Source organism: Vulpes lagopus, chromosome 9 (assembly GCF_018345385.1).
Source record: "Vulpes lagopus strain Blue_001 chromosome 9, ASM1834538v1, whole genome shotgun sequence".
Lineage (NCBI taxonomy): Eukaryota > Metazoa > Chordata > Mammalia > Carnivora > Canidae > Vulpes > Vulpes lagopus.
In genome coordinates, this window is record NC_054832.1 from 51,617,335 (window position 1) to 51,689,028 (window position 71,694).

General features: G+C 38.4%; 3 protein-coding genes across 4 annotated transcripts; all 3 read left to right on the forward strand.

Moving 5' to 3' along the window:
- The first annotated feature begins 12,052 nt into the window (after window positions 1–12,052).
- On the forward strand, window positions 12,053–32,900 carry ZFAND1 (zinc finger AN1-type containing 1). Of its 2 annotated transcripts, XM_041768968.1 has the most exons (8): window positions 12,059–12,159; window positions 17,600–17,642; window positions 19,193–19,232; window positions 21,498–21,625; window positions 21,711–21,802; window positions 22,885–23,006; window positions 31,504–31,659; window positions 31,748–32,900. In XM_041768968.1, the coding sequence occupies exons 1-8, from the start codon at window positions 12,105–12,107 to the stop codon at window positions 31,916–31,918; spliced, it is 807 nt and encodes a 268-aa protein (XP_041624902.1). In that variant the 5' UTR covers window positions 12,059–12,104; the 3' UTR covers window positions 31,919–32,900. The 2 variants fall into 2 exon arrangements, with proteins under 2 accessions (XP_041624903.1, XP_041624902.1); XM_041768969.1 differs by lacking the exons at window positions 31,504–31,659; window positions 31,748–32,900 and adding an exon at window positions 26,999–27,257 and having other exon boundaries at window positions 12,053–12,159.
- Window positions 32,353–36,081, forward strand: SLC10A5 (solute carrier family 10 member 5). The gene is given in 8 exon segments (XM_041768596.1): window positions 32,353–32,421; window positions 34,338–34,491; window positions 34,494–34,565; window positions 34,568–34,873; window positions 34,876–34,924; window positions 34,926–35,090; window positions 35,092–35,382; window positions 35,384–36,081. Coding segments are annotated over 8 exon segments (1,179 nt in total). The 3' UTR covers window positions 35,457–36,081.
- Window positions 36,082–39,785: 3,704 nt separating this feature from the next.
- IMPA1 (inositol monophosphatase 1) lies at window positions 39,786–70,615 on the forward strand. Its single transcript, XM_041768967.1, has 9 exons — window positions 39,786–41,327; window positions 43,931–43,996; window positions 44,363–44,496; window positions 46,559–46,663; window positions 48,154–48,199; window positions 50,408–50,516; window positions 51,984–52,092; window positions 67,925–68,076; window positions 69,169–70,615. Exons 2-9 carry the CDS (start codon window positions 43,934–43,936, stop codon window positions 69,282–69,284), a joined length of 834 nt encoding a protein of 277 aa, XP_041624901.1. The 5' UTR covers window positions 39,786–41,327; window positions 43,931–43,933; the 3' UTR covers window positions 69,285–70,615.
- The last annotated feature ends 1,079 nt before the right edge of the window (window positions 70,616–71,694 follow it).

Below are 71,694 nucleotides of genomic sequence, written 5' to 3' on the forward strand. Positions count from 1 at the left end.
AGGCTCAACTGGTAACTTTGCTGAGCTCACACAGACAGAGGGTAAGAGATCTTTCCATTTTAAAGCTTATAGTCGGGGATCCCTGAATGGCGCAGGGGTTTAGTGCCTGCCTTTGGCCCAGGGCGCGATCCTGGAGACCCGGGATCGAATCCCACTTCGGGTTCCCGGTGCATGGAGCCTGCTTCTCCCTCTGCCTGTGTCTCTCCCTCTCTCTGTGTTACTATCATAAATAAATTAAAAAAAAAAATAAAGCTTATAGTCTTTTCAGTATTTACATGACCTTCTTCCCCTCTATGTGGCTTGGTCCAGAGGGGAAACCCATTAAGTATTTATTTAATGAAATAAAGTGGGGGATAAAGAGGCAGGTATGATGCCTTAACATTAAGGGATCTTTGAAGCATTATGTTTTTGGTAAAGATTGTATTTTTTCATGAGAGACACACAGAGAGAGGCAGAGACATAGGCAGAGGGAGAAGCAGGCTCCTCACAGGGAGCTGGATGTGGGATTCCATCCCAGAAGCCCGTATCATGCCCTGAGCCAAAGGCAGATGCTCAACCACTGAGCCACCCAGGTGCCCTCCCCCAAGCATTATTGAATTCACTGAGAGGTGTATTTATACAAGAATTCCAGTATAACAAAACATTCTTTTGTGGTTCACTAACAACTTTTAAAAAAATTTATTTATTCATAAGAGACACAGAAAGAGAGGCAGAAACATAGGCAGAGGGAGAAGTAGGCTCCCTGCAAGGAGCCTGATGCAGGACTCGATCCCAGGGCCCCAGGATCACTACCTGACAGCAAGGCAGATGCTCAACCCCTGAGCCACCGAGGCGCCCTATTGACCATTGAGCATCCCTTTGTTCCAGGCTTTATGCTAGATGTTGGAGAGACTATTAAGAACAAGATAGAGGGGGGATCCCTGGGTGGCGCAGCGGTTTAGCGCCTGTCTTTGGCCGGGGGCGCGATCCTGGAGGCTCGGAATCGAATCCCATGGAGCCTGCTTCTCCCTCTGCCTGTGTCTCTGCCTCTCTCTCTCTCTCTCTCTCTCTCTCTCTCTCAAATAAATAAATAAAATCTTTAAAAAAAAAGAACAAGATAGAGATATTTTATAGTTTAGGGGATAAAACAAATTAAGCTAATTATGTCACAAAAGGGACTTTATAAGCTAAAATTCTAATAAGTTCTATGGAGAACTTAGAAATATAGAAAACTGTAAGAATAAATAATAGAGAAAGCTGACTTGTCTTAGGGGACAAAAAGAGGTGGCCTGAAAAAGTGACATTTAAACTGGAATTTGGATGACGAGTAGAAGTTACTTAGATTTAGAGAAGGAAAACTGGTATTCCAGGATAAGGAATCATTCATTCATTCATCACCTTTTCTGAGTGCATATTATACCTAACATAATTCTAGATGCTAGATTCAGCAGTGAAGAAAGAAAGACTAAAATCCACATTATTTTTTTGGAGCCTGCTTTCTAGCTAGAAGACAGGGAATTCATTAGTTAAGAAAGTAATGTAGTATATGTGTTACACAGAACTATAAAGCAAGCAGAGCTAAAGAACTAAAATTTTAGACAATATGTGCAAAAAATCTTAAGTGTGAAATATTAGGATTTGAAAGAAGGCCAGGGTGGCTGGGGTTTGGAGACAGAAGAGGACTATGCTGTAAGTTTGCCTTTAAAGGTGGGCACATAAGGTCCACACGATGTGCTAAGCATCATGCAATTTATCCAGAGAGCAAATGAAAATCAATCAGAAATTAAAACAAAGGACTTAGTCATTAATTTATAAATCAATAAAAAATCAATTTTACCCAATTTAATGTGTAGAAATGCATGTGGTATGCAACGGAAGATACATTTGAATTAAAAATCATTCCCTTCCATTAATACATCACCTCAGTAGGGAAAAGATAATGCTTGCAAGCAAGTAAACCATCCAACTATATATTAGTGTTTAACCCAGCAATAGGATATAGAGAATAAATTTTTAAATCAATGATGTAGAAGCTGAAAATAACACATTCATCTTCATTCAATACTCATCCTACAAATGTGGTTTCATAAAGAGTCCTCAGCATCTAGTGTATTTTTCATTTTCTAATCTCAATTGATCTCAGTTAATAAGGAGGCTGTTGTTCAAAAGAATGATCTTGTTCAGGATGATTTACCATGGTTAAGATGGCAAAGGAAATTGGAAATTTATAGATCTGTTAAAAAGACCTAGATGTCAGGCTAATTGATACATTTTGGCCACTGCTTGAAATTACATCCATTTTTAGAATGCCAAATGAATTCTCTAAAGCAACAGAAGAAGAATTACCCTTTAAACATACTGCAGAATCATCATCAAATAGTTATTTATTAAGCAGCTCAACAAGCATGTACACATTCTTTTCATCAGCAGTTCCTTTTGTTTCTTAGGACCAAATATTCATTGTTATATAATAATCACAATAATGAGTACAAAAGTAGTGCTTATGAAAAAATAATAATTTTGCAAAAATAGCTTTTATTGCTCTCGTGCATAATGAAGATATATGGTGCCTGTGACTGAGTTTTGCCTGCATAGCTCTTCATCCATGTTTTCCCATATCTCTGCCTATCCCTGATCAGAAAGAAGTCACAGAATCTGAGTTATCAGATCAAACATTGACATTCTTTGCTCAACCACTGAATGAATATAAAATGAGATGTATCCCTCTACCTCAATATCACCCTTATTGCATGATCTACCAAAGTTGATTCTTATGCCTTCCTTTACCTCCAGAATTTCCTGTACCTGAGTGCAATCACATGAGATTTATACCATCAAGGAACCCACAAATTGTTTCTTTTTTTTTCTTTTTAAAGATTTTATTTATTTATTCACAAGAGACACGGAGGGGAGGGGGCGGTGGGCAGAGACACAGGCAGAGGGAGAAGCAGGCTCCATGCAGGGAGCCCGACGTGGGACTCGATTCCAGGTCTCCAGGATCAGGCCCTGGGCTGAAGGCGGCGCTAAACCCCTGGGCCACCTGGGCTGCCCTGCAAATTGTTTCTAATTCAGCTCCTTCCCTCCTCAAATAATGATGCCTTCCCTTTGCTCAGGCCCAAAGCCCTGGAGTCATTCATCCTTCACACCTCTCTCTCACCTTCATCTAATCCATCAGCAAGCCCCATGTGCTCTAACTCCTACAGAAACCTGATCACCTGCTGCTGCCAACACTGCCAAAACCCTGCTCAAGGCCACTCTCCACTCTCGACTAGATACTGAGGACTTCTAACTGACCTCCCTGTGAGCATCAACACCTTGCTAGCAGAGTAGCCAGGGTCAGCCTAGGTCAGACCTCCTGAGCCCCAGTTGATTTCCTACCTCACTTCCGTAAAAAGCCAAGTCCTTCATAGTATCTTCAAGTCCCTACAGGGAGTGCTACCTACGGCACTGTCATATCACCAGTACTTCCCTGCCCACCTGCCATTCTAGTCCCTCCTTCCTCCCTCCCCTTCCCCAACCCCATGCGTCTTGCTCCAGCCAGGCAGGCCTTGCCACTCTGATTGGAATTCACCAGGCATATTCTCAGGGCAGAGCCTTCGCATGGCTCTTCTGCCTAGAAACCTGTCCCAGACATCCACGTTGTTTACTCCTTCAGATTCTGTAGGTCTTAATTTATTGTCTCGCCTTCTCACTCCACCCTATTTAAAATTGCAGGCTGCTCCCCTCAACCTCCTACTCCTACAGAACTCCTATTCACTTTCCCAGCTTTATTTTTCTCCATAGCACTTACTACCATCTATAATACTATCATATATGCTGTTTTGATTTTGTTATTCTGTTGATTTTTTTTTCCTGTTGATTTTCCATGACCCTCCCCACCAGAATGCTCCCCATGAGAGCAGGGATCTTTTTTTTGTTTACCAGTGTATTCCCAGTTTCTAGAACAGATCCTGGCACATCAAAGGCTCTATATCAATATTCATTGAAAACTGAATGAAGAAATATAAGTGATAAAGTATTCAAATGGTGGTAATAGAATATGAAAATATTGGGACGCACATTTTTCTAGATCCAGTAATCTGTGCTAGCATTCTGATACAGAAGAGAAACGTATACTTTGAAGCTTTAAATCCTGAGACCAGTATGCAAAGGTTCTCTCAAAATTTCTGGCCATATTAATTGGGGCAATGGAAAACAACTTTGGACATATGTTGTACCCAGCACTTGAGAAGGAGTAATCACTTTCTCATATTTTACATATGTATGTTCTAGAAACTTAATTCATCTTTTAAAATATCTGACTCATTTTTATTGGTGAGAATTTCAAGAGGAAAGTTAATAATAGCTGTTATTACACATCAAAAAATCTTTTTTAAGATTATTTATTTAAAACATATTTTTACAGATTTTATTTATTTGAGAGGGACAGAGAGTGAAAGAGAGTGAGCACAAGCAGAGGGGAGGGGCAGAAGGAGAGGGAGAAGCAGACTCCCCACCCAGCAAGGAGCCGGATGTGGGACTTGATTCCTGGGACCCTGGGATCATGACCTGAGCCAAAGGCTGACACTTAACCAACTGAGCCACCCAGGCACCCCATTTATTTATGTATTTGAAAGTGGAGGGGGGGGGGGAGAGAGCGAGCACATGATCCAGGGGAGGGGCAGAGAAAGAGAGAGGGAGAAGCAGATTCCCTGCTAAGTGTGGTGCCCAATTCAGGGGTTCTATCCCAGGACCCAGAGATCATGACATTAGCCTAAGTCGGATACTTAACTAACTGAGCCACCCAGGTCCCCCTACAAAGGCCCAGGCCAATGTAGAGGGGCTCTTCCCTTCCCCTACTATCTCTGCCTGAAAAGTATAGGTATTTATTAAGAAATGACGGGCAGGGGATCCCTGGGTGGCGCAGCGGTTTGGCGCCTGCCTTTGGCCCAGGGCGCGATCCGGAAGACCCTGGATCGAATCCCACGTCAGGCTCCCGGTGCATGGAGCCTGCTTCTCCCTCTGCCTGTGTCTCTGCCTCTCTCTCTCTCTGTAACTATCATAAAATAAAAAAAAGAAAAAAAGAAAAGAAAAAAAAAGAAATGAGGGGCAGGGACGCCTGGGTGGCTCAGTGGTTGAGCATCTGCCTTGGGCTCAGGGCATGATCCTAACATCACAGGATCAAGTCACACATCGGGCTCCCTGCATGGAGCCTGCTTCTCCCTCTGCCTATGTCTCTGCCTCTCTCTCTACGTCTCTCATGAATAAATAAAATCCTTAAAAAAAAAAAAAAGAAAGAAAGAAAGAAAAAATGACGGGCAGCCTGGGTGGCTCAGTCATTTAGCTCCCACATTCAGCCCACGGCCTAATCCTGGAGACCTGGGATCGAGTCCCATGTCAGGCTCCCTGCATGGAGCCTGCTTCTCCCTCTGCCTATGTGCCTATGTGTCTGCCTCTCTCTCTTTCTCTGTCTCATAAATAAATAAAATTTAAAAAAAAATGACTCCCAGCATGCCTAGGTGGCTCAGTTGGTTGAGTGTCTGACCCTTGGTCTCAGGGTTGTGAGTTCAGGCCCCATGTTGGACTCCCCACCCAGAGCCTGACGCTGCATGCCATGTGTGGAGCCTACTAAAATACATACATACATAATAAGGGTAAAAAAAGAAAGAACTCCCCCTCTGGGTCTGAGGGGCAAAGACACTGAGCCAGACTTGTCTTGGGGAAAAATTAAAGCTTCATAAATGTAAAAAAAAAAAAAAAGAAAAGAAAACCTTATAGTTAACTAATACATGTGAATATCCGATTTGTGCCCAAACGCAATTTAAGTCATCATTCAAAATAATTTTATGTATGCTTATCAAGATGACTAAATTATCCCTCTAAAAAGTAATTTCTTATGAAAATGTTACAAAGTTTCCTTCTGAAACAAACTGTTGCTAAAAAAAGATGATGCTTTCCAAAACACACACATGCAATGCATGCACACATGCATGCACATGCACACTGGCTGCTGTAACAATAGTGGTGATGGTGGTCTTACGGATTTTTCTTTGCTTTGTACTTTCCTCAATCCTGCTGATTAAGCCCTAAGCATTTTAAGTGTCCTTTTATATAATACTATTTCTCCTTCTTCACTATCCTGTTGCCTTCCTTTCCTTTTTTTTTTTTTTTTTTTTTTACGATTTATCTGTTTATTTGAGAGAGAGAGAGAGAACAGGTGAGCAGGGGGGAGTGGCAGAGGAAGAGGATCTTCAAGCAGACTCCCCACCCAGAGCCTGACGCTGGGCTCAGTCTCAGGATCTGTGAGATCTTGAGCCTAAACCAAGAGTCAAATGCTTAACCAACTGAGGCACCCAGGAGCCCCTGCCTTCTTTTAAATGTGTCCCAATTTTGCCTCTTTCACACTTGAAGTGTGATACTCAGAACCAAATATAATATTCCAGGTGTTTTTTGACCAGTCAAGCAGAGTGAATCAAGCTATCATGTTGATGTTCCTTGTTCTGATGATTCTATTTTCGTTAATACTGATTAAGATTTAAAATGCCTTTGGGAAAAAAAAATAAAAAATAAAAAAAAATAAAATGCCTTTGGAGGATGTTTATAGCAGCAATGTCCACAACAGTCAAACTATGGAAAGAGCCCAGATGCCATTGACAGATGAATGGATAAAGAAGATGTGAGATATGTATCTTTAGATTACTGGATCTAGAAAAATGTCCTTCTAGATATTTTCCATATTTTATACCACGATTTGAATATTTTATCACTTAGGTTGTAGTTCTTCATATATATATCTCACATATGTAATAGAGTATGACTCAGCCATCAGAAAGGATGAATACTTACCACTTATATCAGTGTGGATGGAACTGAAGGATATTATTTTGAGCAAAATAAGTCAAACAGAGAAAGACAGTTATCATATGGTTTCACTCATATGTGGAATATAAGAAACAGTGCAGGGGATCATAGGGGAAGGGAGGGAAAAGTGAATGGGAAATCATCAGAGAGGGAAATAAACCATGAGACTCTTAATTACAGAAAACAAACTGAGGGTTGCTGGAGGGGAGGTGGGTGGGGGATGGGGTAATTGGTGATGGACATTAAGAAGGGCACATGATGTGATGAGTACTGGGTGTTATATGCAACTGATGAACTATTGAACTCTACTTCTCAAACTAATGATGTACCGCTATATGTTGGCTAATAGAATTTAAATTTAAAAAATAGTAAATTTTTTGGGAGGGGGTATATGTCAATGTTGACTTGTTCATTCACTGATTCAATAGACATATTTTTGGAGACCTTTTCATGTGTCAATTCTGGGAAGTATGAGAATGTATATTGGAGTAGGCAAAATAATGGTCCCCTAAAGTTTCCACATTCTAATCCCTGAAACCTGTAACTGTTTCTTTATATGTCAAAAGGGACTTGGCAGGTGAGATTGAGTTAAGGATCTTGGGGAGAGTATCCTGAAATATCCAGGTGGGCCCAATGTAACCATAAGGATTCTTTAAAAAGGAAGGCAGAGGGTCAGAGTAAGAGAAGCAGGTTGATGGGAACAGGGAGGCGTGGAGAAGGAGAGGAAAAAGAGAGATATTCAAGGATGCCATTTTGGAAAGAATGCAGGTGATTTTTAGAAGCTGAGAAAGGCAAGGAATTGGATTCTCCCTTTGAACCTTCAGAAGAAACACAGCCATACTAACATATTGGTTTTATGACTTTTGTTCTCCAGGAAGTTAAGGTAAAAAATTTATGGCATTTAAAGGTACTAAATTTGTGGTAATTTCTTACAGCAACAATAGGAACTCAGAGGCAGGTCCTGAAAAGCACCCTTTGAGAGCTGAAAGATGAGGAGGAGATAGGCAAGCAAATTTGGGGAAAGGATAAAGAATATTTCACACCAAGAGACTAGTTTATGAGGTTCACCAGGAAGATAGCTGGTAAGTATAATGAACTAAGTCAGTGAAAAGATGAAGCAGGAAAGCAGGTTTCTGATGCTGGAGACAAGGAGGCAGGAGTTCGAATAATTTTTATAAGGCATTCTATGAAATGAGAACAATAATACCTATCTTAAAGTGTAAAAATTAAAGGATCCATTTAAGTACCTGGTACATCACAAAGTACTAAAAAAATCTTAGCTAACTGTTAAAGTTTGAACTTAAGATGTTTAAAGATTTAGTGTAGAATATGGCACATAAGATAAACTTATCCAGAGATACAACAAATCCTACAGACGAGTGCATTAACATAGGGAGACAGATTAACAAAGAGTTCTACAGTGAATATCTGTATAACCATAAAACCAGTCCCCTGTCCTCATGGAGCTTACAGCCTAGAGGGGGAGACAAACTCTAATCAAATATGGGGACAAACGCTTTGAAGGAGATACAATGTGAATGTAATAACAGGACTTTTCCTAGTCAGGAGAACAAAGAAGAATCTCTTAGGGAGAAGCTACTTGAGGTGACCACTAAAGGAAAAGCAAAAACAAACCAGTTCCAATGGGAGAGGGAAAGAGCATTCCAAGTTGAAGGAACAGCACCTATAGGCTGAGGCTATGGAGAGTGCAGACCGTGCAGAGGCCTTGGAGTGATAATGAGAAAGGTAGGCTGGGCAAGGCTTTTTTGGAAAAACTTTGAATGCCAAGCAGAGATATTCTTCCCTAGACTTCTCGAGCTCCTTGAGGTCAGAGACCATATCTTATCCAATTTTGTATCAAACCTAGAATAGGTTTGCTAAATTGACTGGAGTGCAGATTTTATTTCCTAGCTAATAGGATCTACTGAAGGTTGTTTTGGTTAGGTGAATTACAATATTGCTATCAGAGGACATAGTGACTGCTACTGTAGCAGGTGCCTGATGGCCTGGAGGACCGAATTTTGCCTGTGCAATCAAAAAACTCTCTCATTTGAAAGGATAACTTAATTATATTGTGAAGGTGGAGTAAAAAAGAAACACTTTTTTTTTTTTTTTTTCTTAACTGATCTACTAAGAATGAATGTGAGGGCACTTGTTAAAGATCTTGTTTCTCAGGATGCATTCCTGACCCTCTAAATTAGGCCCAGGGACGGGAATGGGCAGCTGTAGTTACTAACAAGCACCCCACCTGATTCTTATTTTCAAAGTTTAGAAAACCCTAGTATAGAGCACATCCAAGGGAAAAGTAAAGGCACGTACATATGAAAGAACCAGAAGATACACTTAGGAAATTATTGGAGAGTAGGGTGGCTTGAGGGGAAGTAGTTATTGCTGAGGCTGAGCTTTTTCCTTACTAAGTCAATCTTGTGAATAATGAAGGACCATAAGAAGACGTTGGGTAAGGAAGTGAGTTTTTTGGAGAGGAAATAACCTGAGAAATTGGAGTATAAGTTTAAGCCATTTATGAGGCATAATTGATAACTTAATGGCTACTTCCACGAGAGAAAGAAGAACAGAGTGTTGAATAAATTCAAGGTTTCTGATATGGTGGACTGCCTTTATTAGGGAGGGGTAAGAAAGCATCCCATTTTGGCTTAAGTTTTATATGACAGATGACACCAAGTGCATACACCTACAGGCAGAAATAGAGACCTCTGGTTTGCGAGGTCTCAAGATAAAGAACACAGTTATGGGAGTCATTTGGAAACAAGAGAATTTCATTTCTGTGAGGATATACATTGATAAATGAACCAAGCACACAGTTAAGGGGAAATAGACATGCTGAAGTAGCACCTAAGGGAGAAATCAATAAAGGAGACTAGAGACGGAAGAGCTACCAACTGCAGTCTAGGCTACTCTAATCATCAGATGCTTCCTATACTCCCAGGGTAAGTGAACTGGAAAAAAAAAGACATTTTAATTCTTAAAAATATTTTATTTATTTAGTCATGAGAGACGAGAGAGAGAGGCCGAGACACAGGCAGAGGGAGAAGCAGGCTCCGACGTGGGACTCGATCCCGGGTCTCCAGGGTCACGCCGTGCGCCGACCGCTGAGCCACCCGGCTGCCCCCAAGCATTTTCATTTTATGACTGGACTGATCATAGACATGCCACCTATTTAGAACCTTCCAAACACTCAGTAAAATTCTAGAAAACCTGCTATTGATTGACCCAACAAGCTAAAAGAAACCTACAAAATCAGGTAAGCCGTCGGTCCTTAAATTCAAGAATACCAGAAATATGCTGGAATTTTAGTCCTGGCTCTTCCACTAATTTAGGCAAATCGTTTAAATGCTATGAACCTGGGATCCCTGGGTGGCGCAGCGGTTTGGCGCCTGCCTTTGGCTCAGGGCGCGATCCTGGAGACCCGGGATCGAATCCCACGTCGGGCTCCTGGTGCATGGAGCCTGCTTCTCCCTCTGCCTGTGTCTCTGCCTCTCTCTCTCTCTCTATCATGAATAAATAAATAAAATCTTAAAAAAAAAATAAATAAATGCTATGAACCTGAATTCTCCTCTTAAAAACACAACAGGATGCTGGGGTAGCGAGATGATACCTCAGGTTGCCTCGAGCTCTAAAACCTAAGGTTTCTCCAGAGATCCAAGCAAGTGGGAGGTGGAAATCTTAAACAGGGTCACGCAAGAGCAAATCTGAAGTAGAAGATAGTCTCCCGCTCTCACCCTTCTCCTCCCCCATGAATACGGACTTGGGGCGACCCAGTCCCAGGAGAGGCCTTGGGCACCTTTCCAGCCCCCGTCATGAGTACACTTTCCGTTGCCTCTCGTCCCACTCTTGAGTGGCGGCTGGTGTCCCGTCAGTGGACTGGCATCCATTTGCTCCCCGCCTAGGACACCTCCACTTCCTTGGTTCCTTCGAAGCGACTCTTCAAGTACTTGAGACTCCCCTTCTTTCTTGGCATCACAAGGCTTCTTCGGGAGAGTCTGAGGGGCCAAGGAGGTTCAGCAAACACTCGGGCCTCAAGAGCTACAGACCCCACCCCCACCCCCCAAAAAGACCTAGAATTTTATTTTTTATAATTGATTTATTATTTTTTTTAATTTTTATTTATTTATGATAGTCAGAGAGAGAGAGAGGCAGAGACATAGGTAGAGGGAGAAGCAGGCTCCATGCACCGGGAGCCTGACGTGGGATTCGATCCGGGGTCTCCAGGATCGCGCCCTGGGCCAAAGGCAGGTGCCAAACCGCTGCGCCACCCAGGGATCCCGACCTAGAATTTTAAAAGCAAAAGATTTTTTAAAAAGGTTAAGCCTAAAAAAAAAAAAAAAAAAAAAAAAAAAAAAAAAAAAAAATTAAGCCTAATGACTTCATTGCAAGAGGCATTTGAACTCTATTATATATAAGTAGCCCTGGGGCGGGGCGAATACGGAACTGAGGGGGCCGCTCTCCTTCGCGCGATGATCCGGGACACTTGCCCCAGGCGCTGTGCTGGTTCGGAGGCCCACGCTGAAGACCACCCTCGTGGGGTCGTCCCCGACGTGGGTTCCTGCACCGAAGGAACGTCACGCAGTCCCCACAAGGGCAACTGGGCGGTTTCCTTAAGGATTAGCCGCAGACTTCCCCCCTGCAAAAGGATGGACAGACCAACGCCCTTCCCCAAGCGCCGCCTCGCGCAGCCGAGGTCGCTTTTACACTCACGACGCTACGCGCCCGCAGCAGGCGGACTGCTTCCGGGGACGCACCAACTCTCCGGCGGGCCCCTCCCCTGCCCCTGGCCACGCCCTCCCCTGCCCCTGGCCACGCCCCCCGCACCTCCCTCCACCCGCCCTCGCCCTGGACCTGCCAAGTCCCCCGGCCCTCCTGTCCCGGGTCCGCCAGTCTCCCCACGTAGCCCCCGCACCCCGCCCCCCCGCCCCGCCAACTGCCCGGTCCCGCCACGCCCCCGGCCACCTTCTGCCACGCCCCCGCCATGCCCCTCCCCGGCCCCTTCCGCCCCCGCCACGCCCCCGGTCCCCTCCTCCGGCCCCGCCACGGCCTCCGCACCCCTCCTAGCCCGGAGCCCGCCACGCCTCCGCCCACCTGCCCCGGCCCGGGCACGGCCCCTGCACCCCTCCTCGGCCCGGGCCCGCCCCCTTCCCCTCCCCTGCCGTCCCCTCCCCTCCCCTTCCCTCTCCCCTCCTCTCCCCTCCCCTCCCCCCACCGGGTCCGCCCCGGTCCCAGCAGGCGCCGCGCGTGCGCCGCAGCCCCGCCCCTTGCGGCGCGGAGTGATGGCGGAGCTGGACGTGGGGCAGCACTGCCAGGTGGAGCGCTGCCGGCGGCGAGGTGACCCCGCGCCCCCTAGCCAGCGGCGGGGCGGACCGAGCCCCGCTGCGCCCTCGCGGAGGGCGGTGGCGGGCGAGGGGCGGCCGCGCGCTGGGGAGCGGTGTGGGGAGGCGGGGTGGCCGGCAGCGAGGGCGGCTGGGGCGAGCGTGCGCGCTCCCCGGCTCTCGAGCGTCCTCGCGGGCGAGGGGCGCTGCCTGCCGCGGGCGGCGGGTGCAGGGGCACCGTGTCCTCTAGACTCCCGTGGCTTGCGGTCTGTGTGTGTTCCACCTCGGGCCGGCGTGGCCAGCTGTTCAGGGAGCAGCGTTTCCTTGTAGGTCGTTCGCGGAGAAGCGTGGCCACCTGGGTTCTGAGTTAGGTTTATCTCAGGTATGCACGATGACCAGGTCCGTGGGGTCTGCCACCCTCCAGGGTCTCTTAGAATACAAGTCGTATGTGAAACGAGGCCAGCGTTTAGCCTTCTTGGAGTAGTGGAGAGGGGGTTAGGATGGAGAGGCTACTAAACGAGCGTCCTAAATCTCCCTTAGCTTCTGAACGGATAGAAAGATAGTGCCAGGGAGGTTACCTTGATCTTCACTCTTCCCTCCAGGTCCTCTTGGTGTGCCTTGAAGATTTAGTTCATCGCCAGAAGCCTCAAGATAGCAAGCATGCACAGTTTTCCCCCCAATTTGAAACACATAAGAATGTTATATGCTTCAGTTTCCTCTTGTTGACAAACGTATAACGTACTTTTTTTTTGGCATGAAACATGCTCACAGTATCATGCCTTCATAACAAGAGGGCCAATCATTTAGCCTACTTTTTTTTAATATAGTTTTTTTTTAAGAAATATTTTATTTATTCATGAGAGAGAAACAGAGGCAGAGACACAGGCAGAGAGAGAAGCAGGCTGCATGCAGGGAGCCCGACGTGGGACTCGATCCCTGGACCCCAGGATCACACCCTGGGCTGAAGGTGGCACTAAACAGCTGAGCCACCCAGGGATCCCCATTTAGCTTACTTCTGAGGAAGGACTGTATTCAGCCCTCCTTGTCCCAAAAGCAGAATTATCCAGGGACCCCTTTGGGTTATAATAGGACCTCTTCCTGTTTTGGTTGAGCTCTTTTGAGGGCAATTGTAGTCTTCTCTCAAGTGCAGTGCCTTTTGTTGTCACTCTAAAAGTGGTGACATTGGACGTATCCAGCTTCACTTGACTGTACTGTAGTATGAGGTGCAGTCAAAACAATTAGGGGGTGATTGTGTCTAGTGGAAGAGTAAATACTTCTGTGTGCTTTTCAGAAATTCATTTCCTTAGTTGTTCCTCTACAGAAGGGAAAGAAATAATTAAAGGCTAAATTTGGCAGTATCAATTCATCTATTGAATTTCTGAAATTTCTTTGAACACATTTCTCCCACGTCACCACGGGGTTTTTCTGAGTCCAGCATATTCAAAACAAGTTAATTGTTGCAGTTATTCTTATAGCTACTTACCATTCATATTTTTTACATGTATCTCATTTGGTTTTGTAAACCAAAACCTCTGTGAAGGTGTAATATATTGTATAGAAATATATATGTACAAACATACATAAATTCATGGACAGAGGGCAGCCCCGGTGGCACAGCGGTTTAGCACCCCTTCAGCCCAGGGCTGATCCTGGAGACCCGGGATCAAGTCCCACGTGGGGCTCCCTGCGTGGAGCCTGCTTCTCCCTCTGCCTATGTCTCTGCCTCTCTCTCTCTCTCTCTCTCTCTCTCTCTCTCTCTCTGTGTGTGTGTCTCTATGAATAAATAAAATCTTAAAATACATGTACACAGAGACCTGATGTGCTTATATGTGTATCTTTATATTACCTAATAGTGCTTTGGTTTTGTGTGTATATGTACACACACAACATACTATACTATATTCTATATCAAGTATATGTATGTATCCAAAGCTCTACTGATTTTTTCTTACTAAGTGATGTGGATGTTTCATTTTACTTTTCTATAACTTTTTAAATTGACATTAACATATGTTAATATTAGTTTCAGGTGTACAATAGATTCAGCAATTCCATATATAATTGCTTACCATGATAAATGTCATCATTGTCACCATCCAGTATTATTATAATATTGACTATATTCCTTACACTTTTCATTTCTGTGACTTAATTATTTATAGCTGGAATTTGTACCTCTTAATTCCCTTTATCTATTTCACCAATCTGCCGACCCTCCTCTCCTCTGGTAACCAGCAGTTTGATTTGTGTATTTAAGAGTGAGTTTTTTGGTTTCTCTGTTTTGTTTTTAGCTTCCACATACAAGTGAAATCACATGGTATGTCTTTTCTGTCTTATTTCACTTAGCATTATACTCTCTAGTCCATCCATGTCAGGAATGGCAAGATCTCATTCTTCTTTATGGCTGAGTAATATTCTGTAGTGTATATATATGTACTACATTTTTATCCACTCATCTATCATTGGACACTTGGGTTGTTTCCATATCTTGGCTATTGAAAATAATGCTGCTGTAAAACATAAGGGTGCATAGGTCTTTTCAAATGAATGCTTTTATTTTCTTTGGGTCAATACTTAGTAAGATTACTGGATCATATGATAATTCTAATTCTAATTTTTTGAGGAAACTCCATACTATTTTTCACAGTGGCAGCACCAATTTACATTCCCACCAATAGTGTGTGAGGGTCCCTTTTTCTTCACGTCTTCACTGATACTTGTTTTTTTTCTTGTGTTTTTGATTTTAGCCATTGTGACAGATTTAAGGTCATGATAGCTCAATGTGATTTTGTTTTTGTAGTTCACCTGTCCCTTCTTCTCTTGCTCACTTCCCTTGTGGTTTGATGTCTTTCTTTAGTGTTAGGCTTGCATTCTTTTTATTACGTATTAGGTATTTTTTTCTGCTTTTAACATTATCCTTTTTAGAGAGTGGGGATAGGAGGGGCCAAGAGAGGGAGAGAGAAGTTTAAGCAGGTTCCATGCCAGCATGGAACCCAGTGCAGAGCTCAATCTCATGACCCTGCGATCATGACTTGAGCCGAAACCAAGGGTCAGATGCATAACCAACTGAACCACTGAAGTGCCTCTAAAATTATCTCTTTTATAATTACTTTTTTCTATGTTAATTATCATGTGTCTTGGTATGGACCTCCTTGGGTTCATCTTTTTGGAGGTTCTCTTTGCTTCTTGGGTATGGATGTCTGTTTCCTTCCTCAGATAAGTTTTTTGCCCTGTTCTTTCTATTCTTTTGGGTTCCCTATAACGTGAATGTTGGTACACTTGATGCTGAGTTCCCTTATCCTATTCTCATTTTTTATTTTTACTCTTGCTTGGTTGCTTTTCATGATCCTGTCTTTCTAGATTGCTAATCTGTTCCTCTACCTCTCATCTCTTGTTCTCTCTAGTGTGTTTATTTCAGTTATTGAATTCTTCGTCTTCGACTAGTTCTGTTTTATAGTTTCTATATCTATGTTGAAGTTTTCACTGACATCATCCATTCTTTTCTCAAGTCCAATGAGTATCTTTATGACTATTGTTTTCTTTATTGGGCGTATTGCTTATCACAGTTTCTTTTAACTCATTTGCTGTGATTTTTGTACTGTTCTTTAATGTGGGACTTATTCCTCTGTCTCATGTTGTGTAGCTCTGTGTTTCCATGTATTAGATCAGCTATGTATCTTGGTCTTGAAAGTTAGTGTACGTGTGTAGAAAAGGTCCAGTGGAAAAAAAAAAAAAAAAAAGGTCCAGTGATGCTTTGTAGTACAACGCCACCTGGTCACCAAAACCAGATGCTCCAGGGATATCTTCTCTCTGGCCTGCATGCCCACTACTGTTGTGACTGAGCCTCATTACGTTCAGCCCTGTTGGCTGCAATGACTTATTTTGCCTGCTATGGGCACGGTGTGTTTGTTTCTGCACTGTTGAGAAGTTTGTTGGGCTTGTAGATGGGCAGACTAGCAGTCAGACTAGGTGTCTGCTATCAGCCTCTGTGGTCCCACTGAATGCCAGGGCTTTCTCCCTGTGGGGCCGGCTAGAAGTTGCTGGAATTTTGGGCATGCTGGTATGTGGGGTATCTGCATCTCCCCAGGGCAGGAGTCCCTTTGGAGTGGTACTGGGACCTGCTCACAGGTATGGCAGGAGAGGAGCCACTATGGAGGGAGTCTGCTAAGGTAAGCAGATTGGATGGGGTAGGAACACAGGTGAATGTGTGGGCAGACATACCGTACTAGCAAGGTGGTTGCAGAGTGTTAGTGCTGGCTCCTCCAAGTATCCAGGAATCACCTGAGAAAGGGAAAGAGAAATGGTGCCCCCTAGCACTTTTGTTCTTTGAAAAGTCTGAAGATCCCTGTCCCTCTATTGCATATTCTGAGATTAGTAAATAAATTGCCTTCATAAATACCCCAGTTGTTTTTCAAACTGCTGCTTCTGTGCTAGTTGTCACCTGTTACTTATTCTAGCTTTTTAAGGGTGAGGACTCAGCTCTTAGAGATCTTTAAAGTACCTGGAGGTAAGCCCTGCTGATTTTATTTTTTTTAAAGATTGTATTTATTTATTCACGAGAGACACACAGAGAGGCAGAGACACAGGCAGAGGGAGAAGCAGGCTCCTTGCAGGGAGCCCGATGTGGGACTCGATCCTGGGGCTCCGGGATCCCGCCCTGAGCCAAAGGAAGACGCTCAACCATTGAGCCCCCAGGTGTCCCATGCCCCACTGATTTTAAAAGCTTGTGAAGGTTAGTCCACTGGTTTTCAAAGTCGGACATTATGAGGACTCCTCCTTCCAGTACAGGTTCTCAGGAGCTGGGGTGCCTGGTCCAGGCTCTGATCCTCTAGCTTCTCTGTGCTTGTGGTGTCTCATTTATGGTTGGTCTTACCTCAGGTTTGGTTCCCAACTGTGTCTCCACCCCTCCTACCCTTCCAAAATGGCTCCCTTTGTAGCATTAAGTAGGGAAGGTCTGTTTGGTATCTTCAGGTGTTTTTCAGATGTAGCTGTTGTCTCAGCGTGTCTGGGAGGAGATGAGCTCAGGATTCTCCTATGCTGCTGTCTTCCTTCTATCCCCCACAAAACTCTACTATTAAATAGTGTGCTTAACCTTGCCAAATAGGTAAACTGTGGAATTGGAAATGAAACGCAGGATTTTCACTACAAATGCAGGGTTTTTGCAGTATACAGTACTCAGAAACAACATATACTAAATCTGGGCATCCAAAAAAACCCAGTACTTTTTTTCTGACTTAGCAAACTGCTACAAAGAACATTTATCTCCTGATGATCCAGTTATTCTCAGAGTGCTTGAGGTTGTGATAGCTTTTATTTAACCATTACTTCCTACACTAGACTATTGGTCAAAAAGAGTTCTCCTATAGATGTCATTTAGTACTTTAAGAATGTTTTTAAGAAAACTAAATCAAAATCAAATACTGATTAGTGCCTATAACATTTTCCCTCCATTTTAGATTTTCTTCCATTTGTGTGTGATGGTTGTTCAGGAGTATTTTGGTAAGTTTTTTATGCAGGATTTGGGTGTAATTTTTATTTATTTATTTAGATTTTATTTATTCATGAGAGACACAAACACACAGAGGCAGAGATACAGGCAGAGGGAGAAGCAGGCTCCATGTAGGGAGCCTGATGTGGGACTCGATCCCGGGTCTCTAGGATCAGGCCCTGGGCTGAAGGTGGCGTTAAACTGCTAAGCCACCCGGGCTGCCCAGATTTGGGTGTAATTTTAATGTTTGTAATATGAGATTTATTTCTGAAAAGTAGAATGATTTAGTTTTTACTTTAGCCATTGATATTTTATAGTAATTACTTAGAAAAAAGTATAGTCTTAGGCTCTGATTACTTGTGCATATATATATATATGTGGCTACACTTTAAACTTTCAGAAATGGATTTATGTGTGATTTTTTTTTTTTTTTTTTTACATAAAAGTTATATTTGGGTCTTGTAATCAGATGAGAGAACATATCCACAATATAAAGAATATGGTAGAAAACAATCTAGGTATTTTATTAATTAAAATGAGCCCAACCTATACATCTCTTTAATTAGATATTACACATTCTTTGCACACACATTACATGCAAAGTAAAACCTGGGAACTAACCAGGGATTTTGGAAAATGTGTTTTCTTTGTAGTTAAACTTTCATGTTTTAGGCTTTTTTTTTTTTTTTTTTTTTAAGATTTTATTAGAGTGTGTGAGCACGTAAGCGCAAACACAGAGAGGGGCAGAAGAGGAGACAGAAAGGGAGAAGCAGGCCTTGGGATTCAATCCCAGGACCCTGACGTCCTGATCTGAGCCTAAGGCAGACGTTTAACCAACTGAGCCACCCAGGTGCCCCCATGTTTTAGGCATTTATTAAATAGAACACAGAAAGAATAAATTATCTTCAGAAAATAACTCAGAAACATTTATTAGGATTAAATAAAAGTAATGCACATTTTTAAGTCCTTCAGAACTAGAGCACTTTGACATTTTATTCCTGATGGTCTTTGAAAAGAGTTAAAAGACTCTTTGTATTTGTACACACCTTAAAGCATTCAGAGGTAGTTTAGAGTGGTGAATTGTTTTTATTCATGCTGAAGTTGAACAGTTGGGTTTTGAAACTTTTGAGACTATAGATGTTCTATCTTTAATTTGTCTGGCATATTTCAGTTTATTCTTATACACAGAGTTATTAGTGTAGTGTGAGTAACTGATCTTAAGGATACTAATCATTAAAATATCTCCAATTACTACAGTTACCTTTAAGTACATTAGTTTATTGCATTTATTTATTTATTTATTTATTTTAAATTTTTTATTTATTTATTTTTTTATTTATGATAGTCACAGAGAGAGAGAGAGAGAGAGAGAGAGAGAGGCAGAGACACAGGCAGAGGGAGAAGCAGGCTCCATGCACCGGGAGCCCGACGTGGGATTCGATCCCAGGTCTACAGGATCGCGCCCTGGGCCAAAGGCAGGCGCCAAACCGCTGCGCCACCCAGGGATCCCGTTTTATTGCATTTAAATAAGCTTTCTTTTTTTATTTTTTAATCATTTAAGCCTTGAACACAGAAGCAGAGAGTCCCATAGCTGCCCTGAGGTATGTTACTAGTTCTCCTAATAAAATATGTTTGTATTTATGTATTTTCATTCAGAATCTGATTGAACTTAAAACCAGTCAGTGTACCACAAATTAGAACTTGGCATATTAAATTGATCATATAAGAAACTCTTAGTTCATTTTCTGTTATTATTCTCAGTTTGTTTTAAAGAAAAATTGATCTCCTTGGTATTTACAAAGTGTTATAAGTCTTGTGCATTCCAGTTATGTTTGGGTAGCCCACTTACAGCTGTGGGCTCTACATAAATATACTATGGAATTAATGTTAGGTTTTTCCCAAATGAATGGCAGAGAAATTAAAAATGGCAGAGCCAGGTGGTAGGTTCAAGAGTGCTCTAATGGGGAGTGCTCCCTGGTGAGGTTCTGTGACTCACAGGGGCTTGAGTCAGGGAAGTCTGGCCCAGGCAAACCACAGGGGGGTCTATAAAGAATTTTCGGCAGGAAGATGGGGGCAGGGTGGCATTCCTATTAGGATAAGGATTACAGGTTTTTGTAAGCTAAGTTAGGGTAGGGAGGTAAGGTGGTGTTGGCGGGAAGATGGGAGTATGGTGGCATTCCAGTTAGGGCAAGGGTTACAGGTCTTTGTGTGCTAAGTTAGGGTAGGGCGCCAAGGTGGCTGTATTGGGAGGTTGCTGGCCTGGGGTCTGCCGTTTTGAGGTCCCCAGTCTCGCCAGCCCAACAGTTAACACCCTCATCATATACTCATTCAAGTTTTCTTCACAGTTTTGTTCATTTTTTCTATTTCCTGATGCTGGGATTCTGTGGTTAAAACTTGTTCTGACTCAGCCTGACATCACCATAAACATACCTTTAGTCCAATAACATCCCCACCCCAATTCTGATCAAATTGTGAAATTTATAAGAGCTGATAGAAGCCAAAATATCATTGTTACTACTTATAAAGGGTAAATTGAATGATTAGGCTTAGTGTAAAGCCTAAGAAAGGCTTTTAGAAAGAAAATCTAGAATTAAGCAGATTTCCCCACTAGTTATAGCAGTGCTCCCCCAGGTTAGTCCTCCTCCCTCGAGGGCAGTTCAGTTTGAACAGAGAAGAAGAGAAAACAGCCCATCATGCCAAATGTAATTTTCTCAAATTTATAATAAGATAAAAAAAATAAAAAGAAGTTGCTTTACTTCCTTTGATCAGAGTCAGGAAGTTAAACTGAATTCACTCCATTTGGAAGAAAGCATGTGCCTCACATTTTTCAATTGATATTTATTCCTACCCAGCATTTACCAAGCACTTTACTGAGGATTTTTATATCTGTTCTCTCAATTATAGAAAATGAAGGTTAAAAGAGCTTCAGCCCAAATCTGTTCATTTGCGGTTTAGGTGATTTATGTGAGGAAAATAAAAATTAACATTGTGGTATTATGCAGGAATAATTGGAGAGAAATAGTCATATAATGTGTCTTCTACAGGTTGTAAATCTTTGCTTTCCTTTTTCTTATGATATCTTTTGATTTCTATAAATGTCTCTCATACAATGTCAATTAGATCTTATTAAATAATGAAAATCATTTTACCATTAGAACATTAGAACAAATTTGGAAAAATAGTCAAGAAGTTAATTCCAACCAGATAGAACTACCATTCATATGGAGGAATGCCCTTTGGTTGTAGACTTTAAGAAATTATTTCACTAAATTCATTCAACTCTAGAAACCTAGTTACATAAAATTCAAACTAGCCTGACCTGGATTTTTTCTTTTTTTAATCTTATAAAATCTCTTCTTTGTCTATTGTAGTATTTGCTGGTAATACAATAATGCAGAGTAGAGAATGTAGCAGAATAGAGAGTATATCCTGATGAAAACCATCTTTAATGTTCTATATCATGGATAAACATAATTTTAAGTTTTCTCATATAAATAATATATTTAATTTCCTAAAATTGGCCTAGAAAGTTGTTATGACTTGCTATTTGAGAGTTAATGAGATGATTACCTAGGGATCTTTGTTTAGGACTGATACAAAGTTTACAATTTAGAAGACTAAATTATGAAGAGTAACTGAATAGTCATTTTAACTTGACTTAGAAGATAAGTATCCTGCAGTAAGAAAGTTATGAAAATGTAGAACAGTCAGCACAGCAATCATTTCTCACACATTTATTATAATCTGTTATATGTAAGTTCTGACAAGTTTAAGCAAAAATGATATGAACGTTGCCTTCTAAATAGGTGTTACTTTGCTTTAAATGTGGAATATATAATGCCACTTGGTCCTTTGTATATTTTTAGGTAACTGTAATCCATGAGAGACTGAAGTCAGATAAGCCTACATCTTACCCATGCTCATTCAAGGACTGTGCAGAAAGAGAGCTTGTGCCAGTTACATGTCCTTATTGTGAGAAGAATTTTTGCCTGAGGTAATCACTCACACCATTCAAATTCTGTGTATATTTAAGTACTATGCAAATACATGAACTAGTGTCACTCTTCTGTTGCTCTTAGGCACCGTCATCAATCGGATCATGAATGTGAAAAACTGGAAATTCCTAGGCCTCGTATGGTTGCCACTCAGAAACTTGTTAAAGACATTATTGGCAAGTATCTAGAAAGCTTGTTTTATTGTTTCTTTTTTTTTTTTTTAATTTTTTTATTTATTTATGATAGTCACAGAGAGAGAGAGAGAGGCAGAGATACAGGCAGAGGGAGAAGCAGGCTCCATGCACTGGGAGCCTGACGTGGGATTCGATCCCGGGTCTCCAGGATCACGCCCTGGGCCAAAGGCAGGCGCCAAACCGCTGCGCCACCCAGGGATCCCTGTTTCTTTTTTTTTTTTAAAAAAAAGATTTTATTTATTCATGAGAGATACAGAGAGAGAGGCAGAGACAGAACAGGGAAAAGCAGGTTCCATGCAGGAAGCCTGACGTGGTGCTTGATCCTGGGTCTCTAGGATCACGCCCTGGGCTGAAGGCGGCCTTAAACCGTTAAGCCACCCAGTCTGCCCATGTTTCCTTATTGCTACGTATCTGTTACAGAGTCCTGCTTCTTAAGTCAGCTTGCAAGGTATAGAAGGTGTTCCTAATGGCCTCATGGAAGTGTACCCTACCAGATGGTCTTTTACTGGGCCACTTAGGTCAGTTGGTTAACTATCATGGCTGGAAGTGGCACTCATAACGCTAGTGTAGTGGTCTGCTTTCTCTAAATACTAATCTTAAATCTCATCAGCTGTTCTGTGAATGCTGCTGATAATCTGAAGTGCCAGGAAGAATAGATCTGTGACGTAGACCGTCCCTCTGGTTAGTTTAATGTTTTTTTTTTTTTGTTTTTTTTTTAAGAATTTATTTATTTATTCATGAGAAAGACAGAGAGAGACAAAGACACAGGCAGAGGGAGAAGCAGAGGGAGAAGCAGGCTCCATGCAGGAGCCCAACGTAGGACTCAATCCCGGGTCTCCAGGATCACGCCTTGGGCTGAAGGTGGTGCTAAACTGCTGAGCCACCCGGGCTCCCCTAATGGTGGTTTTATAATGGTCACATAACTATGATACCAACGAAGAGTGTGGTGTCTCTAGCTCTATTGTTTGTAATCTGTATACATTTCAAGGCCATAACTAATAATAGAACTCTGGAAAATGTAATTAAAAATTCTACGTGCTTATATACTTAAGCTTATTTTTTAGATTCTAAGACCAGAGAGACGGCAAGTAAACGAAGGAAAGGTGCAAAAAATAGTGAAACAGCTGCAAAGGTAGCGTTGATGAAATTAAAGATGCGTGCTGACGGAGATAAGTCATTGCCACAGGTTGGTCTCAGATTTGGAAAAACAGTGTTCCCAAATATAATTGAAGTGCCCTTTTCATTCCTCCCACCCATCAAGTAACAATTAATCTGAACGTGATATGTATTGTTACTAGTATTGCATGGTATATAGTTTTGAGGTTTTTCACTTCACAGACTTGCCAGTGAACCATATGTATTCTTTTTCAACCTTTTTTTTCCCACTTGGCATCATGTTTTTAACACTTATCCATGCTGATATATTTAGTCTGGTTCATTCATTTTGATAGGTGCACATTATTCCACAGTATGAATATACCACAGTTAATCCATTTTCCTAATGAACAAGATTCAGATTTTTTTCCTTATCTTTTGCTGTTATAAACTGCTCCAACAGTGAACATCCTTGTGTATGTATGGGAATGGATGGTCCCTTTAAAACCACCCTTTTCTAGCATGGTACCTTTAAGACTCCATAATATCAATCGTATTTTATGTTATCTCCCAGTATGTACGTACATACCTATGTATATACATACTTTAACACAGTTTCAGTAAGTAATACCTAGTTTTATATTATATATTAGCCTTTTGTGTTAACATTCTCTGATGGGTTTTGTTCTATTTTGTTTTATCTTAAAGATTGTTGATTTTATAACACTTAACGGAGTGAGACCATCAGATTGAAAAATACTACTGTAGTAATATCTCTAGAAATAGAAAAGCTGGGTCATGGGGTTTGCTCATCTTCAGCTTTACTAGATACTATCAGCTTTCTGCTGTCAGTAGTTATTCTGATTTATCTCCTTCCTGTGGTGTCTGAGAGTTTCAGTGTTTGTTTCTAAACTTACTGAACTATAAAGTTGAATTTCCTTTGTGACTAATAAGGTTCAGCCACTTTGCATTGATTTATTGGCCATTTTATGTCTGAATTCATATCCTTTGCACATTATTCTATTGGGGTTTTTTTGGCACTTTAAAAAATTTAGAGGACTTTTTATATATTCTGAATTCTAATGCTTTGAGTAAGTGGATTTCACATATCTTCTCAGTATATGACTTGTCTTTTTGATTTCTTTAGTAGTTCAGACTTTAAAATTTTAATGTACTCAGTTACTTAAATCCTTAAGTTTTGTACCTTTTGAAATAAGTTGTTTAAGATTTTCTTATAATTTCCTTTAAAAGTTTTAAAAATATTTATTAACTCTTTGTTCCATTTGGAATTTGTAAGTGAAATATTTTTTTCTCCCCCGAGGGATTTCTGATTGTCATAAGATATTGAAGAGTTCGTCCTTACATTGATACCTTTGTTGTACACCAGAGTGTTTCATACTTGTAGGACTAATTTATGGATCTCAGTTCATTTCCTTTGGTTCGGTTGTCTGTCTTTCCATTAATATCAAACTGCTTTAATTATCATAGTTTTATAATTAGTGGGAGAAGTCATTCTACCTTATTCTTTACTTTCAACCACATCTATTCTTTTGTAAAAATTTATTCATTTGTAAAAATTTTAGGATCACTTTGTCCTACTCTTTGAAATTGCAATTTTAATAGGAATTATGTTAAATTTTAGATTAGAGGCAGTTGACATCTTCAGAATTTTGATTCTTCCCATCCATGTCTATGATTTCCAATTGTTCTTTAGGTTTTTTAAAAATGTCTTTAATGTTTTATTATGCTTATACATATTTATATATTTTAGGCTCCTCATTATTTTTGCTGCTATTGTAAATGATAACTTTAAAAAATATATATATTTTCCTGACTATTGCTCATTGTTGTATGTTGTCCTTTTTTCTAGCAAATAATCTTTCTAATAGTTCCCATAGTTTGTAGATTTTCTGGGATGTTTTCTGTGTAGCCATATCTTCTACAAATGACAGTTTTATGGTTTCCTCCCCCCCCCCCCCCCAACTTTCCCCCTTCTCAGCACTGGCTGAGATCTCCTGAAAGTCTTGAATAATGTAGGTGACAGTAGGCATCTTAAGCATTTTTTACACTTAAATGCAAATGACTTTAAAATTTCATCATCAAATACTATATTTTCTGTAAAGTTTTGGTAGTAGCTTTCATCAAGTTAGCAGTACTTTTCCTAGTTTGCTAGGAATTTATATCATGAATAGGTATGAATTCTTACTGTAAGGTTTTTTTTTTTTTTTTTTTTCCCCTTCTACATCCAACAGGATGATCAGGTGCCTTTTCTTTACAAATGTTTTACATTAACCAATTTTTTTGTTGAATCACCCACATATATCACAGTAAATTACCTGACTGTGATATGTAATTACTTTAAAATGCACTGCTAGGTGATTAACGAATATATTAGTAGTGGTTGTGATATTAGTACCAAGATTATACACATAAAATTAGTTGGGTGGCTTTTTTTAATTCTTTGAAATTTTTGTAGAGAGTGGAGATTATATGTTCCTGAAGGGTTGTTTTAAAAGGTGTTACAACCTTTGAATCTGTTGCTTTTTTTGAGGTGAGAATTTTGAATACTATTTCATTGTGTTAAATAGTTCTTGGTTTATTTGGATAGTCCTCTGAAATTTTGGCAAATTTTTTTTTGAAGATTTTATTTATTAGAGTGAGCACCTGAGCAGGGGGCAGGGCTAAGAGGGAAGGAGAGAGTCTCAAGCAGACTTCCCTCAGAGCACAGATCCTGACATGGAGTTCCTCAGGCTGGATCTCACAACCTTGAGATCATGACCTAAGATGAAATCAAGAATCAGACAGTTAGCCAATTGAACCACCCAGGCACCTCAAATTTTAGTAAATATAAATTTGTCTTAAAACTTACTGTTTGATGTAGATTTTCCAGTTTGTTACATAGTTGTTCAGCTTATTCTCTTATGTTCCAAAATCTCTTACGTCTTTCGTAGTGCATTCCAGTTCATTGTTAGTATTTTTCATTTATACTTTTCTTTGTTTTCCCCTTGAATAATCTTGCTAGAGGTTTGTGCATATGTGTTATTTTGGTTTTTTGTTTTGTTTTGTTTTGTTTTTTAAAAGAGCACTGCTTTATTTATTTATGATAGTCACAGAGAGAGAGAGGGGCAGAGACACAGGCAGAGGGAGAAGCAGGCTCCATGCACCAGGAGCCTGATGTGGGATTCGATCCCGGGTCTCCAGGATCGCGCCCTGGGCCAAAGGCAGGCGCCAAACTGCTGCGCCACCCAGGGATCCCCCATATGTGTTATTTTGAATTTATATTTTAGTTGTTTTAAAGAACCATATTTTGGTTTTATTGATCTCTCTACTGTATTTGTTTTTTGAGTTTTGTTTTTGTTTTTTTCTGTGTCACTAAATTCTGCTTTTATATTTCCTTTTATCTGCTTTGCTTAGATTATCTGGTATTCTTTTTCCATCTTCCCATATTATTATTTTTTTTTTTTAATTTTTTTTTTTTTATTTATTTATGATAGTCACAGAGAGAGAGAGAGAGAGGCAGAGACACAGGCGGAGGGAGAAGCAGGCTCCATGCACCGGGAGCCTGATGTGGGATTCGATCCCGGGTCTCCAGGATCGCGCCCTGAGCCAAAGGCAGGCGCCTTCTTCCCATATTAAATAGTGAATTTATTTTCAACCTACTCGTTTTGGTGTGGGGTTATTTATTTAGTAACTTGATAGTTTTAAACACAGAAAAGTTAATAAGAGTAGTACAAAGAATTTTTCCATATTCTTTATGTGCTAAAGAACTAATTATTTACATTTTGCTCTTTTGGTTTTGTCATTTGTAGTCTTTCTCCTGCCACCCTCCCATTTGTGTGTATTCGTATGCATGTCTGTGTGTATGTGCATACTAATTTTTGGTCTGCTTGATCTATCAGTTTCTGAGACTGAGGGTGTTAAGGTCTCCCACTATAACTGGTTTTGTCAGATATCTTTTTTTGTAATTCTAATGGTTTTTCCAAACATGTTATCAGGTACTTGGAGTTTCTTCATTATATCTTTATGAATTTTGCCTTCAACTCTATTTTTTTTTTTTTTTTTTTTTTTATATTTTTATGATAGGCACACAGTGAGAGAGAGAGAGGCAGAGACACAGGCAGAGGGAGAAGCAGGCTCCATGCACCGGGAGCCCGATGTGGGATTCGATCCCGGATCTCCAGGATCGCGCCCTGGGCCAAAGGCAGGCGCCAAACCGCTGCGCCACCCAGGGATCCCTTCAACTATTTTGAATGATAATATTGTTTCACTAGCTTTCTTTTAGTGAATAGTTAACTATTACGTCTCTGTAAAATTTCTTTATATTCACCTTTTCTGTGTTTTGTTTTAGGGTGTCTCTTGTAAGCAGCATATAGCTGGATTTTGTTCTTTTTTTTTTTTTTTTAATCCAGATTGATTGTATCGCTCTTTTATAGGTGAGTTGAATCCATTTATATTTATTGTGATCACTGATATATTTGAACATATTTCTTCCATCTTAGGCTTTTGGCTCATCAACCTTTTCCTTTGATTATTTCTCCCTCCTCACATCTTTTGTATTGATAACATTTTCTATATTTCCTTTTATTCTGGTTTAGAAACCGTTGATTATAGTCTTAGTGATTTTTTTTTTTTTTTTGAAATCTTGATTTGATGGTTTTAAAATTGCAAACATAGTACATGCTTTTGCATGTGTAGCTTTTAAAAGATATATAAAGGGAAAAACCAGCACAACATCCTCTTCCTGTGTCCTTCCCACTGAAGCAGTGGCTCTCAACTGAGTGTGGTTTTTGTTCCTAAGGGTTGCTTTGTCACAACTGGACATGGGGATTCTATGGATAAAGAGGGCATAGGTGAGAGATGCTGCTAAACATCTTACTATGCATAAGACAATGCCCACAATAAAGAATTTTCTGGTTGACAAGGTTGAGAAGGCCTGCCCTAAGGTTCCAAAAATATTGTTCGAATTACCTTGTAGTTGTTTCATTACTTAAGCATAATAGTAAAAACTGGTATAGCACTTACTTTGTTCTGGGCTCTCTTCTAACACATTTAATCCTCAAGCTTGTGAGACATGTACTGTTATCTCTGCCTAACAGTTAATAGAATTCAGGCACAAAAAGGTTAAGTAACTTGCTAGTAGCATAAGCATCTAAGTAGAGAACTACCAATTGAAACCAGGTGGGCTGGCTTCAGAAACCATGTTCTTAACACAGGTAATAGTTTATCATGCTAAGGTTTTCTTTAGGATTTTTCTTTCTTTGCATCTTGCATTTATTTGTCTTTAATCCATCTGGAATTTGTTTTTAGCATATATTATGAGCTAAGGACCCAATCTTGTTTTCTTCCAGTTTTTTAGCTAATTTTGCCATCACAATTGGTTTGCCATTCTCCGATTGAAAGTGATATTTGATATTTCAATTAATGAGAAGCTTAAGATTTAGTTTTACTGGATCCATTTTTGGATTTTCTGTTCTATTCCACTCATTTTTTTACTCATATCGGTACCAAATTGATTTGATGCAATAGCTTTATAGAATGTTCTAAGATATGATAATGTAATTCCTATCTATATTTTCCTTATTAGTTTTATTCTTTATTCATCTATATTATTCATTTTTATTATATTCAATGAAACTTCTGGGGGAGGAGTCAAAATGGGTGAAGGGGAGTGGGAGATACAGGCTTCCAGTTATGGAATGAATAAGTCATGGGACTAAAAGGCACAGCATTAGGAATATAGTCAATGATATTGTAATAACAATATATGGGGACAGATGGTAGCTATACTTGTGAACATAGCATAATGTATAAACTTGTCAGATCACTATGCTGTACACTTATGTATCATTGTATGTCAACTATACTTAAACAAACAACAACAAAAAAACCCTCTTAGGATTTTCATAGTTGTCTGATGAGACAAGATTTTGAGTGATGGACTCCAGTGGGTAACCTTAAAATTATGGGCTAACTTTAAGGGAGAAATGGAGAAACTGAGAGAAATTATTATAAATAGCAAGAGAGAACATAGATATTTTGCAATTTCAGTGCAGTGTTTCTACATATAGATTTATTTTAATTAGATTGGCTCTGGAGGTATATTTTTAATTTGACTTATTGTTTTACTTTTGTAAAATTAGTAATTATCTCTGAATATCGCTTCCTTCTCTTCTGACCTTTTGTTAGACATGTTTTTGATATTTATAATTTCTGTCTTCATGTCAATTTGTGCTGCATTCTAGATGACTTTCTCAAATACATCTGTCAGTTAAACCTTTTTTATTGAAGATTATTGAAATTTCTCCTGTCTGTGTTTATTTCAGAAACTGTATTTTATTTTATTTTATTTATTTATTTATTTTTAAAAAGATTTTATTCATTCATGAGAGACACAGAGATAGAGAGGAACAGACACAGGCAGAGGGAGAAGCAGGCTCCATGCAGGGAGTCCGATGTGGGACTCTATCCTGGGTCTCCAGGATCACACCCTGGGCTGAAGGTGGCGCTAAACCGCTGAGCCACTGGGTGCCCCAGAAACTGTATTTTAAGGTTTGTAGATTTCTCATTGGATCCTCATAGCTTGTCTTGTTTCATTGCTGCCTATTTTTGATTCTTGTTCCTTTTTTATGGATATATCCATAAAAGTATCTTTTTTTTAAGTTAGTTCATCTGCCCATAGTAAGTTAAACCTTTGTTTTGAATTTCCATTTATAGATTCTGCATGTCCATCTTGAGTAGGAGGTTCTTACTATCTTGCTCACTGTGGTCACTCACTTCTCCCTCTCTAGCAATTTTGCATTTTCTCCCACTGGCCCATCTACTCAAGACTTTGCAGTCCAAGTTTGAGATTGGCAGTGTGTGCTTTTGCTCTACAGAGACTTTTGGATTTTTGTGGATCTATTTACTGAGTTGGAAGACCTTGGCTTTGTTCACTATCAAGGGGTTCTATCTGTGCTTCCCTGCCTTCCTAAGTACTGTTTTTTTGTAAGCAGTAGCTTACATCAGCATTCAGTATTACCTTCTTGAGTGTCCTTTCCTGGAGCAGAAGCCCCATGCTTAGTCTCTGCTTCCAGGCAGTAAGCCTGACCCAGGTACTTCATCTCCATGCGACACTGTTGTTTCCCACTAACCCACAGCTACACTCTTGACAACTACTTTCTCTTCTGGAGCTTTGAAAGTCTGTGGCTCAACTGGCCTATCACTTGTTTGCATTTGTTTCATTTTTAATCCTCAGGGTTATTTTTTCTTTTCTTTTTTTTTGCTGAGGCTATAGATTTAAAATTTTTTCCTTTTGTATTTAAGCTCTTGTTACTTCAATTTGGAGCAGGAACTATTAGATTATAGAGTTGGCCCATGGCTTAAATTTTTGACTTTTTTCTTTTAATACTTGTTATCTGTTATGGTCTATTCCATTAGTTTTCAACAAATCTAAATTCCTTAGTGCTTAGAGGGAAATTGTGTTGAATCTATTATATCTTAGAATAATGATGATTTTTCCTGTATAATTTAGAGATAGTCCAGTTATACCAAAATTTTTATTATAGGATGAATTGGTTTGTAAGTCAGTACTTTTTTAAAGCAATTTTTAGGAATCAGGGGAGATTAGAGGCCAAACAACTTTGTTCCTTTTCTCCCTCCCTGCCCCCCCCCATTTTAAATTTATTTCTTATTTATTGTTAACTAGGCTCCATGCCCAGTGTGTAGTGCAGTACAGGGCTTGAACTCATAACCCTGAGATCAAGACCTGAGCTGTGATCAGGAGTCGGACACTTAACCAACTGAGCCACCTAAGTACCCTGCTCTCCCACTTTTTTAATCTAGCAAGAAGATACAATATAAAGAAGCATAAGAGGCATAAAATACTATAGGAACCTTCAAATCTCTGAACCTTCTGTTTTGTTGATAAGGTACTTAATTGTCTTATTTATTTTTAGGACCTCTGTTCTCAAGAGCCCTGCTGTATTTAAATATGTAGTAAGGTCTTACAGGTGAATGTTATATGTATCAAGAATCCTTCAATTGCAAGTGACAAACTTGATAACAACTAGCTTAAAACAATTTTTTTTTCTTCTTCTATAATGGGGAGTGATGCATTGATTTGATCTCAAGGGATGACCAGATTCTGGGACTCATCCTGTTGAAAGAGTCCATCTCTTTCCTTGACATTTTTGTGTTGGAATCATTTTTTTCCACTTGAGGAAATTTTTCCACATTAGTTCAGGAATAGCTGAGAGTTATGGAGGGATAGCTACAGGCAACTTTAGGTTGAATTCAATAAGACTCAAAAATTTTTTTTTTCTTGGGGGAAAAAAATGCTCCTCCCTTCTCCTAGTTTTTTAACATATCACCAGGAAAATACCTTGATTAGCTTAATTTGTGTCGCATGTTTGTCTTTGCACAGACCACCCTAGCCTAGGGTCTTATGCACATGCATTTAGGTAGATTCTTGGGTTCTGTGATTGGTATTCCCACTAAACGTTGCATCACTAGAGGGTAATCCTCTAACCAGGAGGAGAGTAAGACAAGTCACCAAACCAAAAGAGGTTCTCTCTATATGTAATCTGTATTTTAACTTTTTATTTTTGCAGACAGAAAGAGTTTACTTTCAGGTTTTCTTACCTAAGGGGAGCAAAGAGAAGAGCAAACCAATGTTCTTTTGCCACCGATGGAGCATTGGAAAGGTCATAGACTTTGCAGCTTCTTTAACCAGTCTTAAAAATGACAATAACAAATTAACAGCTAAGGTAACAATTGATTATAATTTTTCCCTAAAAGCTTTAGGATACTGTGTACCAGCATGTTTATAATAGTATGATTTATTTTCTTTAACAGAAATTAAGGTTATGTCACATTACTTCAGGAGAAGCCTTACCCTTGGATCATACTTTGGAAACCTGGATTGCTAAGGAGGATTGCCCTTTATATAATGGTGGAAATATTATCTTGGAATATCTTAATGATGAAGAACAATTTTTAAAAAATGTTGATTCTTACTTGGAATAATCATGTAAGGACTCAAGCTGGAGATGACAAGGAAAATTTTATGTTAAGTCAATTTCCTTTACTGCAAATACAATATATTTTATTTTTAAAAGTTGCTTTCTAACTTATTTCCATTATGTCATAATTTACATTATCAGTTTTCTCTTAAATTGAATTTGAATTTTTGTGTGTTAAAGTTTAACTATGAATGGTCATTGAATTATCAGCAAATTCATGTCTTTAGCTTTTATTAGGTTCTGCTTAGTAACAACAAAAAAGGTGTATTTCATTTAGTTAATGTCCGTTGTCATGACATTCTGCTGCATACCATCTTTACTCTAGGATCAAAGCTGAAGGAATGACTCCTGTTTGGAGTCATTGCTACTTTTAAGGCAATGGAAGAAAGAGATGGCTTTAAGAAAACACACATGTAACTTTTGCTTTAAGCAAGTAACATGGCCAAGCCTTGCATCATGAGGCCAGGATATATGGCCTTAACTGTATATCCAGATGTATACATTGATGTGTGTACATGAATCATAGAAACTTAGAGACCATCTCATTCACTCTTCTAAGTTTTTAGATGAGGAATCTCAGGCCTATGAAGAAGAAACAGTTGTCTTGGTGTCATCTAACTGCTTTGGGGCATATCTCTGATAAAGGTCCTCCTCTAGTAGGATTTACCTTTTTTTTTTTTCTTTTTTTGTATAAATGTATTACAAATGAGAGTAAGATGAAGTCGCACAACTTCATTACAGTATCTTTATATATATATCAAAGCAAAATATATACCAAAAGGAACTATATTTTACCATCACATTAAAATTATTGCTTCTGATTGATATATTCCATCAGTACTTAACAAAGTACTACTATATAGAAGGAATAGAAATGGTTTATTTTCCCTTTTTGTTGTTGGGGAAGGCTTTGTCCCTTTTCTATCTTAATTGTCAAGGTCCCATATAGTGGCTTTATGTATAATTAAATAAAGGAATTAAGCTCAGAATGTTCATCTCTTAATATTATTTTCATGCAAGGAATGGAGATAACTTCTGACTTCTGTCAGATACATATATGTTTATTAAGGTAGTTATTTGAGTACATACTAAATATAAGAATTTGATTATAATTGCCATGGTGGATATAAGGAGATATATGCATACTTAAATACAAAGCTGTGTAGCAAGTACCAAATGAGTAGATAGTAAATATAGATGTTCCAGGGGTTCTTTTATTAGGAATTACAAGGCCAAAAGTAGAAATAGTCTTTAAATATATTCCCAGATACAGAAAGTTTTTAATACAGACTTTAGCATCTCTCATAATTGCTTACATATAGTAGGTGATCAACGCATGCCTCATGAATTGAACTAAAGTTAAATATACCAGGAAAAATAGCAATGGGGGCTCAAACTCACAACCCCAAGATCAAGAGCTGAGATCAAGAGTCAGATGCTGAGGATCCCTGGGTGGCTCAGCGGTTTAGCGCCTGTCTCTGGCCCAGGGCGTGATCTTGGAGTCCCTGGATCAAGTCCCACATTGGGCTCCCTGCATGGAGCCTGCTTCTCCCTCTGCCTGTGTCTCTGCCTCTGTCTGTGTGTCTCTTGTGAATAAATAAATAAAATCTTAAAAAAAAAAAAAGTCAGATGCTTAACCAACTCAGCCACTCAGGTAACCCCTGGGCACTGTAGTTTTTTCTAAGTGATAAGAGGTTACCTGACTAAGCTCCAAGAGGGGAGAGACTGCTTTTGGATTGATTGCTATTATATACCCAGTTCCTAGCTCAGTGCCCCAGTAAACATGTTCAGTAATATTTTGATTTTGACTTGAATGAATAAAATAGTAATACCCATTTATAGGCCTCCTCAGTATCTGAGATTTTTGGATGGGACTGCTTTTAGTGTGGGTTTTCCTTAGGAAGAAAAAGAATTAAAAAGTGATGACACTGGGCAGCCCTGGTGGCCCAGCAGTTTAGCGCCACTTTCAGCCCAGGGCCTGATCCTGGAGACCTAGGATCAAGTCCCACGTCGGGCTCACTGCATGGTGCCTGCTTCTTCCTCTGCCTGTGTCTCTGACTCTCTCTCTCTCTCTCTCTCTCTCTCTCTCTCTGTTTCTCATGAATAAATAAATAAAATCTTAAAAAAAAAAAAAAGTGATGACACTAAGGGTAAATGGGAGGCTGTTTTTCATTAGCAGAAATGAGGAATTTCGGATGAAAGAGATGAGGTTTCTGCTATGGTTTAACATTTTCATAACTACAGGTTAAACAAGTTGTGTCACTCACTAGATAGCTTCATATTCTGAAAAGCACAAAAGTCCCTCCTAGTGGACTTTGATAGCAAGAACAACCTAAAAACCTCAGACTGTCACTTGAACCTATACAAAGAATGTTCTTTAGGTTTTTTCATACGTGATTTATTTAAACTTTCAGAACAATTAGCAAACTTGTTACTGCTCTGCTTTTGTCATTTGTGACCTGGGATAAGCAAGGAAGTCATTTCTCGGTGTTCTGAATATAGAAAAGACCGAAATGCTATTTTTCACAAAGACTGAAGAAACTATCATTGTAAGATCAAGTTATGGAGATGAGTGGCCAACTCTAGCTATCTCTTCTTGCAATGAGGAGATCTTAAACTGCTGCAAGTGATGAATGTGAATAAAACCTTATCAGGAATCTTGTGACAGATGAAGATGGAGAGACAAATTTGACTGTTCAACTATGGGATTCTGAAGGTAGGCAAGATTCAAGAAATAATGTTAAAGTGCTTAAACAAAGAAAAGACAGTCTTTTCAAGGCATCAATGCATATTGACTGAAATTCTAGATGCTTATTCTACCAACATACATTTTGTTGCTATATTGGGTTGCAGGTGTTTCAAAAAGTATGAAAGAGACCTTTGCCAATAATTCTTGGGGCAGTTGCACAATATTTTTTTATGCCATTTTATGGATTTCTCTGGTCACAGATTTTGGCATTGTAGGAGCTTTTGGATTTGTAATGACCTGCACATGTCCAGGAGGAGTGAGGTCTGTTTCTTCTGCTTCTAGAAGGAAATTTCACTTTGGCCATTTTGATAACTTGTGCATCAGCATTCTTGGCACTGATAATGATGTTGGCTAATTCTTACATATACTGTAGGATGTTACGGTTATCATGTACATTTAATACTCCTGTTTCTAAAATTATATATACCTTTCATACTTATATCAGTTGGAATAGTCAACTATAGAATACCTGAAAAAGCAAACTTCCTGGAGAGAATTAGAACTATGAATTTTATTTTAATATCTGTAGGGATTTAGGTGACTTTCAGAATGTTTCTAAAAATAGTTAACATAGAGGTGCTATTATTGGGTGTCTAAGTTCCTGCTTTGGATTTGCTTGGGTACTCCTTTGCTAAAATTTCTGTGTTGCCTCTTGTTTGTAAACCCATTCATTGCTGTCAAAAGTGGTATACTAGTTTCTCAGCTCTTGCCATTGTTCAGCTCTTTTTCACAGTCCAAGACCAACTTAGCTTCTGTGGCTTTTTTTTACAGTGGTCATGAGTTCTGGATGTGAAAGGTTACTATTTCCTTTCTGTTCTACAAGGCTAAGAAAGTTGTATCCTTATCATAGAATATGAAAGGAAAAAGTAATCCCTTGGTCTAACAAAGCATTAGTGAATTCCTGCTATGAATGAGGTACTGTGGGAGATTCAAGGAATATCTAAAATGATGCCTGTTTTCAATATACTTTAAATATATATATAATATATATTTATTCATAATGTATATATTTATTCATGAGAGACACAGAGAGAGGCAGAGACACCGGCAGAGGGAGAAGGAGGCACCCTGCAGGGAGCCCTTTACGGAACTCTATCCCTGGATCCCGGGATCAGTACCGGATCAGTACTGGAGCCGAAGGCAGATGCTCAACCACTGAGCCACCCAGGCATTCCCCTCAATATACTTTTTTATGATCTGATTGAAAGCCTGACATTAGGGGAATGAATGCTAAACACCTCGTGAATAGTACAGACAGTTAAATTTACAGAAATTCAGAGGAAGGAGACCACTTTTCAAACTGTGTTGGTTTGGAAATATAGAGTTAGATTTGAATATGATGCTTTATTTTTAAAAATTTTTATTTATTTGGTGAGAGAGAGAGAGAGCACACGCAGGAGCACAAGCAGGGGAGCAGCAGGCAGAGGGAGAGGGAGAAGCAGGTCCCCACTGAGCAGGAAGCCTGATGTGGGGCTGGATCCTAGGACCCTGGGATCATGACCTGAGCTGACGGCAGATACTTAACTGATTGAGCCACCCAGGCGCCCCCTGAATATGACCCTTTATTATGATCTTTTTTTTAAATTTTTTTTTAATTTTTATTTATTTATGATAGTCACAGAGAGAGAGAGAGAGAGAGAGAGAGGCAGAGACATAGGCAGAGGGAGAAGCAGGCTCCATGCACCTGGAGCCTGATGTGGGATTCGATCCCGGGTCTCCAGGATCGCGCCCTAGGCTTATTATGATCTTTTAAACAGGAAAGAGGAACAAAAAATAACTCTTCTGTAGTGATTGTGATACATCCCAAGTATTTATGGAAGGGTTCTCCATGTAATAGGCAGTCAGTAAATGCTCATATAGTGAATGAATATGTGAATTCCTATTTGGATCTCTCATCGGCTCCATCAGAATCAGTCTTTTTTTCCCCCTCAATGTCTTAAATGTAGCATCTCTGCTCTTAACTGTACTCCTCTTGTCTTGGACAAGTGTCACTAAAGACATTGCTATATATCCTGAAACACAGGGTCATCTCTTACCCCTTTTCTCCTTTCTTCCTTCTTCATTCTTCCCTTAGAGTCCAGTTATTTCCTATAATATCTTTTCATCAATCCCCTCTTCATTCCAAGTAATATCACTACTTTTCTGCTTTTCTTGCTTCCCTAAGCCTTTAACTGGCTTTTGTCCCCTCTGTCCACTCTCCAATCACTGTCAGATTAATCTTCCTAAAATCTAACTTTATGTATCTTCCCTGCTACAATCTTTTTTGCTTTTTGAATAAAGTCTGTATTCCTTAGCAAGGCAGTTGTTTATTATACTGTACTATCTGACTTCACTCTCATTTTCCAGTTTTATCTCCACTTCCACTTCCAAAGGCTGTTTACCACAGCCTTTGCTCCATTCAAACTAGATGATTTGGTATCTTGTGAATATGCCTTTGTTCACACTGTTCCTACATACTGAGGGGCAGGCTTCAACTTTATCTAAATTTTGGCTACTCCTGTAGACCTGGCTCGAATAATAGCCTTGCCATGAAGCTTTTGCTAATCCCACTTTAAGTGGGCGTTTTCTCTACATTCTCACAATTTTTTATGTTTTATATTTAATCAACTTGGCTTGTTTTATACCTATTCATATTCCTGTCATACTCTATTTTGCTATAAAACCTTGGATATAAGAATTACAATCATAATATATAAACACTGTAATATGATAGTATAAACAATATTCATTTTGATACTCCCCATGTCTAGCACATTTCCTATGTGCTCGTTCAAATAAACAACTGAAAAATAAACAACTGAAGCACAGATGAAGCCCCAAAAGAGTAGTGTGCTTTTTTTTTTTTAATACCACTTTTGAACGTTTAGTGGCAATTTTAGCATCTAGTTCGAGTTTGCACTCTTCTCCAAAGATAGTGTGGGCACCTCCCACATTTCTGCCTCCCACATTTCCTTACCCTGTAGCTGTAGGCAAATGAATCTTCCTGTAGTCCAGTTTCCTTGTCTAAAAAAAACGGAGGTAATAATGTGAACTCTGTCAGATTGTTGTGGTAATTGTCAACCAAGAAAAGGAGGTGAAAATGAACAAGAAAAAAAGGCCTTTTATTTGGGGTCTCAGAATTGCAATTCAGAGAGCACAGAGTCTGTTAGCAACCAGAAAAATGTCCCACTCATGGAGAAGGCAAGAGGTTATTCTGAGAAAGAATTAGGGTAATTATATGCTTTTGATAAAGAGAAAAATAAAACCCTGCTAATTGGTACTAACCAGTTGAGCTGCTTTTGATTACTTACTTTAGTTTCATTTGACAGCACCAATTAATCTTAGTACGTTTTACTTAACTATTGTCTTCATAAACTTCATACCAACAGTTTTATGGTCCTAATGCCAGTTCTGTTTAGCAAATGCTTGTAAAATAATTACCACTTTTGGCCCAGTTCAAGAATCCACTAGTTAGAAAGGAAAAATGAAGCTTCAAAATGGAATTTCTCATGTTCAGAAATTTTATGCAATTCCACAGAACTAAATGGGATCATACTTTTGATGTATTTAGAACAGTACCTTGCACATAGTACGTGCTCAGTGATAGCTGCTGCTGGTTTATCATAGGTTAAACTTTTGACCCTGAAATGTTTACTGGTTTGGAATATGAATCTGATAATTCTATATGGAGCCTAAAACTTCAAACATTTTCCTATTAGTGATAATCACGGTCTTACCCATAGTATTAGGGAATTTTTGTTTATTTTGCCAACTACAGTGACAACCTAAGTTCGTTCGTTCTTTTTTTTTTTTTTTTTTTAAACTTCATCAAACCCAGTATGTGAATATCAAGATTTATAAAAGACCTGGTTTGGCATGCTGGTAGATGGTTATTATTCACTTTATAAAATAATAATTGCCCACTCAGAATATTTTACTGATTCCCTTAAACAGAAATCTCCACTTAGGAGTTTTTAGTTAAGCTTATACAAATTTAACATACATATATTTTCATGAACATACTTTATTGATTGGGAGACATTGCATTTCTAGTTACATTTTATCATTAACCTTGTGATCTCAAATAAGATTTCTCTGCATTTCATCTTCAAATCTGTAAAATGAAGATACTCCACTGAGGTTTAAGATCTTGCTCGATGCCTTAAGTCTGTGGTTCTGGCATAAAACTCTAGGACCTAGCACCATAAGGAGAGTTACAGGATAAAGTGAAAAAGATTCAGGTTGATGGGGAATAACCACATGCAGCTGCTGCCTTTTCTAGTAAAGACAACAAAAATAAGAGCTTCTTGAGAGGGACCAAATACTATTCTTTGAATTTCCTACAGTGTTTATTTACCTCAATGCCTTGAATAGACTTATTGCTAATTAACTCTGCTTAATGAGAGCTATCTATAAAGGTCAAGATCATATACTCTAGAACCAGACAATGCCTGGGTCTGCATTTCTAGCTCTGTCACCAGTTGGGTGACATTGGTCAAGTTACTTACTCTCCCTGGGCCCAAATTCATATAGAAAGTGGTGATAATGAAAGTATGATGATATTGTTGTGAAGGTTAAATTAGGAAGGTTCTCAGAGCAATGCTTAACACATAGTAAATTCTATTGTTATTCTATACATTTTCTTAAATGATTTTTATTTTTTATTTATTTTTTATTTATTTTTTTATTTTTTAAAAGATTTTATTTATTCATGAGAGACACAAAGGCAGAGACAGCAGAGGGAGAAGCAGCCTCCATGCAGTGAGCCCAATGTAGGGACTCGATCCCTGGTCTCCAGGATCAGGCCCTGGGCCTAAGGCAGCGCTAAACCGCTGAGCCACCCGGGCTTCCCATTCTCAATAAATATTTGAATGATCTGTAACCTTAAGAGCAGCTAAATGCATGACAGAAGTAGGAATATATTTTATTTCTCTTGATAGATATATCAAGAAAGACAGATTTTTGCATGGTAAAATTTTCTAATTTGGATGGGGATGAAGTGTCTGTTTTTTGTTAAAGAATGAGAGGTATAAAGCATGTTGTCTAATTACTTGAGTTCACACCAATCATTTTATATAGCCAGGATTGGTTAGACAAAAGATCCAGAGGTAGAGGGGTAAGACATTTTTTAATGTTTTTCTGACCCTTAGGAGGTGATTTTGAGGTATATTGTTCCAAGAATAAAAGTTCTATCTACAATTCTAACCTGTGTTATGTCAAAACATGAAATCTCGTTAGGTATCTTAGAGACTCCATCCCTGAGGACCTGCACTTTAAATTTTTATCATTTTAAGATCAAAGCCCACTAAGTAATTAACTAATAAAGTCTTGGTAAGTGGAATGGTATGTGGAATCTGATTCCCCCTCCCCGCCCCCCAGGAGTTGCCCTTTAAAAGAAATCAGCTCTGGGGACTCTAGTAGAGTTAACAAGATACCCAAGATTGCTAGGAAAGGAATTAACAAGGTGGTCCCTCTTTATTCAAATGCAGGGCAATTGGGCACTTATTGCTTCTGTTGTCAGATGACCTTAGCACTCTGTGGCTTGATAAAGGGCCATCTTCCCCAAAGCCACCTTTTTTGTAGAGTCAGGTGTCAGCTAAAGTGTCAAGGGCATTGGATCTCACCTCTTTTCTCTTTTGAAGTTTAGCATAATTAGAACTTTTGTCATGGATGGAAGTCAGCCTGTAGGAGAGGATATCTCAAAGATTCAGAAGAGGAAACTTGCCTTTAGGGAAGTCTGGAATGGTGACCGGGATGTCCCATCAGGAAGCAAATTTTGTCCTGGCAAGGTATGCGGCCGGCCGATGCTGGAACCTGACCCCTAACCCCCAGGGCCTTGGAACAACGGACGATCTTTGGACTGGGAACAATGGCTGTAGGTATGACTGTAGCTTTAAGAATTGCCCCTCTGGCCACCTAGGGCAGTGCACGGGAGCTGAGATCTCTGCGGCCATCCGAACTCACCGCACCGAATAAAATCTTTTGGATTGCGTGGGACCAGTGTGCGACTGCGCCAAAACCGAACCCGCGCCCCAGGCTTCCCTGTGCACGACAGCGTTCCGGCATTTGGAATCGCTTTGGACTGAAAATACTTAGTTACTTGAGAACAACCGTGAGGTCGCAGCTGAGACCCCTAGAAAAAAAGACTGGACTTCCTGCTTATTTGAGGTAGGAAGTGTGAAGTGATTTTAATTTGAATAAGGAATAAGATTTGATCTTCCGACTTCACATGGCTTACACTGGTTTTAGCTATAACAGCTTTGCCAAAGCAGTGGGACCACGTTCATTTAAAGGAGGCTTGAAGAGGACTCGGGTGACATTTCCTGCAGGTGCCTGGAAAATCTGATTACAGAGCAACACTAGTCGCTATGCAGTTGCCAGGATTATTTTAAGACAATGAAGACTCAAAACAAATGTCTCAAGTGTTTCTGAATTTCTGAAGAAAGCGGAGGCTGCAGAACGGACGTTAGAACCCAAAATAAAGAGGCCACTTGTCCAAAGCCGCCCGGGCAGGCCCGCGGGCAGGGCGGGGAGCAGCCTGACCCGGTCTCGGCCGCCGGCTGGGAGGCCACGCCCACGGGGCGGGGCCGCGGGCGGGACTTCCTGCCGGGGGCCTGTCGCTCCTTCAGGAAGAGCCCCGCAGCGGATCCCGCCGCCCGCCGCCCGCGCCTGACCTCGAGTTGAGGTAAGTCCCGCGTCGGTGCGAGTCCACGGTCTAGGCCGGAGCGGGAGGCGGGGGCGCCCGAGGACGAGGCCGCAGCCGGGGCCCCTTTATCCGCGCAGGTTCTCCTCAGACCCCGCCGCTGGGGGCCGCCGCGGACAGGGCCGCCCCCGCGCCTCCTCCCACCCGGTCCTGCGGGGTCCGCTCGCGCCTCCTCCCGCAACCGTTGGGGCAGCTCACCGGGAATTTTCCCATTGTACTGACTCCGAGGAAGCACCGAGAGCGCTGGCACAGCTGGCACGTGGCGTGGTCCCGGGGTGGCGGTGGTCCCGGCGTGAGCCGCTCCCCTGGTGCTGCCGCGCCTCGCCGGGAGGGGGGCGGGGATGCCTCAGGCGTCGCCTTCGGGAAAGTGAAGGCGCCCGGAAGCGGCAGCTCGAGTGGTTGTGACTGCGGCAGGTCCCCTGAGTGTGAAGCACGGAGTTTCCTGGCTCTTCAGGCCGAGGTGTCCTCCGAGCCTCCCTCTGGAGTTCCTTCCCTAGGGGTGTCGTCAGGGCTCCGGCGTTGCCTGCTCACTCACGTGACTTAGCAGTATTTGCGGGTCATCTCTTTTCCGTGAGCGGGGACCCTATAGTCCAGGTGCCTAATTGACATCCCTTTTTGGTTTCAGAAACGCTTCTCATCCTCTCCGGATTTAAACTTTTGATCTCCCTCCTTCTGACCCAAAGCTCCAAACCCACTCTCTTCTGTTACTCCGTGTTTCAGTGGACGTGACTGTAATCCATGCAGTTGCTGAAAGTGGGAAATCTGGGCATCATTGAACTCTTCTTCCTCTCCTTCATACCCCATATCCAAATTATTGCTAAATGTCCCCAACTTTACTTCCCAAAGCAAATATTTCTCTGTCCTCTCAACTTCTCTTTATCGACCTCTCCCTCCACTCTCCCAGATTTAAGCTAACCTTCAGGTCTTCCCTGGACTGCCGCATCCTAAATCTAAATCTCCAGTCTGCTCAGCACCTACTCTCCACTTTTCCCTCCCCGCCCCAATCCATTCTCTTCAGTAGCCATGGTGAAATGATTCTTCATGGCTCTCAAGTCAAAATCTTACCTCCAAGGTCCTGCCTGGACTGATCCCTACTATCTCCAGTCTCATCCCCCTCCTCCTTCCATTGATCTCTGAGCTGTCACACCTAGGCCTTTTAGTTACTCTTGGCTTGCATCCTGTAATTGAGTAAGTTAATGCTTATTCACTTGTCCTTTAGATCTTGGTTTAATCACATTGTCAGGGCAACCTTATCAGATACCTAAGGCCAGGTGAAAGCTCTTTGATTACCTGCTTCTCATTGTACTTCTACTTAGCCTTTATTACATTTGTGGTTTTGCATGTGGCCTGACTTTTTAAAATTTATTATCTGACTCCCCACTAGCAAGTAAGTGAACTGGGTCTCTTTTCCTCACTATGATGTAGTGCAGCATGTCGTAGGTATTCAGCAAATAGCTATCAAATGATTAAACAAATAATGAATTTTGGTTGGAGAATCCCTAGAAGAAAGGGTAGCTTTTGAAATGGTCATTGAAGAATTGGTAGGAGTTTTATCCGTGCTGTTAGAAGGCAGAGATATGAGTGGCTTGAGCAGAGTTTCTGACAAGAAAACAGATGCATTGTTCTGTTAATTTGGTTCTGTTAAGCCTGGAAAAGGAATGGGAGTAAGAATGGAAAAAAGAGAGTTTGGAAACGATTCCTGAGACACTAAGCCCTGACTTCTGTAACTCAGTAAGTGGCTTCCCTTTTATATTAAAAAATCTAATATCAGGGAAAAAGAGCAACTACTAGCAGAAACAGCTCACTATATCTATTCTTTGCCCTCCCCTCCTTTCTGCTCCTCTTTCCTACATGATGAGCACCACTGTAGGGGATTTTGAGTAGTCTTTAAGGTGAAACTGTGTGTCAGTTATTCTCCATTATAAAGGTGACAAATTTGGATTGCTTTATAAATGACAGCACATTTTTCTGAGTCTGAGAGCTTGAAAAACTTCAGTGTCCTAGGTACTGAGTTTAGAATGTGGTCAAGCTGATGGTGAGTTATTTTGGTATTCTCTTCAGAAGTCAGTGGAAAGCTGGACAGGTTAGAAGATGAAAATATGTTGGTTTCTTCTGGGAAATAAATTTATTTTTGTAGTCCTGGAATTTTCTTTTCTTCACATGTTGCAATAGAAAGATCAGAGTACTTTAGTATCAGAATTGAGTATGTATCTTCTGTACCTTCCTTTCAGAGCTGCTTTAATTTCTCCATTCCCAGTGTTAATTATTTCTCTGTTCTAAAGTGTTGGGAAACACTTTATAGAGTGTTGTGTTTTGTTTTGTTTTTTTTTTTTGTAATGTAAATGTTTATACACTAGAAGTGTCTTAGGTCCACTAAGAAATATTCTCCCCTATCAGTGAATCTTAAAAACCTTTGAATTCTAACATCAGCAAGAGGGCAATTATTACATTTGTGATTTTGTACACTGTGTGATTCATTTCCTAAATGAAAGTATGTTGCTAATTGAGATATTTTTGTGAACTATTCTATAATTAAGACTTAGAGATTTTTAACTGTTTTGTCCTGACATGTTAAATCTGTTTAGAAGATGGCTGATCCTTGGCAGGAATGCATGGATTATGCAGTAACCCTGGCAAGACAAGCTGGAGAGGTATGAACTGAAATCTTATCAGCCATAATATGATGGATGTGGACAGTGTGATTGTCCTATTAAATAAAACATGTATTTTAATCTTTTATTTTCCATTTACTAAACGTTTTAAATGGAGTCAATACTGATATTATATTGTTAAACTTTTTATGATGATAATTGTGGATTTAAAATAGGATCTAAGATTGTATGATTTTGTACCTAGAAGGTCATAACCACTAAAAGTTTATTTACATTGGGGTAAAACATTTTTAAGAACATCGTTTCAAGCAGATTGAATGTTTTAAACCATTTCTGTTTCATCTTTTAGTTTGATTTTAAAATGATTTATGCCTTTTCTGTTTGCTTATCAAAAAATCTTTTTAGGTAGTTCGTGAAGCTATAAAAAATGAAATGAATGTTATGATTAAAAGTTCTCCAGCTGATTTGGTAACTGCTACTGACCAAAAAATTGAAAAAATGCTTCTCTCTTCCATAAAGGAAAAGTATCCATCTCACAGGTATCTTTTATTTTAGTTTCACATGGTAATTGAAACTTAGGTTGGAGCCAATGTACTAGACAGATTTTGATTCTAGACACAGAAATTGACTTTAGTTAACTAGAGCTGAGAAGGAATTTATTTGGAGAGTGTTGGCCCAAAGAGCAGGGCTTAGGCAGAAATCAGGATGGAAGTCAGAGCTGTAGGTGCCACAGGAGCCATTACCTCAGATGCCACCAGTAGCCTCGTAACTGTTGGCTTTAGATACCTTTACCTCATTATTTCAGGATTATAAATCCTGAGCAGGAGTGTCTTGCTGAACTCAGGTTGTTTGCCCAAGCTCAGCCTGCCAGGAAGGAGCAAACAAGGTATTTGGATTTCTTGATAGTAAGAGGAGTGTTTGGATGCTGGGAAGCTAATATGACAGATGTCTGCCATAGGCATGATTTAGAAATTGTATTCTCTATATTGCAAAATTTTTTTATGTGGTGGAGTGGTAGTAACTTTAATGAGTTTGAGAGAAAATACTAAAATCAGGGCTCTTACACAGAGACATATGGCAGAAACATTGTCATCATTTTAAAGTTGCCATTTTCTGCTTTTTTTTTTTTTTTTAAGATTTATTTATTTTAAAGAGAGCGAGCTGTGGGAGGTGGGAGGGCAAAAGGAGAGGGAGAGAGAGAATCTGAAGCAGACACTGCTGAGCAGGGAACCTCACGACCCTGAGATCATGACCTGAGCTGAAATCAAGAGTCGGATGCCTAACTGACTGAGCCAGGCACCCCTCATTCTCTATTTCTTGGTCATGCCATTAACTCTTCCTGATACTTTAGCTGTTGAGAAGAAAACATTTTTAAAGCTGTGGCTAAAAAATAGTTCCTCCTAGTAAAAAGGTTTACAGCTAAGTGAAAAAAGGATGAAAGAAAATCATAAGGATTAGGAGAGTTCTGTATTAAATAAAGGAAATAAAATAATAAAGAAAGTAGAAACCAGGCACCACTTACAAAATTCACCTGAGATTTATTACACAGCATGTTTTAGACGCAGTAATTTTGGTGGGTATTTTGCTTTTTCATTGATTTATTTAATGTTCTCTATATTGTCTATTGCTGCATAGCTAATTATCCTAAAAACTTTGCAGCTCTAGACAACAAACATTTATTAGAGTTTTCTAGGGTCAGGAATATAGGAGTGGCTTGACTGCCTGGTTGTGGTCAGGATCTCAAAGTTATAGTCAAACTGTTGGTCAGGCTGTGGTAGGCTCAACTAGGCCTGACAGTTCACTTACGTGATTGTTGGTGACCTCAGTTCTCATGGGTTTTCGGCTACCAGCTTCCCTCATTGCCTTGCCTTGTGGGTCTCTCCTTAGAGCAGCTTTTTTTTTCTTTCTTTTTTTTTTTTTAAAGCTTTCATTTATTTACTCATGAGAGACACAGGCAGAGGGAGAAGCAGGGTCCATGCAGGGAGCCCAATGCGGGACTCAATCCTGGGTCTCCAGGATTACGCCCTGGGCCCAAGGCAGCACTAAACCGCTGCTGAGCCACCGGGGCTGCCCCTTCGAGCAGCTCTTAACCGGGTGGCTGGCTTCCCCTGGGGCAAGAGAGGGAAAAGGTTGGAGGGAGAAAGAGGAGATAAGATGGAAACTACAATACCATTTTTTGTCAATGAGTCTTCAGTTTTGCATATTGTAACTTCTGCTTTGTTCTACTGGTTAGAAGAGAGTCACTCAGTTCAAATTCACACTCAAAGCAAGGGGTGTTAGGTTCTACCTCTTAAAGAGAAGAACATGAGGGAATTTGGATTTCTTTTTAAAATCACCACATTTCCTTAATCAGTTCTTATCTGCAGCAAATGTGTGTGTACACATGTGTGCGCCTTTATTATATTTGAGAATTTTGAATTTTTTGTGTGACTTGGCTCTGAGGGAAATAAAGTTTTCTCACTTTATCAGTCTGAAAGAAGGAACAATAGAAAAGTGTATGGGCTTATGTATTATATTGTAGACTGAATCTAAGGAAATGTTAAGGTTTGAACACTGTTGAAAGCAGTATGAAGATTTGGAATTTGTCATTCTTGCTTTTAGTTTCATTGGTGAAGAATCTGTGGCAGCTGGGGAGAAAAGCATCTTAACTGACAGCCCTACATGGATCATTGACCCTATTGATGGAACAACTAATTTTGTACATAGGTAGGTTTTTAAAATGTTAATATTATAATAGCTGTTTATATACAAACTGAATGGATCTAGACACTTTAGAGAATTGTATCATTTGTAGAGCGAAATGTATTTATGCAGAATTTTCATCAAATATGGAAGAGATGATGAACGTGGGTTTGAGGTGTTTACTATTCTTTTTCTCACTGGTAGAGCCATATAAAAATGTAAGCAAGCAACAGTGCTGCTTTGAGATTAAGGAACTAATGGAGTCAATTTTGGGGGGTCATAAAGAATGTTGTCTATGTAGGGGGTTCAGTCCAAGAGAGAAAACTGTTAAAAAGAGCATGGGTTTTAGGATCAACAGACTTGAGCTTGAGTCCAAATGCTTGTATAGGCTTTGTGATGTTGGGCAAGTTATTTAATCTTCCTAAGCCCCAGTTGTTATTGTTCAATGTGTAAAATGGGCACCTTAGTAGTACCTGCCTCATAGAAATGTTTGTTCTTGGGATACAGTAAGTAGTGCTTTTATATAAGAACTTAGCATAGCGCCTGGCACAAAGTAAGTTTGTAACTCAGTATATTAGCACTAAAAGAAAGCCTGGATAGCCTAATTCAGGAGGATTACACATAAATGTTATATTTGAAGTTGCCATGTAGCTGTACATATCTTTACTAATACAGAATTGTTAAAGTCTGTAAAACCAAGATCTAGAATCTATGATGGAGAGTTAATGTAGAAGGATGCTCATGGTATATTATAGAGAAGATTCTAATTCAGTGTGTATACTATGATCCCATTTTGGTTAAAACTCTATTAAGTATTTCTTAAATTTTTTATTTTCAGTAGTTGACACGTTTTGTCATATTTTCTTCATTTTTAACTCTTGAGTCAGAAATTATAACCTATGTGTTCAAACTGTCACACAGCCATAGCAATAGGTGTAGCTAACAGTACATTTCAGATATGAAACTCCAAGTTTGGTATGAAGGGCAAGTAACAATTTGTTCTGTATAATTTAATACTTGTGTTTATAGGTCCTGACTCTGGGAGAAATGACCCAAGAAAAGAAACTTTTCTTTTTAACCATGAACAATTATAATTTTTTTGACTTTGTAAAATATATTTTCAAAAAGTAAAAATACAGTTAATATATTCATGGCATTCAACTTTCCAAAGATATAAAATGCCACGCAGTGCAAAGTGTCCTTCCAACTTCTGACCCCAGTTACCCAGGACCAGTCTGAAGGTGGCTACTGTTATCAGTTTCTTGTGAATTCTTTCAGAGATGTTTCATGCCTGTAGAAACATCCTGTATGTATGTATGTGTATCCACTACTTCTCCCTATATTTCCCATTATTTACACAAAGGGCTGCATACTATACACTCTGTTCGGAGAGAGGAGGGGTGAGACTATTTATATGAAAAAATTATATAGTCATTTACCTTATGAAAAAATGTGTTTATTGAAAATAATTTTTTTATCTTGGTAAATTTGTGTTTGTTTTTTTTTTTTTTAAGATTTCCTTTTGTAGCTGTTTCCATTGGCTTTACGGTAAATAAAAAGGTATGCTGTTTAAATTTATGGTAAAATGCCTTGCTCTCATTTTCTGAGAAAGAGTAAATGTGTGTCTGTAATAAATTTAGATTTGTCTCTATATTCAATTTATATAGCTGCATTATTTCAAAGTAAGCTGCAGAACTGTTAAAATTGGCATGATACCTTTTCCAGTAAAGAAGATTTAATGTTTTCTGAGCAGCAAGAATTAAAAGGAAAAATACATGCAAGTAACTGAAATGCAACTCCGTATTTAATCACCATTACGTATGTGATAGAGTCAGATGTAATAGGAGTTGATGGGTGATCTATAATGCTTAATGGAAAGGTAGGATATGAGCGGGTAATGCCTTAGTAGGTGTCAGTGAAAGGAGACTTAGAAAGACCAGAAAGTGGTAGGGGCTAGAGCATGGTTGGGAAATGGCGAGTATGTTCAGGAACCCAAAAGCTTGCTATATCTAAAACCCAGCAGAATACAATCTGTAGCTATTGCATTTCCTTGCTGTTTGGCTATTTGATCAAACGATGAATGATGTTTGCTAACATCTTACATACCTGAATTCAAGAGACTTAAATCTGTGAAAATAAAAACACATCTTAAGCACGGGTTGTGTTAATTAGTAAGAACATCTGAAAGAAGCTAAAGGAGCCTTTAGCATAAAATTAGCCCTGGGCAATGTGCTGTCCCTGCCACTGAACTAACTCACAGCTCATGCATAAGTTAGATGTGCAAACAGATAAATATGTAGTGGAACTATGAAAAAAATGCCATGAGAACATGAAGGTGTATCCAATTCTACCAAGAGTGGTTTGGGGAAATCTTCATAACAGAAGTGGTCTTAGAATTTGATTATGTGAGTTGGGTTTTAGAAACTTAGGAGTTTTCCAGGTAAAGAAGAAAAGGAGGAAAGCATTTTAATGAGATAGAACAGCTTGGAATAGAGCATGATGTTTGTGGGGAGCGAGATGTTCATTGTGATCGAAACCCTGAAAGTGGCAGGAGCAGAATTGATGAAGTGAATTAGTTGTGGTTTTATTGTGAGGCACTGTGGCCTGTCTCTGCCAGCATATTTATATTTTGTTTTTAGGTAGTAGAAAATCTGTAGCAGTTTTTCAAGAACAGAGTGACAGATAATTCTAGCATTGTAGAATCCTACCAGAGGGGCACGGCAGGTGATTCTCAACTAAGATGGGGCAGTGAGGGTGGCTGAGGAAATGCCAAAATCAAGAAGTGCTTTCAAGATAAAATTTGAAGAAGACAGACACATGGGGAAGGAATGAGGTATGATGAGGTGGTAAATTATTTTTGACCTCTTTGGTTGAGGTTCCTGGAAGGCTAGTGGAAGCATAGGTTTTTCCATGTGATAAGGGCGTTATAGGTGGTAGTTGAATGTATGGACTGCAAAGACCAAACCCTATAAGAATACAGACCTCCAAGAGGGAAATGAAAGAAGTGAAAGAGTGAACGAATCCTGACCTACACAACATTTAAGGATTGGACAGAGAACGAGGCCCTTAAAAAAGAAAAGTGACACGAAGATAGATTAGTGAGGTGTAGGACTAAGGGTACTGCCAGAAACATGGGGGTGCTGGATTAAGTAATGAAGAAGAGTTGATGATGGTCAGCAATTTCCAATTTTCCGAGTGGGCATTTGGGAGGAGTTCATGGGTATTCTCTTTCAAGGAAGTTTCAGAAGTGTGTGTGATCAGGGCAGAAGCCAAACTGTAATTTTTATCAAGAGGAGAATAGGAGAGGCGAAGTACAGACTACCCTTTGGCAGTGAAGGGAAAAGAAGATAACATCTTGGAAATTTTATAAGGGCAGTAGAAATTTGGTGTGAACGTACCAGAATGGAAATCTGAGAGAAGATTATCAGCTGATTAGAGATTTTCAGAGAAGCCTGAGAGGGTAGGAATCATAATACAGAAGGAAGTATTCACCTTAGAAAATAGGAAATATTTGTCTATCTGAGGCAGGAAGGTTAGAGACCAAAGTGGGTGCTCCTAAGTTGAGAAATGGATGGGACAAGAGTCCAGGATTCCAGTGTGATGACCTCTTTCTCTGTTTAAGCTGGAAACTAGCATTTTTTAAGTATCCCATAGTAGTTATTTGAAAACATTTTCAGTATACCAGGTTTTTTGTTACTGCCTTAAAAACGTTGATTTAATGATAAAACATACTCTGGTTTGGTAAAGGAATCTTCTTTCCTTCTGCAGATGGAATTTGGAGTTGTATACAGTTGCCTGGAGGATAAGATGTATACTGGCAGGAAAGGAAAAGGAGCCTTTTGTAACGGCCAAAAACTGCAGGTTTCACAACAAGAAGGTAGGTTTATCTTCTAATTTTTGATGTGGTTGATATTATAAACCTGTGTTTTACTGTTTTTTTTTTTAATAAGTTTTTAAGTTTTAAATAATAAGTTTAATAATAATAAGTTTAAATTAAGTTTTTTTACTTAATTGATGGACTTATCCCAGTTGTTAACAGATTCACAAATTGTGTGTATTTTCCCTTTATTTTTCTTTATTTCCGCCACAGTTTTGTATGTGGTAGTGAGGCCAGGAAAGCAGGTATACTCCAGCAAACACCACTTCAGACTGGTGGCTTGCTAAGTGATAGAAAGATGAATAAGAATGGTTTCCCGCTCCCATGGTGTTCATGGTTTATTGTTTCAGATGCTGCATCTTAAATTCTTTGTCAAAATTCCTCTGATCTGATGCTGCTAGGACTTGTTAGACCACAAATTGGGAGGGATGGGGGAGTCTGTTAATGTTGAGAATCGTTTAAAATGATGTATATACATTTTAATGACCTTGATGATTGGCGTTTTGTCTTTGTGACAGCTCACCGAAGTTTCAAGGCACCTTCTTTCCATAAACCATGTCTAACATTTTTCGCAGTTTGTACTTTCAGATTCTTTTCAGTGCAGCAAGAACTTAGATACTTGCAAATCAGTCTACATTCATAATTCTCCTACACTTTTATAATTTTTCTCCTCAAACACTTTTTAGGAGAGCAGATTTTTAGTTCATTTTCTTTTTTATTGAACTCTAAGACCCCAAAGATTGGAAGCTGATGTTAACATGTGAAAAAACATGCATCTTATAATATATCGAACTACTGTAGTAGCTTTTGTAGAAACCAAACCTTTCCCTTTTTACAATTTTTTTGGCTTCTTATAGTTTTTAATTAGATGATATAATGATTAGAGAAATAGCAGTTGTAAATATGTTCGGAACAAGCTACTAAGCGTACCCTGGTGGGAGGAGATGAAGTGGAGGGTACACCAGGAAGCCTGTTAATGGAGAGTATGGAGTGTGGCGTGAGCCCCAGTCATGTTGTTTCTTTTTTTTTTTTTTTTTTTAGTCATGTTGTTTCAAAAACAGAATGGAAAGCATGGGGTAATCTGTCAAGTTAGTAAATGGAGGCCAGCCACCACTTTAATTTTAATTTTTGTTTTCTGTCAAATGTATGAATTATTTCTAAATCCTACTTTTTAAATGTTTATATAATATTTGCTGGTTTCTCACTAATGGGGTCATGCATGCAAGCAAATTGGTTATATTCTACAATTTCAGAGGATGATTTAAAAAGCAGACTCTTTGATTATAAAACCAGTCACTTGAGGTTAATAAATTTATCAGAATTTTAATACTTTAAGGCTTAGAAAGAAATTTGATACCATTCAGGATGAGGGATAAAAATCTTTATTCTGAATTACAGGCATCATATTTTTAAAATCAGAATTCTTATTTTTAAACTCTAGTGATTATTTAAAACATTTTCTTTTAGATATTACCAAATCACTCTTGGTGACAGAGTTTGGCTCTTCCAGAGCACCAGAGACTGTAAGAATTGTTCTTTCTAATCTGGAAAAGCTTTTGTGCATTCCTATTCATGGGTAAGTTTTTTTCATTTCTTTCTTGAAGCTCCAGAAAATTTAAAATTTTCAAGAATGAATTTTCCTTTAGAAATGAAATTTTTAATTAATAGCTTGGGATCAGTACCATAATTCTAATTTTGTAATTCCAAAAGGCTTTTTATTTGAGAATGATTTCAAACTTAACAAAATTTACTGAAATAGGGGAAAAAAGTATACCCTTTACCCAGATTCACCTGTTAACATTTTATCCCTTTGCTTTGTCATTTGATCATTCCCTCTGTGTGTGTGTGTGCATGCACATATAACACCATATTTTACCCTTAACTATTTTAGCGTGAATTACTTACTTTATGGCTCTTCACTCCTAAATACTTTATTTCCTGAAATTAGGGATATTTTCTTCCATGACCACAGTAAATTGTTGACTTCATAAATTCACTATTTATCTAATCTACCATCCACATTTAATTTTGACAGTTGACCTAACAATGTCCTTTGTAGCATTTTCTTCTCCATTGCAAGAATCAGCCTAAGGTCAAACATTACACGTATTTATCATGTCTCTTTTAGCCACTTTTAATCTGGAATATTTCCACAGCCTAAGGGATTAGCCACCTCCTTTCAGTTTTCAAATTATTTGTATTGAAAAATATAAGTAGACTCTTAATTCATTTCTGGTTTCTTTGTATTAGTTTCCCCTTGTCACTTATTTTCTATATTTTTACTTTCTTCTTTTTGTAAATCTTGATTAAAGTTTTAGTGGTTTGTCTTTTTTTCTCCAAAGAACCAGGATTGTAATTAATTAATCTGATTTACAGTTTTTCTTCTCTCTGCCTTGAATTTATTTTTATTCTTTTTTTTTATTAATATAAGTATTTAGGCTATGAACTTTTATCTTACCACTGTTTTAAATGTACCTCATAGGTTCTCATATGTAGGATTTTCATTATAATTATTTTTCACAAAATCTGTAATGTGTACTTTCCATTTCACCTAAGAGTTCTTAAATTTCTACAAAGAAAAATTTTTTTTAAATTTCATTTTTAATTTAAGTAGTTTTATTACATCATAATGAATCTGCTATAGAGCCTACTACATGATTAAATTTTGGGGACAGTTCTATATGCACTGAAAAAAAGTATATTCTCCATTATAAGGGTACAATGTTTGATATATAACCTAAAGATTGACCTTATGTTTTTTTGTCTACTTCATCTGCCTGATACTGAGTGATTTGTTAAATTCTCCTATAATTGGTATGTTTCTCTTTATTTCTCCTTGCAACTTTTAGAGCTTTTATCTTATATAAGATGGAAGCTGCATTATGTGATGCCTATATACAACTTTTATGCCTTGTATAATTTTAACTTTATATAGTATACTTTGTCTTGTTTCATGCTTTTAGACTGAAAGTCTATTTTGACATCAAAATTGCAAACTCTACCTCCTTATTATTGCTATTTGCCTAGTAAAATCTTGGTTCACTCTTTTAGCCTTTTTGAATAACTTTTTTAAGTGTATGTCTTGATTACAGTATGGAGTGGAGTTCTGCTTAAGAATGCAAATGAAGGGCAATCCTGGTGGCTCAGCGGTTTAGCACCGCCTTCAGCCCAGGACCTGATCCTGGAGACCCGGGATCTAGTTCCACATTGGGCTCCCTGCATGGAGCCTGCTTCTCCCTCTGCCTCTTTTTGTGTGTCTCTCAAGAATAAATAAATAAAATCTTTAAAAAAAAATGCAAATGAATTGAATACTTATTCTTTTAATAAAACAGGACTATTCATTTATTAATATATGATTGTTTTGTTTAGTCTCAAATCTACCCTTTGGTCTTAGTTTTTTTGCTTGACCTCAAGGAAGAACGGGAAGCATTTTATAAGGTTTTATGAGTCACTTTTATATAAAACTCATCCTCTATAATTCCTTGAGAGCACATGTGCTTGGGATTCCATGAGTTCTAGCACATTCCAAAGTATGAACTTCTCAAAGTTTGTTGCTTTTGAGAAATCTGATGCCATTCCAATGTTTTTGGCTTTTAAATTCATGTTTTACTTGGAGACTGAGAATTTTTTTCTTTTAATTTTTCACAGCTAATAGTTTTACAAGGGATATATCTTGGAATTGCTCATTCTGGTAGTTTTCTCCTTTAATATGTATACTCAGGTCTTTTTTTCGTTCCGGAACATTTTTTTTTTTTTTTGAGTTCTAGTTCTAAATACTATTTCTGTTTTCATTTTCTGTTCAGTTTTCATTTTCTTCAGGACACTCTTAGGAATGTTCAGCTACCTTTGTGTCTTCTTTTCAGCCACTTTCTCTCTGGTCCTTTTTACTTTCCTGTCTTGCTTTTCCTCATTGCCCTCAATTATATTTTTATTGGCATCTGTTATTCTTCAGGTACCTTGTGATTGAGTTTTCATTCCTGATAGAATCTTGTCCTCTCCTCTCCCGCACCTTCTTTTCTGAGTTAACTCCCTTTTTTGTTTCTTCCTCCAACCCTGCCTCCCAATTTCTGCAGTAGTTTTTGTATTTTTCATTTAACTCCCTCCTCCGCCCCCATATTTACAAATATTTGAGGATATTTAATCCAGGTTGGATTGATTTTCAGTTTTTTATAGCTTCATTGTTGACTTTTTGTGGGAGACTTTATCAGGCAAAAATACCCCAAACACTTTCATTAGCAGTTGTCTGATGTTTGTCTGTCTGTAGTTTTGTATGGATGTGGTCTCCTTTTTTCTATTTCTATTCATTGTGTGATTAGGGTTCCTGGTTTCAGAGCTCCTTATGCTGTCAGTTCTGCCCTTTTTGCAGTTTCTTCCATGATAATCTATTTAATTGGGGGGTGGGGGGGTGGTGAGGGTTGGCCGGTCTTGTTTCTTTCATTTCTGCAGGATCCATACTTTTTCACTTCTCTTTTCCTTCTTTGTCTAAAAGAGATGCCACCTCTTTTTTTTTTTTTTTTTTTTAGATATGATGGACATATATTTTGAGATATAATTGACATCTAACATTAATTGACATCTAACATTGAGATATAATTGAGATAACATTATGGTATACAACATAATGATTTCGTATTTGTATATATTGTGAAATGATCACCACAGGAAGTCTAATTGATATCCATCACGACATATAGTTAAGATTTTTTTTCTTCTTGTGGTGAGAACTTTTAAGATCTACTTTCTTAGCAGCTTTCAAATATACAATACAGACTATTATTATTATTAAAGATTTTATTTATTTGACAGAGAACAAGCACAAGCAAGGAGAGTACCAGAGGGTGAAGGGGAAGCAGGCTCCGACCTAGCAGGGAGCCCAATGCAGAGCCCTGGGATTATGACCTGAGCCAAAGGCAGACACTTAACCAGTTGAGCCACCCAGGTGCCTCACAATACAGAACTAAAAACAGTAGTCACCATGCAATATATTATGTCCCTATGACTTACTTTATAACTGGAAATTTGTACCTTTGGGACCTCCTTTAACTATTTTGCCAGTCCCCTTAATTCCTTCCCCCTGGCACCCACCAGTCTGTTCTCCATGTCTGAGAGCTTGATTGCTTTATTATTTTGTTTTCTTTTTAATTGGTTATTCTATATATATGGGCAATCTTATCTGACTCTTCCCAAGTACAGCTTCTTTGCAGCTGTGAATTTAGGTTCTACTTTTTTCCAGCCCCTTCCCTGTAGCAGGACTAAATTACCAATCCATATACGTGTTCAGCACTTTTGTATTTGTTGTCTCACTTTCTCTTTCTTAAGATAGCTTTGTCTGTATGCCCTCTGGGTCCTCTGCTTCCTTCTCCTCCTTGTGACAGAGTCTTTTCTGCCTCCTCTCCCCAACTCTGCATCCACGAGCTTGCAATGCTCTATTAGGGTTCTTTTGTTTTTCCTTATACTTACAGGTAGAGAATTTGTGTTTTCTGGTTCCTAGAACTGCTGAAGGAATGGGTCCTGTGGGTTTTACTTGTCCTTGTTGATTTATTTTTATTTTGGGGAAAAGGTAATGGTGCGTTTTATTTTATTTTATTTTTTTTTTATTTTTTATTTTTTATTTTATTTTATTTTTTTTAATTTTTTTTTAATGGTGCGTTTTAAATCAGAATGCCACTATTCTCCAAACCTCAGAGTCCTTCTATAATTGAAGTTTTATAAGTGACAAAATTAAAAGCAAAAATTAATAAATATATACATTTGTCCTTAAGAGAAGCTTGAGTTTTGAGGTTCTTAAATTTAATAGTTAAATAGCATTTCTCTTTTATTGTAATTGTTTTCATGAAAAGAAGAGAAAAATAATTACAGACTTTTGTGATTTTATTTCACTACCAGCTGTGCTTATCTTTTTCCTTCTGAAAATAATCACTGACTTTAACACTCTTAGAACTGACTTAAAACATCTGATAATTCAGACTTATTTGTAGGTGAGTTGACTGAGGCTCAGAAAGGTAAAGTGACTGCCTAAGATCACACAGGTAAATGGAGATGCAACTAGACCCCTGGCTTCCAGACCAATTCTCTTTCTCCAACATTAGAATTTTCTTTTAGGAATCAGGACATTCCATGTATAGTTTGGCCATGGTACAAACTACATTTGTGATCTATTTAGTAGATCTAACAAGTAAAAAGAGAAGAGTTCCTGTCAAGAAGGTATGGTACGTACCTACAAGCACATTTGTGATTTATTTACATTTGTGATCTATTTAGTAGATCTAATAAGTAAAAAGAGAAGAGTTCCTGTCAAGAAGGTATGGTACGTACCTACAAGCACTCAGATGGCTCAGTCTAGAGTATGCAACTCTTGATCTTGGGGTTTGTGAGTTCAAGCCCTACATTGGGCATGGAACCTACTTAATAAATAGAGAGGGGGATAGAGAAGGTATAGAACCTCCCAGACCGATGTCCTTGAGGGAAGAGCAATATGATTTTAAAAGCCTACAGCTATAGTGTGCTATTTTGAAGCAAGGGCTTTAACTGTGGGCAATAAAATGTTTATGTTAGTCATAATAGAGCTGTAAGTGCTTTATAACTTTAACCTTGTATTTTTCCATTGTCTGAAGTAAAAAGTAAACAGTGACCTTTTATTTTTAGATTTTCTTAAAAGTATAACCAGGAAAATATTACCAAGTAGAAGTGCTGATGTACTGATTTCTTTTGCGTTCTGCTGAGTTTTGAGTTTTTCTTCCTTTTTTTTTTTTTTTTTTCTTTAAGATTTTATTTATTCATGAGAGACACAGAGAAAGAGAGAGAGGCAGAAACACAGGCAGAGGGAGAAGCAGGCTCCATGCAGGGAGCCTGATGTGGGACTTGATCCTGGGTCTCCAGGATCACGCCCTAGGCTGCAGGTGGCACTAAACCGCTGTGCCACTGGGGCTGCCCAGTTTTGAGTTTTTCAGTCTCAGTTCGGAAGGGTTACTTACACACACGCACACATGTACATGAAACTAAAGAGTCATAATTTGAATGAATGCCTTAAACAAATAGAAACAGCCTAATAGGTTCCTAATTAGGAAATTACTTTTTTTTTTAAGATTTTATTTATTTATTCATGAGAGATACACAGAGAGAGAGAGAGAGAGAAAGGTAGAGACACAGGCAGAGGGAGAAGCAGGCTCTATGCAGGAAGCCCAATGTGAGACTCATTTCTGGGATCCCGGGATCACTCCTTGAGTCAAAGGCAGACGCTCAACCGCTGAGCCACCCAGGCATCCCTAGGGACTTATTTAGATGAAATACATGTCATGTCCATTTACGTCTATATTTTCTGGCATCATGGTTTGGCAATAATTTCATCTTAAACATGGAGTTTGAGGTCCTTTTATATGTTAGGCACTCTCCTAGGTGCTTTGCGTATATTTATTGTTAACTATTACAACGGTGGTCCAAAATAGGTTGGTTTTCCCATTTATATGACAAGAAAAGTAAAACTTTAAGGGGAAACTTTCAGATTACAGTTTTAAGCAGCTAACTAGGGAACCCTGGGTGGCGCAGCGGTTTAGCGCCTGCCTTTGGCCCAGGGCGCGATCCTGGAGACCCGGGATCGAATCCCACGTCGGGCTCCCGGTGCGTGGAGCCTGCTTCTCCCTCTGCCTGTGTCTCTGCCTCTCTCTCTCTCTGTGTGTGTGACTATCATAAATAAATAAAAATTAAAAAAAGTTTAAGCAGCTAACTAGGTATGCACACTCAAATCTCTGTGATACCAAAGATAGTCCTTTTTATTTTGTACCATATTAATTCTATAGAAGGATCAGACTAAGAATTCAGAACACGTTTGTAAAATCTAGACCACAGCCTTGGTTATTCAGTAATTAAGTATTCTCTCTGGTAATATTTGTCCTTAAAAGAGTATGTTCTTTTTGTTCTTCTCTGACTATAAGCCTCCTTCCCTGAGAACTCATGATCTTTATTAGAAATGGACTGAAGCATTACCAATAGGTATCACTATTGTTCTTCCATCCTATGATTCTGTCTCTGAAGAGAATACTAAGGAGTTATTTATGAAAGATCTTGGTATCTACTTTCTATGAAATGAGCTATGAACTATCATATATCCCATGAGAAAAAGGGAAAAATATGCCATTCTTTAAAGTAATAAGAGTCACTAAAGTTAACTTGGTTTTATGTATTTGGAAAGCAGTCAAACAACTGTTTAGCATTTGTTACTAGTTGGTTCTTAAATTTGATATACAGTAAGAAATAGGCAGTAAAACATTCAAAATCTAAGGTATCATATAATTTTAATCATTTTTTAAAAAGATTTATTTATTCATGAGAGAGAGGCAGAGACACAAGCAGAGGGAGAAGCAGTCTCCACACAGGGAGCCGGATGTGGGACTCGATCCCAGACCCTGGGATCACGCCCTGAGCTGAAGGCAGACGCTCTACCGCTGAGCCACCCAGGCCTTTCTGATTTTAATCATTTTTTTTTTTTTTTAAATTTTTATTTATTTATGATAGTCACAGAGAGAGAGAGAGAGAGGCAGAGACACAGGCAGAGGGAGAAGCAGGCTCCATGCACCGGGAGCCCGACGTGGGATTCGATCCCGGGTCTCCAGGATCGCGCCCTGGGCCAAAGGCAGGCGCCAAACCGCTGCGCCACCCAGGGATCCCGATTTTAATCATTTTTTAAAAAATGCCTTGGTGTAAAGGATCTTCTGGAGTGCAATGTCATTTTTATTTTTCGTATTTTAGATACAAAAATACAGTAGTCATCAATTCCTACTGTAAAAAAAATTTTTAAATCAAAGTATAAACATACAGTGTCATATTAATTTCAGATGTACAACATCATGATTCACCAATTCTGTAAAATACTCAGTGCTCACCACAGTAAGTGGTCACCATTTGTCACCAGTGTTCTACAAAAGTATTTTGTTCCCTATGCTATACTTTTCATTTCCATGAGTTATTTTATAACTAGAAATTTTTACCTCTTAATCCCTTTTATCTATTTCACCCATCTCCCCCAAGCCCCTGCAACCACTACTTTGTTCTCTGTGTTTGAGTCTTTTTGTTGTTCATTGGTTTTATTTTTTTAGACTCCACATATAGTGAAATCATATGGTATTTGTCTTTGTCTGACTTATTTTGCTTTGTGTAATACCATCCAGGTCCATACATGTTGCTGGAAATGTCAAGATCTCATTTTTTTATGGTCAAGTAATATTATCTATTTATACGTATATCTGTTGTCTTTATCCATTCATCTGTTTGTGGTCTCTTGGGTTGCTTCCATGGCTATTGTAAATAATGCCTGAGTAAACATAAGGGTGTATATATCTTTTCGAATTAATGTTTTCATTTTCTTTGGGTAAATACCCAGTAGTACAATTACTGGTTTTCTATTTTTAATTTTTTGAGGGCCTTTATACTCTTTTCCAGAGTTGCCGTGCCAATTTACATTCCCACCAGCAGTGCACAAGTGTTCCTTTTTCTTCACATCCTTACCAACACTTGTTATTTCTTTTGTTTTGATTTTAACCATTCTACAAGTATAAGGTGGTATCTCATTGTCATGTTGATTTGCATTTACCTGAGGATTAATGATGTTGAGCATCTTTTCATGTGTCTGTTGGCATTTGTATGTCTTCTTTGTGAAAATGTCTAGGTCCTTTACCCATTTTTAATCAGATTATTTGTGTCATTTTGGTGTTGAGTTATGTAAGTCCTTTATATATTTTAGATGTTAACCCATTATCAGATGTAATTTGTGAATATCCTCTCCTATTCAGTAGGTTGTCTTTTCATTTTGTTAATGGTTTCCTTCAGTGTGTAAAAGCATTTCATTTTGATGTAGTCCTAATAGTTTATTTTTGCTTATCAAGTTGATCAAGTTTGTTACTTTTGATTTAGGGGACATACCTGGGAAAATGTTGCTAATGTCAGAGAAATTACTGCCTATGTATTCTTCCAGGAGTTTTATGGTTTCAGGAGTCACACCTAGGTCTTTAATCCATCTTGAGTTTATTTTTGTATCTGGTATAAGAAAGTGGTCTAGTTTCATTGCTTTGCATGTAATTATCCAGTTTTCCCGGCATCATTTTTTGAAGAGATTGTCTTTTTCACCATTGTATATTCATGCCTGTGTTGTTGTAGATTAATTGACCAAATAAGTGTAAATTTATGGGCTCATTAACCTTTTCCATTGATCTATGTGTTTATTTTTTGTGCCAGCACCATACTGTTTTTGTTTTTTAAGATTTTATTTATTTATTCATGAGAGAGAGAGAGAGAGAGGCAGAGACACAGGCAGAGGGAGAAGCAGGCTCCATGCAAGGAGCCCAACGTAGGACTCCATCCTGGGTCTCCAGGATCAGGCCCTGGTCTAAAGGCGGCGCTAAACTGCCGAGCCACCCAGGCTGCCCACCATACTGTTTTGATTACATCTTTGTCATATATGGTGAAATTTGGGATTGTGATACTCCAGCTTGGGTATTCTTGAGTGCTTTGGCTATGTGGGCTCTTTTGTGGTTCCATACAAATTTTACAATTTTTTGTTCTAGTTCTGTGGAAAGTACTGTTGATATTTTGGCAGGGATTGCATTGAATCTGTAGATTTGGTTAGTGTGGACATTTTAATATTAATCCTTCCAATCCATGAGCATGGAATATCTTTTTGTTTTTGTTGTTATGAGTTTCTTTAATCAGTGTTTTATAGTTTTCAGAGATCGTTTACTTTGCTTGGTTAAGTTTATTCCTGGGTATTCTTTTTGATGCAAATGGTAGTGGAATTGTTTTAATTTCTCTTTCTGCTAGTTCATTATAAGTGTATCAAGATGAAACACTTCTACATATGAATTTTGTGTCCCGTGAGTTTACTGGATGCAATTATCAGTTCTAATAGTTGTTTTGATGCAGTCTTTAGGATGTTCTGAGTATAATATCATGGCATCTGCAAATAGTGACAGTTTTACTTCTTCCTTACCAATTTGGATGCCTTTTATTCCATCATCTTGTGTGAGTGTTGCATCTAGGACTCCCAGTAGAACATTCAAGGGGTGGGAGTGGACATTCTTATCTTATTCCTGCTCTTTGAGGAAAAGTTCTTAGTATTTCATCATTGCAGATAATGTTATCTGTGGGTTTTTCATATATGACCTTTATTATATTGAGATATATTCCTTATAAACCAGCCTTGCTTTGGGTTTTTAACATGACCTGGTGTTGAAATTTATCACATATTTTTTCTGCTTCTGTTGGGATGATCAAGTGATCTTTTGTTTTACTGATCTTTTATCTTTTGTTTTACTGATGTGGCATATAACATTGATTGATTCGACAATATTGAACCATCTTTGCATCCACAGAATAAATCCCACTTGGTCATGGTGAATGATCATTTTGATGTATTATTGAATGTAGTTTGCTAATATTTTGAGGAGTTTTATATCTCTGTTCATCAGTGATATTAACCTGTAGTGTTTTTGTCTGATTTTGGTGTCTGAGTAATGCTGGCCTCAGAATGAATTTGGGAGCTTTCCTTTTTTTTTTTTTTTTTTTGAATAGCTTGAGAAGAATATATATTCTTTATTTTTTTTTTTTTTTTTTTTTTTTTTTTTTTTTAAATTTTATTCATTTATGATAGGCACACAGTGAGAGAGAGAGAAGCAGAGACACAGGCAGAGGGAGAAGCAGGCTCCATGCACCGGGAGCCCGACATGGGATTCGATCCCGGGTCTCCAGGATCGCGCCCCGGGCCAAAGGCAGGCGCCAAACCGCTGCGCCACCCAGGGATCCCCCTATTCTTTATTTTTTAAAATTTATTTTAGTGACTCTTAAATGGTTCAATTCACCTGTGAATCCATCTCATCCTAGGTTTTGGTTTGTTGGGGGTTTGATTACTGATTCAGTTTTATTGCTAGCTATTACTCTCCTCAGATTTCCTGATTCAGGTGTGGATGTTCATATGTTTCTAGGAATTATTCATGTCTTGTAGGCTGCCCAATATAATCTTTATAATATTCTCCTATAATCCTGTATTTCTGTGCTATCAGTTATTTCTCCTCCTTCATTTCTGATTGAGTCTTTTCTGTTTTTGTTGATGAATCTGGCTAAAGGTTTATCAGCTTTGTCTTTTCAGAGAACCTAGTTTCATTGACCTTTTTGTTTGTTTGTTTCCATTATTTCTGCTCTAGTTTTAATATTTCCTTACTAGCTTTGGGCTCTGTTCTTTTTAAAGATCTCTTAGATGTAAGGTTAGGTGTTAGATTTTTCTTGTTTCTCGAGTTAGGCCTGTATTGATATATACTTCTGTCTTAGAACTGCTTTTTGCTGCATCTCCAGGAGTTTGGACAGATTTTATTATCTTCATAGATTTTATTCTCTTTGCTTTCTTGGTTGACCCATTGGTTGTTTAGTGGCATGTTGTTTAGCCTCTGTGAATTTGTGTTCTTTCCAGATTGCTTCTTGCAATTGATTTCTAGTGTTATACCATTGTGGTCAGAAAAGATGCTTGTTAGGATTTCAGTCTTCTTGATTTTATTGAGATCTGTTTTGTGGCCTAAAATGTGATCTGTTCTGGAGAATGTTCTATGTGCACTTAAAAGAACATATATTCTGCTGTTTTTAGATGGAATGTTTTGTGTAGATCTTTTTATGTCCTTTGTGTATATTTTTTGTATATATTTATATGTTTTTTGTCCTTTGGCCTAATGTGTTGGTCAGAGATACTGTTCCCTGTTAATTTTCTGTCTGGATGGTCTATACGTTGATGTAAGTACTGTGTTAAAGTCCCCTACCATTATTGTATTATTGTCAATTTCTCCCTTTATGTCTGTTAGTAGTTGCTTTAAGTATTTGGATGCTCCAGTGTTAGGTGCATAGATATTTATAATTGTTATAACCTCTTTTTAGATTGTTCCTTTATCATTATATAATGCCCTTCTTAGACTTTAAAATAAAGACTAACAAGACAATTTCGTGTGATCTGAATATTGATACTGTGGCTTTTTGTTTCACTTCTGTTTGCATGGAATCTTTTTTCATCCATTAAGTATGTATGTCTTTAGGTCTAAAATGAGCCTCTTACAGGCAGCACATGGATAGGTCTTGTTTTTTAATGTGTTTAGTCACCCTGTATCTTTTGATTGTAGCATTCTGGTTTTTTACCTTTAATTATTTATAAAGTAAGTACTTACTGTCATTTTGTGACTTATTTTCTGGTTATTTTTCTCTGTTCCTTCTCTTGCTGTCTTCTCTTGTGGTTTGATGGCTTTTTAGTGTTATGCTTTGATTTCTTTCTTTTTTGTGTGTTTATCTATTGTAGGTTTTTTATTTGCAGTTACCATTAGGTTCATATATAACATCTTGTGGGTATAGCAGTCTATATGAAGTTGATGGTCACTTAAGTTCAGATTCTAAAAACACTAGTTACTCCCCTACCTGTATTTTATGAATGTCACATTTTAGATAATTTTATTTTGTGTATACTTGACTCATTTTTGTATATATAATTCATTTTACTGCTTTTGTGTTTTTGCCTACATGCTGATATTATAAGAGATTTGCCTACCTTTATTAGATGTTTGCATTTGTGAAATTTTTTCCTTTCATAATTGTCTTAATGTTAGGGCCTTTTATTTTCCACTCAGAGAATTGGCTTCAACATTTTGTGTAAGGCTGGGTTAGTGGTAATGAACTCCTTTAACTTTTGTTTGTCTGGGAAACTCTTTATCTCTCCTATTCTGAATGATTATCTTGCTGGATAGAGTATTCTGGTTGCAAGTTTTTTCCTTTAAGCACTTTGTAGGCCAGAAGATGGTGTCATGATATAGTCACAGTTTCTTGTGAGATCGGGTGACAGCCTTATGAGGTTTCCCTTGTATGTAACTGTTTTTCTCTTGCTGCTTTTAAAATTCTCTTAATAAATAATTAATGTGGCAAAAAGTAACAATAATGTAGGGAGTATAGACCTCCATGGATTCATCTTGTTGGAGGGTCTCTGCCTCCTGGATATGGATGTGTTTCTTTCCCCGAGTTTTCTGCTACTTCTTACTCTCTTCTCTTACTGAGATCCTTATAATACTAATGTTATTATGCTTGATGGTATCACTGAATTTCCTTATCTTTTTTTTTTTTTTTTCTTTTTTGCTGTCCAGCTTGGTTGCTTTCCATTACCCAGTCTTCTGTTCTTGTTCATCCTCTGTTCTGTTGTTGATTCACTATGGTGTGTTGTTTGTTTTTTCATTTTTGAGTTCTTTATGTGATTGGTTCTTTTTTATATTTTCTATCTCTTTGTTGAAGATCTGAGATCTACATTTTTCCCCCCCCTCAAGTCCAGTGAGTATCTTTATGACCATTACTTTTAATTCTTCAGCAGGCATAGTGCTTATCCCCATATCATTTAACTTTTTTTTGCTGTGATTTTTTTCTTGTTCTTTCATTTGGGACATATTCCTCTGTCCCCTCATTTTATCTGACTCTGTTTCTGTGTATTAGGAAGGACAACTCTGTCTCCTGGTCTTGAAAATAGTGGCTTTGTAGAGAAAAGGTTCTGTAGTGCCCTGCCCAATACCCCCTGGTCATCAGAACCAGGCATCCAGGGGTGTCTCATCTGTGGGCTGTGTGCACCCTACTGTTGTGGCTGAGTCACGTGTGCCTTCAGCCCAGTAGTCTACAGTGACCTATTTTATTTTGCCTGCTGTGGGCACATCATGCCAGGTTTGGTCCTGCACTATTGAGGGGCCTGAGGCCACTGCATGCTTGTATGTGGGAGGTGTTGACATCCAGTTTGCTCCAGCGATGGGTACACCAGAGGGCAGGGCACTCTCCCTTGCACGGCTTCCTGAGAGGCTTTTATTGGTGGGAGAGGTGGACAGTCAGACTACATGTCTGTACCCAGTCTGTCTGCTTTAGTAACAGGCATACCATCTGCAGGGCACTCTCCCTTGGTGGCCAGCTAAAAGATTTGGCTGCTGGAACTCGGTGTGCTGGTGTGTTGCGTTATCTTCCACCCAAGGAGTTGTCACTTTGGGGCTGCTTGTAGGATGTGCTGGGCTGGAGCCACTTTTGAGGGACACCTACAAGTTGGGGGGTGGCAACTGTATGGGGTGGGTCTGCAGCTGAATGTAAGCATGAGGGTATGCAGTGCTAGCAAAATAGGTGAAGGTTTGCACAGGTTTCCACACATGTCAGGCTCTTCAGGCTGGGGAGATGAAGTGAAGTGGTGCCTGCCCATACTTTTGTTCTTGGAGTTTGCTGAAGATCCTGCCCCTCCAGCACGTGTTCTGTGATTAGTAAATCAGTTTCTTTCCATGTATACCACAGGTGCTTTTCAAATTGCTGCTTCCATGCTGTGTCTAAGCTGGAGTATTTATTATAGGTTATTTATTTTAGATTACTTTAGGGCAGGGATGGTTTTCCATTGCCCTCCAGCGCTTCTAGAGCTAAGCCTGCTGATTTTTAAAGTACCTGGAGTTAAACCCTGCTGATTTTAACAGCTTTCAAAGTTAAGCTGCCGTGGTTATCAGAGCCAAATGTTATGGGAACTCATCTTCCCAATGTGGTTCTCTGGTACCTGGGGTACCTGGCATGGAGTCTCATCATCTCATTTCTCCACACTTGTGATGTTCTTCTCATTTGTGGTTAGTCTCACTGGAAGATTTGGTTCCCAGCTGTATCTCTGTCCCCTTGTACCCTTTTTGATGTGGTCTTTCACAGTTAACTTTGGGTCATTTTTCAGAGTGATTTGCACAGATGTAGCTGTTATCTTGGTGTGTCTGTAGAAGGAGTTGAGTTTAGGAGTCTCCTACCCACTCCCTCTTCCTGCTCTCCCCAGCTCCTGTTATTACCTTTTCAGTGAACAGATCTCATTGCTTTATATTCAGAGGTTTAAAGAATTACAAAAGGAGTTTGAGTAAAAATCAGTTGAAAATTACTGCAGATATGATGAATGCTTTTTCTTAAATATTTGTGTGTTCCTTTAATAAAGGGGATACTCCTAACATAACCAGAATACAATTGTAAAAAAAAAAAAAAAATCAGGAAATTAACAGTAATATATTACCTAATATAGAAACTTTATTCGGATTTTGGAAAAAAAAATGATCTCAGATTCAATCCAGGATCAAACATTGCATTTGTCATTTCTCATCAATTTTCTTTTTCTTTAATCTGGAACAGTTGCTTAGTCTTTGTCTTTTATGATCTTGCTGTTTTTGAGAAATGTAGGCCAATTATTTTGTAGTATGTGTCTTGATTTGGATTTCTCTGGTTTCCTCAAGATTAGAGTTATACATTTTTGTCAGAATACCAGAGAAGCAAGAGGAGGTACTTGATACCTTGTTGTCCCATTATTGGTAGTAATAAGTTAGATCACTTGATAGTGGTAGACCATTATAAAGATGCTTTTCCATTATACATATACATATACATTATACATATACATAGGCATACCTCAGAGATACTGCAGGTTTGGTTCTAGACTACAACAATAAAGCAACTAATCTCAAGGCAAATCAAATGAAATTTTTTGGTTTTCCAATGCATGTAAGTTGTGTTTATATTATACCATGGTATATGAAGTATAGAATAGGATTATGTCTAAAAATTTTTAGTAATAAAAATCAACATTTTATTACTAAAGAAATGCTAATCATCTGAGCTCTCAGTATGTCATGATCATTGATCACCAATCATAACAAATAATGAAAAAATTGGAAGTATTATGAGAATTACCAAAATGTGACCAAGACACAAAGTACCAATAGATTTGCCTGATGCAGGATTGCCACAAACCGTCAGTTTGTAAAAAATGCAATTATCTGTGCTTTGTGATAAAACAAAGCACAATAAAATGACCTATGCATGTAACATGTATCTTAGGGGGAGATAATTTGACATTATATAAATAAATCAGTTATTATTATAATGGCTATCAAGTAGTGTCCATATTTACCTTAATTTATTTCCAGGGAAGAGGTACAAACCTGAAATACTCTATTCAGGCAGGCATGCCTCCATCACACCAGAACCCAGGTGTGCTGTTATCCCTCTAATCACACATACTGATGTGTACATATATGGCAATGATCAATAATAACATATTTTACTCCTCTTAGAGACTGCTTGTATTATGGGGTCTGTAGTCCCTGAGTTGAGACAAATATGAATATACATGCCTGCCATTATAAAAGAATGATGGCATTTTCTTCTGTTTTCCTGAAAATTTTAGTGTTTATCTTACTAAATGATTACTCTGTGAGGATTAATTTTGTCATCTGTATAGTGTACCATATAATTAGATTTTATGCATTTTTATTTTAAAATTAGGTCTTTTTTAACTTGTCAATTCAACACGTAAAGGAGGAGCCCTTTTGAAAAATTTTTTAATCTTATTTTTAAATGTTATTTGTTAGGATCCGAGGTGTTGGAACTGCAGCTGTTAATATGTGCCTTGTGGCAGCTGGAGTTGCAGATGCATATTATGAAATGGGAATTCACTGTTGGGATATGGCAGGAGCTGGCATTATTGTTACTGAAGCTGGTGGAGTACTAATGGATGTGACAGGTAAAATTATGGGACAGGAAAGCATTTTTCTTTTTTTTTTTTTTTTAAAGATTTATTTATTTATTCAGTCAGAGAGAGTGAGAGAGAGGCAGAGACACAGGCAGAGGGAGAAGCAGGCTCCACGCAGGAAGCCGGATGTGGGACTCGATCCCAGATCTCCAGGATCACACCCTGGGCTGCAGGTGGCGCTAAACCGCTGCGCCACCGGGGCTGCCCCAGCATTTTTCTTTCTGTTGGATTTTCCTTTACATGGGGCTTTTTTTTTTTTAATGTTTAAGAATTTAAGTGTAATATATATTAAAAGCAAAAACAAGCCATGTGATTTTTCTGCAAAATCAGAATAACATTTTGAGAGATAGAGGCAAGATGCTAATTGTAATGTGGGATTAATGATCTATGACTAAGCCTCTTCAAACATGAGTATTGGGAACTTTTGAGAAACTATCAGAAAATTATAGAAGGTCACTGAATCTGAAGTTTGTACCAAGAGCTCTTTGGTGACTATGGTGGTATTTGACAGTGATCTTCCCCCACCATTACTTTCTGCTTTGGGCCTAGAGAGGTTAACTTCTTGCTTTGAACTGATGGTGAAATTCTATAAAGTGAAGGAGTGAACCTGGGCCAAAAGTATTAACCAGTGATTTTGGAGAAAGGCAACAAAGAAATAAGGAAATGAGAAGGAGAATGATATGAAAATGCCGTGGAGTCAGATTTCCTGTCCATTAGATTCCCAAACATGAAAGGGGTAAATAAGAGTAACAAAAAGAATAGAAAAAGAACATAAGAAAGAAGAAGATGAAACTAAATTCATTAGTTAACATACAGTATAATATTAAATAAAACCTTAAACTAGAGGATATTTTTTAGACTGGTATGATTGAGGCATACCCCGGCCCCTCAAAAAACCCTGGTATTTACTAAAAGATTTTTTAAAACTCATTTATGTCTTACCAAAGCTTAAACATTATGGTTATGTGACTACTTTTTTTTTTTTTTTTAAGAAAACTGATAGTATTAAAATGTTATGACTGACCATAGTACATATATATTGCTATACTAATTTTACAGGAATTATGTTTGGTTTGATTTTAGGTGGGCCATTTGACTTGATGTCACGAAGAATAATTGCTGCAAATAGTAAAACATTAGCAGAAAGGATAGCCAAAGAAATTCAGGTGATACCACTTCAAAGAGATGATGAAGAGTGATTGCAACAGCCCCACATGTTCAGTCACAGCTGTATCTTCCCATAATTGCTGACACACTGATGGTGTTAATAAAATTTAGGACATTTCAGATGTAAAATATGATTGGTTAAAATGGTCTTTGATATTCATATTTAAAATGCAGTTTGTTGTATATTTTACTAAGACTAGGTATGAAAGAATAGGTGATGAAATATTTCATTGTTTTAAAAAAATTTTGTGTGTAAGTATGTTGGGGAAAAATACACAGGTGGTTGAGACAAGGTATCGATCACATCAACTGAAATAGCAGTGTAGAGTTTCTAAATATATATGAGTCTCTGAAAGTTTGACTATGTACATAAGCATTCTTAATTAGAAAGGTAACTTTTTGGAAAAAATGTCTTTAGTTCCCAAAGGTATATTTAATTAAATTTGTAAGAATATAATGGCTACTTCCTAGACCAAGTTTTTTTTCTTTGCAGAGAACCTTCTTTTATTCATCTGTGTACACATAGCAGCTAGCAGAGTACCAGTCAAATATGGGCAATTCAAAAATAAGCATTGAAATAGTATTTTGGAAGTAGCAATTCCATAACATAAAAGAAATGAGCTCACCACTCTTTATTTTTATTTTAGGTTTTGAGGTAAAAAAAAAATACATTTTCATATCTTACATTATCATTCCTTGTAGCATTTCACATTGCCATACCATTTCAATTATTGTACTGCTAGCTATCATTTCTAATTGTGGACATTCTGCACTTAATGTATTTTGTAAGACACTGCATTACAGTATTTATTTGGATTCTTTTAAAGTTCCTATGTAAAACAAGCTGTTTCAGAAAATCATTCTCATCAGGGGTCTATTTTTTTTTTTTTTTACTGTAGTTAGATACACTATAAAATTGTACTAAACTCAATATTCATGTTTTAAAGATGTTCATATTGACCTGAATGTGCACAGAAAACCTAGAACCTGGTAGATATACTGTTTTGTTCATTTTAAGCTATGTTTTTCCCCCAAAACTAATTTCTTTGCCACTGGATTCTATTCAGTCTTAAAATATTCCTTAATAGTCTTTGGCTTATGAAACTAAAAATTGTTCTGGTTCATAGTTTTTTAAAAGGTTAATTGACTGCTTAGCCTTGTCCCTGGGTACTTGAATAGAGTATTAGGTTTTGTTATGGTCTCATGTGAGTCTTGTATTTGATAAAATGAAAAGTACATCTGTAAAGTAGGTAATTTTATTGTTGTGCACATCTAATATATTTAAAAATGTGGTACTTAGATTTGAGTATAATTACTGTATTTGTACTGTTGATCATGTTCAATAAAAATATCTTGTACTATATTCTACGGTTAATTTTTCAATTAAATGTATTTTAATTGAGACTCAAAAATAAAATTATAAAGTATGATTGAATGTCGTTAAAGCTTATAGTTTAAACTACTTTTAGGGGTTTTGTGTTGTAAATATTTGACCTTTGCAGTTGTGATTATATGTTCTTGGTTTTTTGCCTACAGTTTTCCCAACTTTTCTAAAAGACTTATTCTAAATGCAATTAGATAATAATCTGAGGCTGAATTTCTTTGGACACTGAAAAAAGATTGACCAAGTGAGTTATCTGAAAATAGTTTGAAAATTTTTTGAGTAATTAGGAGTCTTCTCTCTCCAGCTCTTTCAGCAGTTTCTTCTAGTATTTACCTCCATCTTTTTAAGGATGGATGTACTGTTACATATTTATTGGCTTTATTTATCTGTTAACTTGCTGTTATAGAAGAGGAGGATTTTGTACTTTTAACTCACCCATGAGTTACTTTTACCTCTTCCTTTTCATCCTTCTAGTATAGTAATCTTTTTTGTTATTGTTAAGTTTACATTCACTGGTTAGCTAAGTTAAAGTCCTAACTAGTAGTGTGTGAGGATTATATTTTTCTTTCCTGTGCAACTTATATTCTTCCTGAAATTAATACATTTTCCTCAGGATTGCAAAACCTCTCTATTATTTACTTGTCTGACCATAATCAGGTATTCTCTTCCCTTAGCACTGTTTTCTTTTCCCTCTATACATACATTTTTGGGAGGTCCCTCCTCCTTTTCTTCCAGTGTGACTTGGTACTGGCTAAGTGTGCTGCATAGCAGTCCTCCTGAGGCTTCCCTTTGCTTCTCTTCTGTCCAGTCATCTGTGTCCTTGATATTTTCTGGCTCATTCCCTCATTTTGGTTAGCCCATCTTCCAGGTGCTTTGTGTGAAAAGGTGCTTAATGTATAATTTTGAAATCTCACAAGAAAATGTCGAGTCCTTCATTGATAGTTTGGCTAGTTCTAGAATGTTAGGTTGAAAAGTTTTCCCTCAGAATTTGCCTCACTTCAGAATTAAAGATGAGAAATGTTTCAATTTGCAATCCATTAAACAAGTACTATTGATTG

Bases quoted from the DNA above. Each gene is read 5' to 3' on its own strand.
- IMPA1 (XM_041768967.1), top strand. From the start codon at position 43,934: ATGGCTGATCCTTGGCAGGAATGCATGGATTATGCAGTAACCCTGGCA. The intron at 46,664-48,153 runs GTAGGTTTTTAA...TTTTTTTTTAAG, and splicing joins ACAACTAATTTTGTACATAG to ATTTCCTTTTGTAGCTGTTT. The intron at 48,200-50,407 runs GTATGCTGTTTA...TTCCTTCTGCAG, and splicing joins GCTTTACGGTAAATAAAAAG to ATGGAATTTGGAGTTGTATA.
- ZFAND1 (XM_041768968.1), top strand. From the start codon at position 12,105: ATGGCGGAGCTGGACGTGGGGCAGCACTGCCAGGTGGAGCGCTGCCGG. The intron at 19,233-21,497 runs GTATGTTACTAG...GTATATTTTTAG, and splicing joins AGTCCCATAGCTGCCCTGAG to GTAACTGTAATCCATGAGAG. The intron at 31,660-31,747 runs GTAACAATTGAT...TTTCTTTAACAG, and splicing joins ATAACAAATTAACAGCTAAG to AAATTAAGGTTATGTCACAT.